The sequence below is a fragment of the Crocodylus porosus genome, unplaced genomic scaffold (assembly GCF_001723895.1).
Source record: "Crocodylus porosus isolate Cpor-Errol unplaced genomic scaffold, CroPor_comp1, whole genome shotgun sequence".
In the NCBI taxonomy this organism is placed as follows: Eukaryota; Metazoa; Chordata; order Crocodylia; family Crocodylidae; genus Crocodylus; species Crocodylus porosus.
In genome coordinates, this window is record NW_017728943.1 from 52,944,281 (window position 1) to 53,001,136 (window position 56,856).

General features: G+C 42.8%; 3 protein-coding genes and 1 long non-coding RNA gene across 4 annotated transcripts in view; 2 read left to right on the forward strand and 2 right to left on the reverse strand.

The window, feature by feature from the left end:
- Positions 1–4,593: 4,593 nt before the first annotated feature.
- Positions 4,594–8,820, reverse strand: TMEM247 (transmembrane protein 247). Its single transcript, XM_019548562.1, has 3 exons — positions 8,694–8,820; positions 6,036–6,356; positions 4,594–4,956 (listed from the first exon to the last, which is right to left on the reverse strand). Exons 1-3 carry the CDS (start codon positions 8,694–8,696, stop codon positions 4,594–4,596), a joined length of 687 nt encoding a protein of 228 aa, XP_019404107.1. The 5' UTR covers positions 8,697–8,820.
- A 20,868-nt stretch (positions 8,821–29,688) lies between these two features.
- LOC109319049 (golgin subfamily A member 6-like protein 6) lies at positions 29,689–33,148 on the reverse strand. The gene is made up of 3 exons (XM_019548563.1): positions 33,019–33,148; positions 30,899–31,894; positions 29,689–29,697 (listed from the first exon to the last, which is right to left on the reverse strand). The coding sequence occupies exons 1-3, from the start codon at positions 33,019–33,021 to the stop codon at positions 29,689–29,691; spliced, it is 1,008 nt and encodes a 335-aa protein (XP_019404108.1). The 5' UTR covers positions 33,022–33,148.
- Positions 33,149–39,705: 6,557 nt separating this feature from the next.
- LOC109319212 lies at positions 39,706–44,531 on the forward strand. The gene is made up of 4 exons (XM_019548718.1): positions 39,706–40,201; positions 40,982–41,227; positions 41,734–42,069; positions 44,077–44,531. Exons 1-4 carry the CDS (start codon positions 40,154–40,156, stop codon positions 44,284–44,286), a joined length of 840 nt encoding a protein of 279 aa, XP_019404263.1. The 5' UTR covers positions 39,706–40,153; the 3' UTR covers positions 44,287–44,531.
- Positions 44,532–52,016: 7,485 nt separating this feature from the next.
- Positions 52,017–56,856, forward strand: part of LOC109319644 — a 56,776-nt gene continuing 51,936 nt past the window's right edge. The window contains exon 1 of the long non-coding RNA XR_002103572.1: positions 52,017–52,169. This is a non-coding gene — a long non-coding RNA (uncharacterized LOC109319644). The remainder of the gene's footprint in view (positions 52,170–56,856) is intronic.

The following is a 56,856-nucleotide window of genomic DNA, read 5'->3' on the forward strand; positions in this document are numbered from 1 at the left end:
TGTCGACACCACAGTCCCCTAGTTTTTTAATGAGAATGGGGTTAGAAACAGCGTCCAAGGCCCTCCTAAAGTCCAGAAAGACTATGTCCACTACTACCCCTGCATCCAAGGATTTTGTGACCTGGTCAGAGAAGGCCATCAGGTTAGTCTGACAGGACATGCCTCTACTGAACCCATGTTGGTTGCCCCTAAGCATAACCTCCCCTGCTAGACCCCGATGAACATGCACCAGAATAATTCTCTCAAAAAGCTTCTCCAGGATCGAGGTAAAACTAACTGTCCTATAGTTTCCTGGGTCCTCCTTCCTCCCTTTTTTAAAAATGGGAACCATGTTGGCCCTTTTCCAGTCCTCTGGCACCACACTGGAGCACCACGAGTGCTCATAAAGCCATACCAGGGCTCCTGCAATGACCTCAGGCTAATTCCCTCAGCACTCTAGGGGGAGATCGTTTGGACCAGCTGATTTAAATACATCCAGTCCCTCCAGAAGTTCCCTGACTAGATCCTCTCTAACTCTTGGCCTGGGTGCACCTTCCCTGGGGCCGAAGGGGGGCCCAGAGGGGGGGTGGTTGTTCCAGTCCCTGCTCAGGCAAATGGAGGCAAAGAAGTCATTAAATAGGTTAGCTTTGTTGTCTGGTGTGACGACCAGATTTCCTAGTGTGTCTTGCAAGGGCCTCACATTACCCGGTACCTTCTTTTTGCCCCATATGTATTTAAAAAAGGACTTCTTGTTGTCCTTAATCCGGGAAGCTAGTCCCAGTTCCATCTCCGCCTTGGCCTTCCTGACCGTGCCCCCCGCAGCCCCAAGCAACCGCAGTATAGTCCTCCCTGGTGATGGCCCCTCCCTGCCATTGGGTGTGCGCCTCCCTTTTAGCTAAAAGACATTCCTGGATGCTTTTGGTGAGCCATGGGGGCTTTTGAGCCCTCCTGCTCCCTTTGGTCCGTGTTGGGATTACCTCCCTTTGGGCTTGGAGGATCATCTCCTTAAGGAGCAACCACTCTTCTTGGACACCTGACTCCCCTCCCCTCCAGGACCTCAGTGCCTCCCCAACTAGTCTCCTTAGCTTAATGAAGTCTGTCCTCCTGAAATCAAGGGCTGCTGCCTTGCTGTAGGCCTTTGCCACCTTGCGCTGAATGGTGAATTCCAACAGGCGATGATTGCTGTCACCCAGGTGGTCAAACACCCTCAGTCCCCTCACCAGGTCGTCGCCCGTGGCCAGCATCAGGTCCAACAAGGCATCTCCCCCTGGTGGGGCTGTGCACCTCCTGGGTTAGATGGAGGTCCTGCATATTGGCTAGGAACCTACATGAGCGGTTAGACCTGGCTGACTGCTCTTCGCAGATGTGTGGAAAGTTCAGGTCACCCATGATGACCATGTCTTTTGACCTAAATGCCTCCGTGAGCTGACTTAAGAATTCCTGGTCTAGCTCTTCCCCTTGGTTGGGTGGTCCATAGTAGACCCCCATCGTTAAGTCTCTTTCCCCTTGACTGCCTTGTATTCTAACCCAGAGCACTTCAGTGTGCCCCTCCTCTGACCCTGTGCTACTTGATGAGGATGTGTATTTCTCCTTAATGTAGAGTGCCACATCCCTGCCTTTCCTCCCTGTCCTGTCCCTCCTGTACAGCCTATAGCCCTTGATATTCATTGGCTAGTCATGCATTGGGTCCCACCATGTTTCTGTGAGCCACGCTATGTCTGGGTTGGTGTCAGCTAGCAGGAGGGTAAGTTCCTCCTGCTTGTTTCCCATACTATGAGCATTTGTGTAGAGGCATTGGCCCCCTAATCTCAGCATTGCCCTGACTCTTGTTGCTTACTGTTCGTCGGTCTAGGCTGGGGTGTAGTTGTGAGTGCTGCTTTGTTTAGCAGTCCAAGACTTCCTCCGCCCTTATCTTCCCCTTCCCCCGACAAGCCTAGTTGAAAGCCCACTGGAGGAGATCCGCCAACCTAGAAGAGAGCACACCCTTTAGGGGAAGGGTGGAGCCCATCCCATCCAAGCATGTCTCTTGTCGTGATGTGCGGATCGTTGTCTAGGAAGCCGAAGCCCACCTCAAAACACCATTCCCAAAGCTGCCGGTTGGTCTCTGTGATGCAGGTCTCATGTTGTCTTCCACGTCTGCTCACTGGTAGGACAGAAGAGAATACCACCTGTGCACCTATCTCCTTCAGCACGCCCCTCAGAGTATGGTAGTCCTCCATCAGGTGATCAGGGCTTCTCCTGGCCGCATTGTTAGTAACCACATGGGGTAGTAATTGGTGGGCTGGATCACAGCCTAGGTCATTCCCGTCACGTCCTGAATCTTTGCTCCAGACAGGCAGTAGACCTCGCGTGTTGAGGGGTCCTAGCAACAGATGGAGCCCTCTGTACCTCTCAGGATGGAGTCACCTATGATGATCACTTGACACTTCCTCCTCTGGGACTGCTTGGCTCCTTCAGCCTGTTTGGCTGAAGTGTGGAGTTGCCTCCTCTCTTTCCTTCTCCTTCAGTGTTGCCAGGGCCTCGTACCTGTTCTCCAGCTGGACTGGAGGAACTGGTACTGTTGTGTTGTGAGCAGCCCTGGTTCTGGAGGTGACCGTCTGCCACGCTGCAGTGGAGGGCATGTTGAGGCTGCAGCTCATAGAGTACTTCTAAAAGGGCACTACAGCTTATGCCCAAAGAGAGATTTTAATACATGTTGCCATTATTTTAAAATAGCTGCCAGGTTGGATGGGAGCTCTTGCATAATGAAGAATGACATGGGACTGAAAAGAGATCCTTAAGTCTAGCCCTCAGCTGTTGCAAGCAACTAGGTTGTATAATTAATTTTATAAACACTGATTGACGTTGGTTAATGTACAATAATAGCTTGATCAGTATGAAGAGACATTATTTATTAGAGCAAGCCTGTTTCACTGAACCTATTTCTAGTTCAGCACATGCTGAGGTCTCCACAGGGCTAGGGAACTCCTTTTATCTCCCTACCACCTTCCACTGTTCCCAACAAAGCATCAAGGCTTGAATAGACCATTCATGCCTTCCTTCCAACACATTCTGCTGGCTTCCTCTCTAACCGCTACTGTTCTCCCCAGGTCTCTATTGATTCCCCCTTTCTCCCCTTTCCCTTTGCCTAGTGAGAGCTTTCTTTTGTTCAACAGTCACTCAGAACCAAATGGTTTGCCTCATTCAGTGTCATGAGCTTTAACTGAGTAGCATTGTAACATGTGCCTCTGCTCAAACCAACACCCTTTACTAACTAGCTCCTTCCAGAGTGCCATAAAGACACACACCTTGATGGTGGTTTACTTTGAGAATTGGAGCTAGTAGCATGCACATGAGTCTGTGAAAACCAAAATGTATGATGGATACTTGTGGAAAAAAATCCACAGAATTATTCTATGTATACTGTGGAATATTCCTATATACAGGAAAGGCATGTCCTCTTACTTCGGGTAGTTACACTGGGAAGGGATGAAATATTGGAGAATATACTGGGTTAGCTCCCAAGTGACCTAATTAATCATGACCTAATAAATTAAATTAAATGACCTAATTAAATGACCTAATAAATCATGAGTGGGTACATCTACATAAGACGCCATAATGCACAGTAGTTTAATCTACTGCACATTAATGCGTCACGGCAGAAACTGTATGTGCACTAATGCACATTAAGTGTCACAAAAAAACCCTGTTTGCTTTGCTACCGAGCATTAGCACAAGCTCATGTGCCTTTATGTAGTACCTCATATTAGAGGAACTAAACTTAATGAGCAGTAGCAAAGGTGCATTAAGGAATGTGTAGACATGCCCAGTATGTCTAAATTATAACAACATTGGACTAGCTTGGAAAGTTCTGCAAATCTGTCTATCCATGAATCAGTTATCTGTGTTAACATTTAGGAGTAGGGTGTGAGGGAAAGGGGAGGGAAATGGGGTGGAGGGGATAAGTTGAGTACCCAAACAATGAAGCACCAAGAAGCCCAGCTGTTCCCTTTAAAACTGTCACTTCATTTCTTACCCTGCTAGCCCTTGTGCACCAGAATTGCAAGGGCTTTCCCTGTGGCTACAGGAGACCATGTCAGAAACATTCCCCACAAAAGTTCAGCAAGAGCTGTTCCAGCCCCTTTCAACCACAAAGCACCTTATGGAAGTAAGGTGCACCCAAATGCACCATAACAAACTTAGTATCTTTAGTCCAAAAAATCCCTACAACATGCCCCAGTGACAGAGCAGGAGAGATGAGGGCATAGCCAGTGCCTCAGACTGTGCAGTGGCAGGGAACTCGTTAGGTACAATGTGACCAGATGATTAGTGGGAAGTAGAAAATGCTTCATGCTACAGTAGAAAGGTAAGAAAAACCTCAATGTTCTTGCCAATCTAACCAGGGGAGAAACTTCCCCAAATCTTGTGATCAGTTTGATTCTGACTGTATGTATGTACAAAATGCACTATGAGAGACATCTCAGTACAATTAGGAGCACTCTCACTGACCATTTTGAAGTGTAGCTAATGCCTGATGGATGCAATGAGCCTTGCTAGCATATTACACATTCATTGTGAAATAAAATGAACAAGGGAAGAAAATGTAAATGTTGACTTCCCTGTAGGACATCCTTAAGACACAAACTTGATTAAAAAACCCCAGGATGTCACAAGCCTACCACCCTTGTGCAAACCTTCATACCACCTCATACCACAGAAGCTAAGCTCGCTATTGCCTTCATAGCCAAACAATATGGATACCAGTAAGAGGTTTCCACTAGTGTAAGAAGAGGAAGAACATATAGCCCACAAGTAATTCCAAAGCTTTTTAATTAAATATAAGAGGGTGACTGCAATGACAAAAAGATGATGCTTCTTAACAAAAAAGAACAGCAGTTCCCTCACTGCATAGATAACATGAATGAAGATGAAGCAATACAGGAACAAAGAAAGCTGGTCCTGAGGTCTGAGGAGGTCCTGAAGTCCCTCAGCAGCCTGTGGAAAAAAGGGAAGAAATGTGAGATATTGCAACCCCGTGTTCTATATCTCACCTTACAAAGACCCCTTTGGTCCGCACAAGTAGGCTTTGGATCCGGCTGCTTTGGATGCCAGTGATCCAATCCAGAGCTCTGGATCGGGTTCCCACTTTGATCCAGCCATAGCAGCTTTGAAGCTGTCAGGCAAAATTCGTAACATGGGTACTTGTGCAACTGTGTCTGTCTTGGGGCAGTTGATTGTTTGTATTGATTATTTCCTCTCCTTAGTTTGTGGTTGTGTAGGTGTTAATGATTGCTTGTTAACTCGTTAACACCTAATGAGAGCACACATATATGGGGCCTCTTCTGCTCCTTGGAGCAAGTGTGAATGGTAGCATAGAGATTTAGCTGGGAGGAGGGAAAAAGCCCAGAAAGTGAAGGATTTGGTACTTTGAAACTGCAGGTTGGGGGTATTCAAAGGGGGGTGGCCATGGGGAGCAAGTAGAAAAAGTGCATCTGGTTAAGGAAGGGAAAAGGGACTTATTTCTTTTATTCAGATCCCAAGATCAGGGCTTCATGCATCAGGTCAGAGAAAGCTCCTTTGTATTTTCTTGGCTGAGGCAGGAAAAAAGGGAAGGGGAGGCTTATCAGTAGATACAGCAGAGAGAAAGAGTGCTGATTTCTGCTGGGCTTTTCTTCTGGTTTGTTTACTTGGTTACATTGGAAGGAGAGGGCGTTTTTATGAGAGGGCAGAATTTTCCAATCAGCATGGGAAACTGAAGCTGCAGTTGCATTTACACGGAAGGGAGGTTAGTCACTTTTAACCCTGTCTCCTATCAGACAAACCAAAAATATGAAAAAGGCAGGATAACTTTTTTCTTCAGTAGAATCATTCATCTGTAAGATGCAAGTGTAAGTCATGATGCTGGGATTTGATTTAGACTAACTAGAAGGTTCCTCAAAAGTTAAGAGAATTAAGCTCATTCACTTCCTTCCTGGCGATTTGGAAAAAACGTTATTTGAGGTGGTAGCCATTTTCTGAATGCATGTCCTGGACCATGCCATTCTTCTTCCTTATATTGTCACTTTTATACTTACTGGCCCAGATGCCTGCAGACGCATTAGCTCCATCTTCTCTTTGTGCTGCCGTTGCTTCTGCTTCTCTTCATATTGATATTTCAGCATTGCTAGCTCCATATCCTGCCGCATCTTCTCCAGCTCAGTCTCAGTGGCTGGGGTCTGCCTGAAATTTGCCACCTTCATCTCCAGCCAGTTATTGATTTTCCTCTCATTGGTGACTGATTGCAGATACTTGAGTTCTGCCTGTGGCTTGGTCTCCCTATGCATCTCCTGGTCTGCAGTGTTTTGTAGCTCTGTCGCATCATCAGAGAGATCTGCGAGACTATCAGGAGTTTCTTCCTAGTATGTTTGGGGGTTGAGGGGAGAATCATCCATTCAAATTTAAGCTGATAAAAACTATGTAAGCATCTTCTGGCAAAAGAAATGTGTTCAACTTAACTTATGCAGATTTAGCCTGTGTGTGTGTAAAACACCTGTACTTAAATATTAAGGTCCTATTAAAGTCCTATTTGCACAACTAAGCCAGAGGCTCCACTTGCAGCATGGCTTAAAGTTGTAAAGTAACCATGTCCTCATGACCAAATCAAAGTACTTGGCAAAAACCCAAGGTCTAGAATGCTGATGTACAGATAAAAAATACTAAGGATCATTTGGAAGATAAGGAAGTCTAGTAAGTGATATTATACCCAATAGGAACTTACTTTAAGAACTTCCTCTGAGAACTATGATATGAAGATCCTGCCACCATCTTTGATATCAATAGCTAGAATATTTTATCATTCTGGAGTAATTTCTCTGTACATAACATGAGGTTTGTCAAAATGAGCCAATAAAAATGAGAAGCCAGTTTGTTTTGGGAACGAGAGACACAGTTACTCATGCTAGTCTTAAATCAAGTAGAAGGCAGGATAGATTTGCACCTTTCAGAGTAACCAAAGTGTGCACACAGGTGTGTGTGCATGTGTACATTATATATATGTGTACACACACACACACACACGTGTACATGTAGCACAGAAAAGGGAGTGCTAACAGGCTAAATTAGCAGGAGTAGCATTGGGTTGAGTAGGATTGGGTTTCCAACGAGAAGCCACAAATAGACCATGCAAGGGAGGTCATATATCTCCCTTATAAGATAAAGGAAACCTGAATATATTCTTTGTACAGGGGCACATCCAGGATTCTGTTAAGGAGGATATGGGAGTAGAGACTGGCACTGCAGGGGTGGGGGGTAGGGAGCTGCACTCCATTCCCTGCCCTCAGCTTCTCCCCTCCATGGTGGCAGGCAAACTGTGCCATGGGAACAGCAGGGCTGGTTTTATGTCCATCCCTTTTCCCCCCTCAGCAGGACTTTTTTAAAGTCCTGTTGCTTTCCTCTTTCCCCACCTGCTGCTGTCACTGTCCCTGCGTCCTCCCCTGGCCTTAAAGACTCCGGAGATGCTCCTGCCACACTCCAGCCTGGCTGCATGGGAAGACAGGCTCAGCCAGGAACAGTATTGGCAATGGACAGGTTCTCCCTCCCTGAACCTGCTCCTGAGCGGATGGGCAACACCTGGGGAATCAGACAGAGAGGAGACACCTGCCTGCTGCCACTGCTTCCACTTTCCCCACCTGAGCCCGGGTCCCTGTGGAGCCCTGCAATAGTGGGTAGGAATGTCTCTGGAGCCACCCCATCTGGGACAGTAGCAGCAGTGGGCAGAGGAAAGGGGAGGGAGGAGATGCATCATTGAGTACAGAGGGAAAGTTCCTGCTTGCTTCAGGGACTTAAAAAAAGTCCTTGACTGCTGCTCCTGTAGCATCAACTAATCGGGGGGGGGGGGTGCCACAGCACCCCCTCTGGGCCCACCTGTCTTTATAACTTCAAGGCTCTACCTTCCAGTTAAGTCTGGCTCAAAGGTGAGAATATTACATATCTGCTATTTCTATAGTTTGTCCTGTGCATTCTTAATTATTTGTGAACATCAGTGAGCTAAAGAAAGCTTGTGTGTGTTGAGCATTTGCAAGTGCTGGTTTTGGAGAGCTGAACTGGGATGACTTTGTGACAGCCTGAGTTGCTTTTTTATTCAGCATCTTGCATGATGTCCTTTGCTCTCCAAAAAGCTCTTTAGGAAGATGCACATATTGAAGAGCTAGTGACAACCAGACAGCTGCCCTGTGATCTTTGTTTTGTGACTCTCGGATATTTTGCACCATTACATTTTTATATCCCATTTTTCAGCACCTGTGTGTCATGTGTGGATGCCTCTGCTCAGCCCCTCCCATGTCCTTATTTTCCTGATGTCTGATTTTGCCCCTAGTATAACCCAGGCTCTGTAGCCATCCCTAGGTTGTCTTCTGAAAAGCATAATTCTCTTTCAGACTGGCTATAACAAGTGAGATGCTGCCGTGCTTTAGGGAAGTGGCAGATCCGTTGCTTAAAGTGCTGGATCCTCAGCTGGTGTAAGTCTGCAGAGCTGTAAAGTCTGTACCCTGCAGAGCTATGCTGATGGGCACCAGTCAAATATCTGATTTGCAGTATTTATTTACAAACTGTATGAAGGAAATGTGAGAGGAAAGATTCCGCTGAGAAGGATTCAAACAGAAGTGGTAAAACCACTTACAATCCTGTCTTTTGGGTCAAAACCCATGACATGAGGCAAGGAAAATAGGAAGCTGAACAATAACTCTTATTCTTACCATTTACAGCTTTGGCACAAAGCGAGGGGGAGACAAACTGGTAAATGCTGGATTTTTAGCTAAGAGATTCTGTTTCAGAAGCCTTTCATTCCCCCCATGGGGAGCATTCAGCCCCCTCTGCCCCAGTTCAGGCCAGACTCGCATACAATGTCCAAGCCAAAACACAGACTTTTTACACGAACTGCCATGCTGAGGTCATAGAGACCACACTGTGCTGTCATCGCAATCTACTGTTACTACAGTAGCCCAGAACTCGGGCTACTAGGGCTACTATGAGCCACTAACTCTCATGTCCAGAAGCTCTGGTGCAAGGAAATTGCCAATGCTGCATGCAGAAACAGGAGTAGAACCCAGTTTGACTAGGGTCCAGTTTAGGGCCTTCACTTCTTTAAGTAGCATCCTGCCTCTCTTACCATACCTTCCTCACTCTCTAGTTATCCAGACTGAGTTCTTTTCCACAGCTGCATTATTCATGGTTGGCAGGAAGTCTTCATTCTCCACGTCTATACTCATTGTCAACTGGCAAAGATTTGTAGAAGTTATGGGAAGAAAAACATTAACGAGCGATTTGAAGGAGGCTAAGGCAGTGGTATAATGGATTTGGGGAAGTTTTCCCCATAGATAAGGGAAAACATAACTGAAAGGTGGTTTGCAGAAGAGCTTGTTAGCAGACTAAACAAGAACTGAGCTGTCAGTACTGGTAGAGTGAAGGCAGATGTTAGCAATGCAATAAGGTAGATCTGGTAGGAGTAAGGCTGGGCAGGGTGGTACCTTGGAGAAATTCATTTGAAGAAGCATAAACTTTCATAGGAAATGTCCTACTTTGTCAGATGTCTGCAATGAGTAGCCTCTGATAAAGTAGGCTTTCACCTATGAAGGCTCTTTCTGAATGAATTAGTCTCTAAGAAGTTACCCTGCCCTATCTTCCCCTTTAAACTACCATAGCTCTTAACCCATAGTTCTGATAGTTAAGATATTGCTAAAGGTGAAGGTCCCGATGAGAAGCAAACTGCCCATCAAGCATGACTGGTAGGGGGGAACAGAACACCTGTGTCACCCCTCCCTCCCCCTGCCATCTTGGGTCCAGACCCGCTCCCTCCCTTCCCCACCTGCTGCTTTGGGCTTGGGCTCATTTCCCCCCTTCCCCCTATCATTTTGGATCTGGTTCCCCTCACTGCTTCAGCTTTGTGCCCATGTGTCCCCCCTCCTCTTCTTCCCCCCCACTCTGGGGCTGGCGGTGGGGAGAGGAACTTGTATTCGGCAATGGTGGCTGGGGCAGTGGTGGGCAGCCAGCCGCACACTGCTAACAGTAACCCCCCCTTCACGCTCCCCTCCCTCCCTTCTTCCCCTCTGCCCTGCCACCTCCCCCTCCCTACTGGCTATTGTTGGGGGGAGTCCACTCCGACCCCCAGCTCCAGCCCCTTAGTCCCCACTCTCATGGTGGCTCTCCACTGTGTTTCTCTGTCTTTGCAGAGCACTCTAATTGGCTGCCAAGACAACCAATCGGAGTGCAAATAAAGCATTACGGACAGACAGACAGACAGGCAAACTAAGGCTTTTATAATATTAGAATAATTGGAAACCAAATGGAAAATGCAAGGCAGAACTGGGAGCACAGAAGAACTAGGACAATAAATCAGGCAGCAGTGTTTTTGAATGGACTTGAAGGGGAACACATTTGGAAGCATCAAAACCAGAAAAATTAAACTTACGGTAGTCAACGTACAGTACTCACTTAGAAAACAAGGTACAGGAACGTCCTAGATAGAAGCTTTAGCAGGCTGGACAGAGACAATCTTGGAACTTTGCAGTGTTCTTTAAGAAGTGGCAAGATTTAAAAACAGCCAGGTCATATGAGTCTATAAAAATAGAGTGAATCAAGGAAAGATGACACCCAAATTATGGAGCTGAATACAGAGGAAGGTAGTAACATCACCTACAGTAATAAAATGGTGGAGAGAGATAAACATAGAAAAAAAATTAAAACTCAGATTTTGCCTTATTGATTTTAAGTTGACACACAGAGCAAGAAATATCATTATTGTTCCACGTTCATGAACACTTAGAAAACTGAACAACCCAATTGTGAGAGCTACAGGAAATGATTCTAGCATATTGCTGCTGCTCTCCTTTTGCTCGTGGGCTCATGCTCTCCCTCTTTCTCGTTTTCTCTCCCTCTGTGCTGAGAGAGCTACTGAGGGTAGTGTGTATGTTTGAAAACTCTTGGTAATAAAAAACCTGATTAAATTGTTCCATCTGTTGTGGATTTTCATTCCCGGGAGAATGACAATATAGAGTGTCAGGAGAAAAAAAATATAAACTAAATATGGCTTCCATGTAGAAAAATACAGAAGAAAATAGGCCTGCCTATTAGTTTTTAAAGAACAAGCAGCAGAACCGGGAACAGTTACTGGAGTTGATCTTTGTAGGACTTAAGGCAAAAAAGTGGTCTGCAGCCCACAAAGTGTCTTATTTTCTACTGTTTTTGGTTAAAAATGTTATGCAGATTATGAGCCTATAGTGCCAAATCTCCCAACACACAGGAAAATCCAAACAGGCTTCTTGAGCTATATGGATGCTTTTTTTCTAAAGACCCTGCCTCCACTCAAAAATGAACTTTCTTTGAAAGAAACCATGGACCTACTAAGAAAATTAATGAGTTTGTCCCAGCTACAGTTGCTAAAAGTCAGTTTTCACAGAAGGTGATGATAAGTTGAAGGATAGTAACTTAATAAAACCAAACTAAAAAAAATGACTACAGGAAGACAATTTAACACTGAAAAAACCATTAGGACAGCCAGTGCACAGGAAGTATTCCAGGAGCAAATGAAAGTACCAACTAGAAGTAGTCCAGTCATAATGTGCATATAATAAAACAAATAATCACACACCATCAATCCAAAGGAAATCTTAGAAAAGCATGGTTGGAAGGGACCTCAGGAGGGCATCTAATCCAACCCCTGCTCAAAACAGGACCATCCCCAACTAGATCATTCCAGCCAGGGCTTTGTTGAGCCAGGCCTCAAAAGCCTCCAAGGATGGAGATTCCACCACCTCTCTAGGTAACCCATTCCAGTGCTTCACCACCTTCCTAGTAGGAAAGTTTGTCCAACATAAACATCCCATTCTGCAATTTGAGATGAACGCTCCTTGCTCTGTCTCTTCTAAAGACCAGTTCCATCAGCCGCTCCTCAGAAGTTATGTGTCCCAGCCCCCTAACCATTTTTGTTGCCCTCCACTGGACTGTCTCCAACTTGTCCACATCCTTTCTATAGCGGGGAGCCCAAATCTGGACATAAGTACTCCAGATGTGGCCTCATCTGTGCAGAATAGAGGGGAATAATTGCTCCTCTTGATATGCTGGCAATGTTCCTTTTAATGCAGCACAGTATGCCCTAAGCCTTCTTGGCAACAAGGGCACACTGTTGACTCATATCCAGCTTATTGTCCACCATAACCCTTTTCTGCAAACCTGCTGCTTAGCCAGTTGATCCCAAGCCTGTAGCAGTGTATGGAATTATTCTGCCCTTTGTGCAGGACTTTGCATTTGTCCATCTTGAACCTCATGAGATTTCTTTTGGCCCAGTCCTCCAATTTGTCTTGGTCATGCTGAATCCTAGCCCTCCAGCATATCTACTACTCCCATCCAGCCAGCTTTCTATCCACCTTATAGTCCATTCAACACATATTTCCTCAATTTGCTTGCAAGAATACTGTGTGAGACTGTATCAAAAGCCTTGCTCAGTCAGGGTATAGTAAAAGTTCTGATAACTGGCATCTTACAAGCCGGCATGCTCAATTAACCAGCATGCTGGCTTGTAAGATAAAGTGAAACCAGAAGTGCCCACCATGGCACTTCTGGTTTCTCTGAGCACCCACAACAAAGCAGCCTGAGCTACCGAGCCCCCACGGCCCAGGGGCAAAACAGGCTGTGCAGGGCCTGTCTCCCTGTCCCATGGGACCTGCACGGCCTGTGGAAGGGGTGGCAATGCTGCTGGAGGGGCCAAGGGATGCCTCAGATGCAGCGGGAGAATCGGTGGCCCTGGCCGCTCAATTAACCGGCATATTTTGTTATCTGGCATCCCCCATTCCAAGGAGATGCTGGATAACAAAGCATCCACTGCCTTCCCCACATCCACAGTAGTAGTTGCCCTTGATGAATCCATGCTGACTATTCCTGATCATTTTCTCTTCCCCTCCAAGTGCTTAGAAATCGATTCCTTGAATACCTGCTCCATGATTTTTCCATGGACTGAGGTGAAGCTGACTGGTTTGTAGTTCTCTAGATCCTCCTTCTTCCCTTTCTTAAAGATGGCCACTATATTTGCCCTTTTATAATCATCCAGGACCTCCTCTGGTTGCCATGAGTTTTCAAAGATAATGACCAGTGGCTCTGCAATCACATTGGCCAACTCCCTCATCACCCTTGGATGCACTGCATCTGGCCCCATGGACTTGCACATTCAGCTTTTCTAAATAGTCCATAACCTGTTCTTTCATCACTAAGGGCTACCCACCTTCTTCTGAAACTGTGCTGCCTGCTGCAGTAGTCTGGGAGCTGACCTTGCCTGTGAAGACCAAGGTAAAAAAGGCATTGAGTACTTCAGCCTTTTCCTCATCATCTATCACTAAGTTGCCTCCCCCATTCAGTAAGGGCCCTACTAGGGCTGTGCAAAGCTTCAGTCACTGATTCAATTTGGCAGCGATTTGGCCCGATTTGGCAGACAAATCTCCAAATCTGAATTGACTCAGGAGACCCTTTAATCTCTATGAATCAAATTGGAACCCTCCGAATTGATCTGGAGAGATTCGATGATTCAGACATAGACAGGGCTTTAAATGTTTTTTCTACATTCCTCAAGTACCAGGAGGCTCGTGAACCCTGTGCTGGTGGGGAAGCTGCAATGTCCCACAGGAGTGCTGGGGCTTCCCCAGCACACTCAGCGGTGACCCGGAAGTGGCCCAGAAGCACTTCCCCCACCCCCCGGCTTGGCAATTGGTGCCTCCTTGGTTGGGGGGGAGGCACCCAGGGTCCCCCCACAGCTGATCACTGAGCGAGGCACGCTGGGGGGGGGGTCCAATCTGCTGAGCACATGGGGAGCCCTCCCCCGCCTCCCCCAGTCCTGTGGGACACTCCATCCATCCCAGAATCACAGCATTCATGAGCCACACCTGGTACCTTGAGGTATGTAGAAAAAACAGTTAAAGCTACGTCTATCGCCAAATTGCTGATCCTCCAAATTAGTATTGAATCTTCAGATTCGGATTCGGCTGAATTGAACTGTGACAGTGAGCTGAATTAACAAATTAAATCACTGTTCCCCGAATCGGGCTGAATCCAAATCAAATATGACCCGCTTCACACACCCTTAGGACCTACACATTCCCTTACCTTTCTCTTATTCCTAACATACTTGAAACCCTTCTTCTTACCCTTCATATCCCTTGTTAGTTGCAACTCCAGTTGTGCTTTGGTTTTCCTGATTTCATCCCTGCATGCCTAAGCAATATTCTTATACTTCTCCCTAGTCATCTGTCCAAGATTCCACTTCCTGTAAGCTTCCTTTTTGTGTTTAAGTTCACTGAAGTATTCTCTGCTATAACAAGTTCATCACCTGCCATATTTGCTATTCTTCCTGTGTGTTGGGATGGTTGGTTCCTGAGCCCTCTGTGTATTCTTTAAAATACAACCGGTTCTCCTGGACTCGTTTCCCCCTCAGACTGGCCTCCCAGGGAATCCTGCCCATCAGTTCCCTGAGGGAGGCAAAATCTGCGTTTCTAAAACCCAGGGTCCATACTCTGTTACATTCCTTTCTTTCTTTTGTTAGCATCCTGAGCTCAATCATCTCGTGGACACTGCTGCCCAAGTTGCCATTCACTACTCCCCTACCAACTCTTCCCTGTTTGTGGGGAGCAGGTCAAGAAGAGCACGATCTCTCCAACACTCGTACCAAAAAAGTTGTCTCCAACTCTCTCCAAAAACTTCCCAGATTTCATGTGTATTACTGTATTTCCTGTGTACTGCTGTATTGTCCTTCCAGCAGTTCCGCATGAGAACCAGGGCCTATGATCTGAAAACTTCTACAAATTATACCTCATTCTCCTGGTCTGGTGGTTTATTGCAGACACCCACCATGACATCACCCTTGTTGATCTCTCCTCTAACCTTAACACAGAGTCTTTCAACAGGCCTATCTCCAGGTTCATACTGGAGCTCTGAGCAATCATACAGCTCTTTTATATATCGTAAAAGTATGCATACACATGGCATGTTCACTACTGAGTAAACCGACTCCTCTCCACAACTGGAGTGGACACACAGCTTTAAACTGGGTTAAAGTTACTCCTTAAAAAATGATTAATTACATTGGTGTAAATTACACTACCCTGGTGTGTCTACTCCCCTCTCATTGAATGTTATTTCTTGCCACCTAGTGGCCAGGTGGGGTAGCACCTACTACAGGCAGCCAGCTTGCAGTCATAGGTCTGGTGTCTGCTTCAGAGTAAATTTACCACAGAGTAATATCTGGGGTATATTACCCTGTACAATTTCCAAAAATGGAAAAATATCAAAATCAAAATAACAATTGCACATTTGTTGGTTATAAATTAACGTGCTAAAAGTTGGTGTATGACATCAGAAGATACATTTGTAAAGGTGGGGAAACCATCAGAGAGGATGAGGCCATAAAAGTAAACCACTGGTTTGAATAAGGGATGTGCAGAGCCTTAAGATCTGAGACAGCCATAATACAAGGACACTTCTGTCTAACACAATGGTTCTCAATCTTTTTTAGATTTGATGCACACCTGGATAAATTTCAGGTACCCGTTGGAAAATGCCAGCTCTTGGTTGTCATTTGTTTCTCCACTACAGAGAATTTAATAGAGCAACTCTTCTGTTGTAAAGAACTCAGAAAGACTGAAAAGGTCAGAACATGTTTGACAGTATTGATTCTTATTTGAAATCTGTGGGTTTATCTTGTGAATCATGTCTGCACACCTAAAAGTGCTAATGTTGCATGGTGCCCTGTGGCACTGCTGGAAGGCTCTCAAGGCACCCCTTGTCGAACCATTTACATTATTTACTAGCTATCAACAGCAAGTGTTTTCAATGCATTAGGTGCTCAGTCTGGATACTGGCAGATCACTCTGAACAAAGAGCAGCAAATACTTTCCATGCTGTTTGGAAGATTGGACTTTAGGGAAATGTCCTTTGATATGTTTTCTGCATGAGAGACTCCAGAAAAAAGGGTGAATGAAAACTGGAGTATAAGTCATTGTTGATGACATCCAGAATATGGCAGCATTAAAAAGGAGCACGAAAAAACCTACTACTTGTAACCCAGGTAGACCCTAGGGTGTGCCATATTCTCAATCAAATGGGATGGGTAGGCAGGAGAAGGTGCTGTGAGAGGGTTGCTGGAATTTCAGGCAGATCCCTCTTTTCTGCAACAGCAGGCTCAACCTGCTTCGAGTGCCTCCCATGAGCTGATCTGAGCACTGTTGAAGCTCAGGCAGGGTCCCGATGATGGTCTTCTCTGGAGCTCTTCTCTCCTCGCCATCCCCTGCTGGGTATTTTATATACACTGGAGGCCCCGCCCCTGAAGTCTGCCCAACCTGCAAAGCACAGTCTTTAATCAGATCCAGGGGCTCCTTGCTCCCCCCACCCCTCTGAGCAGAGGCGGGGCAAGTCCCTCCCAGCTGTTACTGGATTGGTGCAAATGTTTCAACAATCTGAAGTGTCCTTTTCCAAGCCGGGCTTGCTGGGCAAAATTATGAATGCAGTACAGTAGTTAAAAGTACTAGCCTTAAAGAAAAAGAGCCCATACTAGGGATGCTGACCAAAATATCAACATGTATGCCATATTTTCTTGCAAATACCATGCACCGCTTTCCCAAAAGCAAAAGAAAGCAGATGCTGGAAATCAGAGTGTGTATTATATACAAGGAAATATGGTAAGAACAGTTTCTGTTGCTTAGTCAACAACAGCAAAGTTAAAGTAACCACTCAATCCACAGAAAACAGAACAATGAGCATTGTTGAGCATATCCAGCTCCCTATCTGCTCCCACTCAGCTACTTACCATAAGGAAAGATTTTTTCCCCTCATTCTGCCATTCATAAGGTGCATATCTTATTCTGTGGCACATTACATGCAAGAAAATACGGTACTAAGGTTAACATAAATTACAGTACCTTAACAAGAAGACGGGACATGAGCACAGCATGTATTGATGGGATAGCAACCTGAACAAGGTTTTCTGATGTAGAAAGGACGTCACCATCCTCAAAACAAAACCGAGCAATGCTATAACAAAAACAGGGAAATAACACAACCATCAAGTGCTTCAAAAGGAGCAATTGGAGCAGCATAGTTGCAAGCAGGAACTCCAGTAGCATAGGGGTTGGGACTGCTGACACTGATGCAGGAAAATCCCACTCAGATAGAAAAGGAGTTGTGTGTCATTGGACTGGAGATCAAAATTAAGCCAGTGCACACATGGCCACCTGGTAACAGTGGAAATAAATCACAAGCTGCCCGAGAATATATTTGACAAACCCCTAGATTTTGCATCACCAAGACTACTCAGTATGATCTTGAAGTTGTCAAGGTATGAACTGAAAATAACATTCCAGTAGCAGAACTGGAAAATTCCCGTAGCAGATTCATAAAGGACACACCAGTATGAAATTATCTGGTGAAGATAGTTGACAGACACAATTTATTGGCCCAATCTGAATATACACAAAGAGAAGAAATGGGAGTGACGGCTACATTTTGCAAAGTATAGAGTGACAGGACTGAAAGGCACTATGCCACTTCTGACAATACATGATGCTACTAGCAGAACCTTGCAGAAATTGGCAACTGGTTCATTTAAATATAGATAAAGCTGCTCCTTCTAATAAATGATTGATGCAGTTGTTTTTTTCAAAGTTATTTAAGTAATAAACTGATTTAGCCAACACTGCAGTGAAACATACCAAAGCAGTGTTTGTTGGACAGTATACATTATGAACTCAGGTTGGGAAATAGACCAAAGGACACATCTGAGGAATTTCAAGGATTTGCAAGACGGGGCTAGGATTTTGTGCACAACTGGCAGTCCCTGTTATCCACAACCTAAGGAGTAATAAGAATATGTCCAAATAGTCAAGCAGATATGAACCAAAGCAAATAAAGATGGTCATGATATTCACCTTGGCTTATTAAACTCCTGAAGGGCATTTACAGAGTCCAGGTCTTTAGCTCTCCTGATGTTAATGAGTACAAAGCTCGGATATTTATGAAGAAGTTGCTTCTGACACTCAAAGTAGCACATCACAACAGAACAAAACAGAAAGAAATTCTGACTAGGATAAAATGCTACAATGACTTGATTGTTCTTCTGATTCAGTTACCAGGCCTGGCCACCACTAACCATACAGCTTTGCATTCTTACAATGACCCTTCTTACGGAGCCTATGTGGTTAGTGGTGCTTAGGCCTGGTAACTGAATCAGAAGAACAATCCAAGTCATAGGTAAGAGAGACAGAAAATGGACAAAAATTTCTTCCCTGTGCTGAAAGAATATAAAAATGGAGGAACCATCTTCATATGTCCAAAGGATTCACCAGTGAGTTGATTCTAAACATGGAGACTATTCATTGCCTGTCACACACAAAATAATTAAATTAGCTGATCATTTTTAAACTATAGTGCTCAGAGCTGTGAATAAACTGTCATTACAGGGGACAAAAGAAGGCCTAGATAAAATTTCTCAATGTGCATATATAAAAGTCCTGTAACAGAAGTAAAGCTATGCTTAATAACCTTCACTACATGAAAAATGGCAGCAGAGAATCCAATACGCTGAATTTAAGTGTTTCGTCTAAGAGGTTTATTCAAAATTCACTGTGGTAAAAGAAGAATAAAGATTATTTGCTTGATTTATGATGACCTCCTATGACTGAATAATTCTCTAAAGCTTTAAAAATAAATCTTATTCACTTTTCCGCTATGTATTATTTTTCTTGATGGACAGTAGATTATATGTATTAATTCAATTGAGGATCTCAAAGAACTATACAAATATAAAATGGTCTTGTGGCTAAACTAGGACTTAGGTGTTCTGGGTTGAATTTCCAGCTCTAACACAGACTTCCTGTGTGACCTGGGGCAAATAAGGTACAGTTAAATCCAATTCCCAGTGAAATCAATTGACATCATTGGGCTTCTTTAATCTACTTAGGCTTTAAATCCTCAGCAAGTAAAAAATAAAACTGGTTTAATAATACTTCCTTTGCTTGGTCAGTTTGGACCACAAGGGAACATATTTTCATATGACAAAGAAAAGTAAGTATTATTAGACTCCTAAAAATTATTAAGTTCCTAAAGATGCTAATGGATGTCTAGTGGGATTAGGTACATAATTTTTATTTTAAGTCAATGGAATTTAGGAATCTGATTTGTGGAGGAGCTTGGGAAAAATCACACCAGGTACCTGGTACATGTGTTCTGAGATTAGAGAAATTCTGAAGTCAGAAAGAAGGCAAGATAGATTTTTTCACCTCATGGACTAACTAAATTAGATCTATAGCTGTATCTATATCTATCTATCTATGGTAGCCTGTCTTAGCATGAACTCTGTTAATTCAGCCTGCCACTGCTCCAAGGTTGACAACTCCTGCCTTAAAGCAGCAAGATATAAAATCAATCTCACTCCCTCCCCTCCTTTCCCTGACCCAATGAATACTGAATCATTTATACCAGTGGTCTCCAAACTTTTTTGATTGCGCACCCCTATCAGTAAAAAATTTTTGAGCATGCACCCCCAATATATGTATATTTATATCAATATAAATATAAATAGAAGTTCTAATATTTTCTTCCTGCACTCCAGTGGATCATCTTGTGCACCCCACTTTGGAGACCACTGATTTATACAGATAGGAAGAGTTGGAAAAGGGAAGACTGGGATGGAGACACACACATTAGAAAGCCCTAAACTCTAGTGATTGGCAAATTCTCCATGGATGTGGGAAATCTCCATTAATATATGTGCTCCAGTCAGGCAGAGTGAAGGCCTGAAAATATATCTCCTCCTTCACCAGTGAGTGCCCTAACAGCTGAGCTATTGGATAAAACAGGGTATGGATTCATTCATAGAACCAGCTTGCCCCAAACAGCCTCTTCTCTGCTTGTCTTTTGAATATATGTTGAATTAACTACATAGTAAAAGTGCGTGATGCATAGGTTTACTGTGTAGTAAATCATTTGAAGCCACAGTAAAGTTACATTTCAAAAGCTATGTAGTAACTTTACTATGTGGGGAGATTACTACATGATAAAAGTCATGTGTCCCATCTCCTAGTCTATTTCCCATTCCAGAACAGCCATTTGCTCCATGCACACTGGCTTCCCTACCACCTTGTGGCCAGGCATTGTAATAATGCCAACCGCAGCAGCTACCTTGGAACTAAGCTACCTTCCCTACTATCAAGAAAAATATGGGGTAAACTGTGCTGTGTGTCCACACCCCTGGGATGATAAAATCCAGAGAGAAGACACACAATTTCGTAAAGGGAAACAGACCTGCCATTTCTCCTAAGGGCCTTAATATGGCTAAGATTCACTGCTGGCATGCAGGCTTCATAAAGTTGGCTGGAGAAAGGTGTTCTCTTGGCTATTAGCTGAGCAGCCATAAAACAGTTGAATCCCTATATTACCACTTGTAGATCTAGTTTAAATTACATATATTATTTTGTTCCACACAGATGGCTACTTTATTATATGCCAAAAATACTTATCCAATTCTACTCTTAACCCCAGTGGCACCAGCCTCTGTAATGCAACAAAACTCTTTCCAAGTGTTTGGTAAAAAGAACCTGTACAAAGAATCTCACAAGTTCAATTTCTTCAGTATTAACAAAAGACAGCACATTTTCTGTTCCTTGCTTTCTCAGTTTAATTGCCCAGTCTCTATGATTTGCCTTACTGGATTATCATTCATCAATCATGTCCTTCCCACGAGTCCATTCAGAATAGGTTAGTCATTTCAGCCTGCTTAAATTTGCTATGTGTTAGGTTTCTGAGACAGTAAGAGACCTGTTCTGATGTTTTTCTGGGTGCATATCTGTTTCTTATCACTCCACCTGCCATAAGAGCTGCTCTGGCATACTTCGATCATCTCACTGCTTCTTAATAATACTCTCAGAGGCCATTCTAGAAGAAAATATCTTTTTGAACTGCTGCATTGTGGAGGCAGGTAACCACTCAGGTCATTGGTCCAATAGGTAGTCTGTTGAACTTCACATTCTGACTGACTGTCTTCATTTTTTCTTTCTTATGCTAATGGTCATTTAAGCTGTGCACTTCAGAGCAGAGTTCACAGTACTTTAATAACCCGTATGTAATATTTGGATTTCCCAAAAGAAAGTACAGTAGTATCTTGGCTTTTCTCTGAGCATAAAAGTGATCTATTGGAATCATACCCCAACTGTAATGTAAAAACAGATGAAAATGTTTTTGAACATGCCAAAGAATGAGAGACGTTGGAAGTGTGGAAGCTGCTGTGATCTGTCTGCTATGTGACTTTCCCTGGCTCTGCAAGACACTGATCCCACCCACGCTGCTGAATACTCTGGCTGCAAAGTGTTGGCTCCTTTCTTTGCTCTGATCTCCACATTACTACATGGCTTTTATCATCCAAGCTCTCTGTCATAACATCTGTATGTATGACTGTGTTGGGGTATCTCTGATGACCTCTCAGTAATAATAGAATGAAGATAAATTCGGAGTTAAACTTACATATGAAATGTAATTGGGTTTTGAATTTAGCCTCATCAACATATTTGCACCTAAATATGTTTTCCAATTAAATGTTAACATGGGGACCTACATTTGATATGATTTTCACAGATGATTTTCATTGGGACTCTATGAAAAAATATTTCTATGTTTAAGGGAGGGCTCCTTGTTGTTTTACTTTTATCCCCTCATAAATTCTGGCTTTACAGATAAGCCTTGCAAGATTATGTCACATCTTTGTTTAACACGAGATTGAGAGAACTTCTAATTGCCCTTTCATTCATGTAGCTCTTTGTGTATGACCAGCTAAGGGAACATCAGTGACCAGCTATGGCACTCAGACAGTATTTTTCCATTACTTTTCGTCCTTGTATTGGATGCATTCTCAATTCATGTATCATGGTCCAGAATCGCGGTTAGGATGACTTGTCTTCATCTCCTTTGGAGGATGGTTCCCTCAAATGAACTTTGCTGTCATAAATGTTTGGCTTTAATACCACTAAGAAGCTTTCTGCTGTCATCATCTACTATACCCTGGCACCTGCATTATTGGCTGACTCACGAGTTACAGTAGCCATCTTGCACTGCTTACTTTTTCTTTCTTTCTTACATTCTTTCTTTATTTCTTTCTCTTCTTTTGAAGAAACAAAGTGTTTCTTTGTTCACATGGTGTGATAGTGACAGCTTCCTGACTGGAGTTTCAGTGAATGTCCATATTGTGCAGAACTTCCAACTTCTACAACACATACACAGATACATCCTTTATCATACTCCAGTCCTGAACTGCTTTATTCCCATCTTTTGTGCAATAGCTAAACAGTAGAAAAATAAACTTCAGGACCTGTAACATTCTCCAGAGCAATACATTTAACCTGACAAGATTTGTTCATGATGCATGAGATCCTTTTCCCCTCGAGATGCATGATGCTGTATTTCTAGCTTTTGAGATGTACACTTCTCTGCCATCTGATAAATGTGTGCTTATTAACTGGGAGGAAATGACCCTGCATGTCAAAGTTGTTGCAGGTTCTTTTGCTTAGCACTTGGGAAACCATGGGAAATGTCTCTTGGTATATTAAGCATGACTTTCACATCTGAGCTTCTTTAAGAAGCTGAGTGTGAAACTCTTGAGAAATGAAGCTAGCTGTATTTTCCAAAAGCTCCTCTGCCATCTCTCTATTTCTTTGAACTTTGGTAACTCCTGTTGGGACTGAAGTGTTGTAGCCCTGATGGTCCAGGAAACGTACAAGGGGTTAGGGGTTTTTGTGGAATCTGTTATTGCACCAACAATATAGATAGGACAGGTGTTGGGCAAGTTTTGTGCCCTTCTTCAGACCTGACGGCTTATCTAACATTTCTCCCAACTATACAGTTGGTCCAATAAAAAAATATCACACACACACACACACACACACACACACGACCCCTTGTCTCTCACATAACTGCTATTAGGTTAGTTTTGTTAGCATATGGCCTACTACTCATATAATTAGTATCTATTACATCTGCTTGCTTTGTTGCACCTGAACTCTTCTAACCATATTTTTAAATTCTAAGAACATAACCTGTAATGTGTGAACCAATATGCCCACTCATATTATGTATGCATACACACTGAATAGTAATTTATCTCAAAAAACAGCATTAACTTTCAAATGCCTTCCTTGCTGAAACAAGGGGCAAGAGAGTCTCTGACATCCCTAAGAAGTTCATTCTCAGAGAATAATGAGATTTCCCTATAATAAACTTTAAAACATCCACTGGTAATCCAGTGCTGTTGGTCCAAAGGTATTTCCATTATATTTGTGTGTAGTGATATTTGGAGTTTTTTTACTCTAACTAGCATGTATGAATGTTTAGCTTCTGCTTGATAGTCAATAGAAAAAAACCTTTAGAATTTGGGGTTATGATCTTGTGAGGCACTGAAGGACTTCTCTGGGTTCTGAGTATACTCAACTCCCATTTAAAGTTAAGAGGAGGAAAAAGGACTCAGCAGCTGGCAGGTTCTGATTATTATAGTCATTATTACCTAGAGTCTTCATAACAGGGATAAACATCTGAAGGCTCCTTTCAGAGAATCTGGCTGTGCTGGAGGGTTGTATTCTTAGATGATATTTAGGCTGGATGCTAGTGAGTGAGTTCTCATTTGCAGAAATTAGATCACTCGCCTGCTGGAAATGTAGAAACATTTTCAAATGCCTTATGGGAACACCTCCACTCCCAAGTTCATCTTTACCTCCTATATCTTCAAACGACTGTTGCCACACATTGTTATCTTTCTATTGGGATGTCTGCATAGCACATTTAGCCTCTTTCTATGCCTCTTTAACTTGCTATTAAATAATCAGTCTGAATTCTCTGACTCCTCTTTAGTACTCACTAATGAGAACTCCCTTCCTGTTTCAAAAATCCCTTTGAAGTTTAGAGAAAGTCAAGAAAAAAATTCCAGTGCACCTTTGTTATGACTCAGTATTGTTTTAAAGATCATCTAAGTCTGCCCACAGAGCCAGTTTGTTACAAGTGCTACTGCTCAGTGCAGATACAGTCCCCTTTGTTTCTATGAGTGGCCGTTACTATGACCAAGATTTTGTCACTTTTGGATAGTTTGGCCATGTTAAAGATTATGTGTTAACCAACCTTTGAGCGATGTGCAGAGTTTTTCTGTCTTCTCAAAGCAGACAAAATGGCCATAACTGTGTTTACACAACCACCAAGAATGCTTCAACTTGGCAATCCAAAGGGAATGGGGAGAGTGAAGATAAGGGCAAGCATAGCCCCACTCTCCTATTCATTAATCAGTGGAAAGAGGTTCAACAAACCATATTCTTTTGCTGAATAGTCATTGTAATAAGAGTCCACATACTGCAGACATCACCATTGCCCTATTGCTACAAGTACCCATGACGCCCACTGCTAAGGGCTCTGTGAAGGGAGTACCTCAAATAATGATGTTGGGAGGGCACAGGAAGAAAACTTGGGAATATGCTTCTATAATGGCAGACAATCCAGTTTAAAGTAGGTTTGGGGCAACACAAACCTCTGATTTTGTTGGGGACTCAGCTCTTTGGCAGTGCAACAAGACTTGTTGGCAATGTGGTAGTAGGCAATCATTGATCCTTCTGGATCATAGTGTATGCATAAGAGGTCACCCAGACCTTTAATGCATACACCCACACAGTTTTTTAGAGGTGGGGTTTTAGAGGAGGCTGCCTGAACCTTCCACCCCCTACTTTAGGCCACCAAGAAAGAATCCAAAGGCCAGACCGAGTCCAGATGTTTGGTGACTTGATGGCTATAGATACGTGTGCATCTGGAAATCAAACCCAGGTCTCCTGTTTGGTAGACAAAAGTTCTAACACTGAATCACAATAGCGAGTTTATTGGTATTGACTGATACAAAATGTGCTGATCCAGGATGTCCACAGGGAGACCTGCTAGTTGAGATCCAATGTAACCTGGCCTTAAATAAAGGCTGACTCTCCTCCTCTGAGGGAAGCCAGGTGACATAGTGGTACTGCAGACATTGACAGGAATGAATTCCACTGCATCACTGTCCTCCCTGCTGGCTTGTGGTAGGGTTAAATTTGCTGTTTTGGGGTTATGGGGGTAAAGTGAGTTAAATTACCCAAATCTTCCTCTGCTTACATAAAAGGCAGTGATTCCCAACCAGGGTACCATGGATCCCTAGAGTATCTTGAGTTCCTTTCAAGGGTGTTATGGAGTGCTTCACAATATTAGCACTGTCAGGTATGCAAGCATGATTCACAAGATAAACCCAGAGTTTTCAAATAGGAAGCCATTGGGTCAAAAACGTTTGACCCACTGTCGTCTTTATGAGTTCTTTGCCACAAAAGAATTGCTCTATTATTTTTCTATAGTCAAAAAATGAGTGAAAACTAACAGCTGCTCCCTTGACTCTATTGAGGGGCTGCCCTGGGTCTAGTAAGGAGCGTCTCAAGTCTAAAAAGGTTGAGAATCTCTGTTATAAGGGCACTACAGGCAACAGAACAGTTTCACTGTTATCCATGCTGTTATTCACACTATATGAAAATACCGAAAGACAGAGTCTATAATCAGGCATACTGACCAATGCCCTTTGTTCTACGTTCTGATGTGGGACCTGTTTTCCAACATTGGCTTTCAGGTTAAGGATGCTTATTAGTGGGTTAGGCCATTACACAGATTGTCCCTCTCCAGCTTCTGTAACCTCACTGCAGAGCATTAAACTACTATTTGATTTGTCCGTATGAAATAGAAGACTATTTAATAGCACACTTCCACCCAGGTCTCATGTGCTGTCTCACCAATGGTGGTAGTTGTGTGCAAAAGGTAAATCTGATAGCTCTATTCCCATGGTGTTTTGAACCTTTGCCTGCTTAGGGTCTAGAACAGTTACTTCTATCATCATTCATGAACGTAGAAAATTCATGAGTATAGAAAATACTCACAGTGTGTAGGGATATCTATATCCCTGCTTATTACAGTATGGGAGTAACAGTCACAGCCAAATCACTACAGACTGATAGCTCAGCTTCCTTCCTGCACGCCTTTCCATTCTTGCTGTAATGGACAGCTCCTGAATGTTACATTCAGAGATAGTGGGAGAGTTAGAAACAGCTCCCCCTCTTTGGATGATGGGGCCCCTTTAGAATCATGAAATCATAGACTCATAGAAAATGAGGTTTGGAAGGGACCTCGGGAGGACAGCTAAGCCAACCTCCTGCTCAAAGCAGCACCATCCCCAACTAGATCATCCCAGCCAAAGCTTTGTCTAGCTAGGCCATAAAAACCTGCAGGAATGAAGGATCCACAACCCCTCTGGGTAACCTGTTCCAGTGTTTTACTACCCTCCTAGTGAGAAAATTCTTCCTAATATCTAGCCTAAATTTCCCTTGCTGCAACTTGAGACCGTTGCTCCTTGTTCTGTCATCTGCCATCACTGAGAACAGTCTCCTCTTTCAAACGTCTCCTCATGTAGTTGAAGGCTGCTTTTAAATCCCCTCTTCGTTTTCTCTTCTCTAGACTTAATAAGCCCAGTTCTCTCAGCCTCTCCTCCTAAGATATGTGCCCCAGCCTCCTCACCATTTTTGTTGCCCTGCTGGACTCTCCCCAATTTGTCCACATCCTTTTTGTATGGGGGGGGGCTCAAAACTTAACACAATACTCCAGATGTGGCCTCAACAGTCACTTCCCTTGACCTGCTGGCAACACACCTACCAATGCAGCCTGGTATGTTGTTAGCCTTCCTTGCAACAAGGGCACACTGCTGGCTCATATCCAGCTTACTGTCCACTCTAACCCCCCAGGTCCTTTTCTGCAGAGCTGCTGCCCAGCCAGTCAGTCCCCAGCCTGTACTGGTGCAAGGGATTGTTCTGTCCTAAGTGCAGGACTTTGCACTTGTCCTTGTTGAACCTCAGGTAGGCCAGTAGATGTTTGAAAGGGCTGAGGACAATGCGGAGGCTGGGACCAGATGATAAAGCTATATCCCTTCCTGGAGGATCTGCTGATGTTAACCAGATATTGAATTTATTTTTAATTAGGGGCAATTTTTTTCTCTTCTGCCTCAATTCAAAATGTTGACAATCTTTGCCTCTCTCTCTGTCTCTCTGTCTCTCTGTCTCTCTCTCTCTGTATCCTTCTTCCAGCCTCTCAATCTCTGGTTCATCAAAAACCTTCTCTTTCAAATCTCTTTTTAAAACATTTTTCTTTCATGAGATCTGTCTATTTTACCCCACCAGATTATAATTCCATTCCATTTTCCTACACTTTCAGTACACTCTGGACCAAATTTTGCTTTGTATACTGCTTCAGAGCAAATTTGGTTTATTTAGCTCTGAAGAAACTTTTTGATCTCATTTTAGATTATAAGACCCTTGAGAGAAGGGCTGTGTTCATGTATGACCAAGTCCAGCCTTTATGTTTGGTAAAACTGTTCAAAAAAGAGATGGTAGTGAGATGTGGGTGGGTCCCCCCAGTGGGTAACATCAGCCAGCCCCCAGAATTTTGGGGGAAAAAACATTTTTATTTTTTATGTCGATAACTGATTTTTTTTTCTATTTTAGGTAAAAGCTTCTTTCTTTGTTAAAAAATAGATTTCCAACAGAGACTATCTTTGTAGTTTGGGCAGAAATTTTTGACCACATCAAGCCTGAAGCAAGTAACAAGCTGCAGTTATGAGTGCCAAAGATGAGTAAGTGGGCTTCCATTTGGAACTGTAGATGTTAATGCAAGGGGCTCTAGTGCCCTGGTGATTGTTACACCACAGATGCAGCTGCTACTTCATACCTGCTCCCATGGTAGATAAGAAGATCAGAGCAGGTGTGAAAACAACCACTGGTGCCAGGTCTATAAAAATACTGTACTGAGTGTACATCTGAGTGTTTATACCAGCATGGATGGTTTTCAAGCAGTGACCCTTTCTTCTGCATTAGCACTTGTATCCACTCTCCCCTCTTTCCACCCTGGGACACTGGCATCTGGAAAAAAAACACTACAGTTTTTCATCCTCTCTGCCCAGCATATCAAATGGTCTCCTAAGGCCATAGAAATGACCAACCCTTGTGACAAGCCTGACAGAGAACAGTACACAGCCACTGAGCAGACATGGACTTTTATAGTGGCACTTCCTTTGAATTCAGTTCATGGCCTAGAATCTAAATCAACAGTTAGTGCCTGTCAGACTTGGAATAATTAATGTTGAGTCCCAAAATCTAACAAACTCCTGATTGAACTAAACACCTGATATGTGGTCAGCATAATAAACAGCAGTGTCTATATGCAAGGTCAGCATGTGTTCAGAACCTGTTTCTTTGGTGCAAGAAATTCTAATATTAAATCTGAACCTCTCAGAGCTGAACCTATTTGAAGTTAAAGAAACTTTCCCTTCCATTCTAAGTACATTCACTGTAGCAAAAGACAATTTATAGAGAACGTAGTACCTCTGGATTGCCACTTTACTCCTGATCCTCCATGCAATCTGTCTGGAGGCTGCCTCTACATACAATTGGCTCAATGCTCCACTGCCTTTTATCTTTTGTGGCCATTTAGACCTGTGTAAAGTGAGCATAAAATACTGCCAAATCAATATGGTGTTGTCTTTGGCCTGGATATTAATGATTATTGAAGAGACTCAGCCTCACTACACACAGCATTGTAGGTTTGCCTTTCAACTGGGTTAAGTGATCACTTTGCTATAATTGTCTGGAAGAAGTGTGCCTGATCCTTTTCACTAGAGGAAACTATGTAAGATTCAGTCTTCAAGGAATGAGCTTTGCTTAAAAAATGTAGAATGACATGGATGCAATAGTGTAATTTTGGGAGGGAGTCAGGGGACACTAGCCCTGGGCACCAATTTGAACGGAGCACCGTGCGTGTGTTGGCTGAGCTTGCGTAGCAAGCAAGGTAGCCCCAGCAGTTGCTGCCATAGCCAGCCCAAGGATTTAAGCACTCCTCCTTCCCTGCCCACATTGCCCCAGGCATCAAAATCCTAAGTAATGCCTCTACATAGATGAAGTAAAATTAACAAGCTCAGTTCTCTCTCTGATGAGCCCCATCAATGGCTGAAATCATGGAAGTTCTGAGCTTTTTGACCCATAAGATATCTCTGCAGCTCTTCCCATGTGTTATAAAATATTCATATGAGAAGCCATCTGGACTTAGGGCTGCCAGTAGTAAGCTTCATTTATCAGCTAAGAAGACATTCACATTTTCTTTTTTGTGCAGCAGCCAATTGGAGCAGGCTCAGTGTTCAAAATTATTCCAATCAGTGTTCCAGTTATTCCAGAGCTTTATTAGGTGTAAACAAAAGTGACTCCAGACATCAGTTTAGTTATCCCAATCTGCACTAATTGTGAAACTGGCCAGCTGAAGGTTTTGTTTCCCTGGGGGCAGTGAGTCCAAATGAAGCTTATAAACTCCCACCAACTTCTTACTCTAAAAACTGTGATTTGGCTACTGGGACACAGAAGTAGTCATTTTCCCCCTTTCTCCTATTATGATATATGGAGATGTCACAAAGGACTCACAGGACATAAAGATGCCAGAATACTGTTATTCAATATAATAATGCTAATAGCATGCAGAGCAAAGTTTTGTAGCAAATGGGAGAACTGTTCTCTTGCTGTGCAAAGAATAGGGATGTTGATAAGCCATTACTTGGAAAGTAAGCACCCATAAGCTGGTGCAGGATCAGGTTCTGGTTCTTCATGCAAGCTGTGGAAAAAGCAAAATGGGTTACATTATGAGATTAGGCCATTTTTCCCAGTATACCTGACTTGTTCTTGTCATTTGCCATAACATGCCAGCCATGTGATTTATGCTTAGCTGAGGGGAATTCACACTAATACTCAGCACAGTCATAAAAGCACAAAAAGGAACAATTCAGCACAGCTAGGGATACATTAATGTACTTGAGTGCCAAACACCCTGTAACATTGACACATGAACCATAGGGCAGGTTCTCTCCCTTGTTCTCAAGAGGGCTCAAGGGCATTTGGCTATGTGCAATACTCCCCAGAGAACACTGTACCACCAGCCTCCAAACATTGGATAGAAATATTCACTGCTCTTTTCTAGAGCAACAACATGGTGGACTTATTGTGCACCCAAGGTCACTCTGGCCAGCCCAACTCAAGCATCTAGTCTACTTCTGCCTATATACCTAACTCTCTTCTGTCATCCAAGATCTATCTGCCATCCCATGGGAAGTTGCAGTGCATAGGCATCAGTCCAAGAGCCTGAACATCCCAGTAGCATATGCACTGTCAGTCATTCTTGGCATCACACTGACAGGTAAGTTTTTACTATACACATCTGCCAAACTTATTTTCCAACTGAGAAATATTCAAGTCACCAAGATATGCACTGCAGGACTTGGAGTGAGATTTTCTGGCAAGATCTGCTCAAATTCTTGTGCACTGTAAAGTTGTTCCAAAGCCTCCTGAAGGCTCAAGTCCAATATACAAATGATTAGCATGTGCTAAATTGATTGGATGGTTCTTCATCAGAGCTGTTGACCCTCCCAATCCTTTTTGTCAATGGTGGACAGTCATAGGTGTTCAGTGTTCTGACAAATACAATCTCTCTCTTCCTTTTTGCACTCCGGTTTGCAAAGCTAAGTGTAATATACTTTTTAGACTCAGAGCTAGCTGTATTGCTATATCCGTACTGCTGCCTGTCCTGGAATTTTCTACAAACCTCTTTTCCTGTTTGATTTCTTCTGTGACTATTTAGATCCTGATGGCAACATATCTTTCAGCTATCACACTTACTACTTTTGCCATATCTTGGGTTTGGTTTTCTAAGCTTAATTCCAGGGAATTATTCTCCTCTGCTAAATCAGTTTGTCCCCCTAGCCCACAAGTTAGTCAGCTGGAAACACAAATCTGCATTATCTTTTCACATCTCATCTTACCTTGCTGAGTGCTGCCTGCTGACGCATCTGCTCCATCTTCTCCTCGTGCTGCCTTTGTTTCTCATTCTCTTTATGTTCATACTCGAGCCGGATGAGTTCAAACTCCATCCGTCTCCTCTCCAGCTCTGATTCAACTGCTAAATCAAACCTGTTGTTTAACCACTCTGGTTCTTCTGAACTTACTACTATACGTGGCACCTGCTCTTTCATAATCTCCTCTTGTTTCTCTTCCTTCTTGTCCTCCTGCTTTTCCTCCTCTGCCTGCTCCAGAGATTTCTTTTCCTTCTTTTTCCTCTTCCCACACTGCAGCTGCTTTTCATTCATGTCCTTCAGGTATATCAGCATGGTCAGCTGAAGTTCTATCTTCATATTCCCCAACTCCATTTCAGCAGTGGTTTCAGTTTTGCCACTGGGATTATTTTGACTTTCCCTTCTGGGTAGTTTCTGCCAATGCGTCTCCTCCACGTTCTCTTCATGTTGCCATTGCTTTTCCTTCTCCTTGAGCATTTTCTGCTCGTGCTGCCTCTGTCTTTCATTCTCCTCATAGATATATCTCAGCTTGCTCAGTTCAAACTCCATACGCATCTTCTCCAGTTCAATTTCAGTTATTGGATCTAATTTGTTACCAGGGTGCTCCATCTCCTGTGAACCTGCTGGTTTCAGTGGTTCCTGCTGACGCATCTGCTCCATCTTTTCCTCATGTTGCCGCTGCTTTTCATTCTCTAACTGTTGGTATTTCAGCATAGTCAACTCAAAGTTAATCCGCATCTTCTCCAGCTCAGTATTGTTTCTTTCGACCTGTCTGAACTTTGCCAGCTCCTGCTCCTCTTGGGAGTTGCTCTTGCCCTCCTCGTGGATGATCTGTGGTTGTGAAAGACCATTTGTGACTTCTGTCTGAGCACCGGTTTCTAGCTGTGATTCCTGATCCTTATTGGCTTGGGTTTCTGTAATGGTACGGGGAACACGTAGAATTGGTGGGGTATCTTCAATAGGATCCTGATAGAGATTAGAGGAAATTCATTTCTAAGCAGTAATAAGGAAGAGTTACTTCCACTACAAGTTTCTTGTTTGTTTGTTTTTGTTTTCTTTGATTTTTTAACAGCTTAATTGAGGTCAGTTGTTGAGGTCCTATTGTACAGATGGAGCCACCATTCAATATTATTGGCAAAGAATAGTTACACAAGGGGGAAAAGGCTATTATAACTGTATCCAATGGAATGATAAAAAGTTACAGAAATCGGAGCAGGAAAGATCTGATAGGCCATCTGATTTGTCACACCCTGTTAATAATAAAGGTTTACCCCCAGCAATGTCTTTTTTACTACTTTGTCTCCCCAACTTCTTAAGTAAGTAGTACTAAGACTAAGCCTCTCACCATTTTAACCAGGAAATCCCATTGTTACAACTGGAACCCCATATCCCACCCAAAGTAATTCATCTTCCACATATACCTTTTGGTTATAAACCTGTACCTTACGGGTTAAATAATAAATATTTACCCTTTTCTCCATGAGTCAGTCCCTTAGTACTGCTAATTTTGTTTTTCTCTGACTTCTCTCTAGTTCATTAGTCTCTCTGCTATGATAGTTATTTGTTTAGATATGTTGTCAAGCCCACACCTATCATTCTAAATTTTTTCATACAATTAAAGCATGAAACTATATGGCAATATAATCATTGGAATATATTAAATACTCTCCCTTACCACTTCTTAGACACTAATTCCCCTTCCTACAATTTACTGGCAGAAGGATAACAGTACCAATGCTAATAATACCCTCCCATGTTTTTCAATCCTTTTTCCAAATGGATGAAATAATAGGCCCACTGAAGTCAATGGAAAAATTGATATCGACTCTTAGGAGGTCAGGATTTCACTCAGTATCAATAGATAAATCATGTTAGTTTGATACGGTATTGTAAGCCACCCTAAGCCTTCTTTGGATAGGGTGGCATATAAAGGTAATGAATAAATAAAATAAACATGTATGAAGCATATTATACAGGATTCCTTTTTCACAAAAATCATTGTGTTGGAAAGTACAATCCTTTTTCTCCTGAAGGAACTTATGATTTAAACCTGAAGGATTAAAAAAGAAAAGAATAACTACAAGTTTTACCATAGAAAACTAAGGCACAGGGCCTTGGAAATGAAATGAAGTTGTGCAATGGTGGATCCACAAGCAGGAACCCAAGTTTCATGAGGCTCCCACTCCCTCCTACAGGAAACTGAGATACTAGCTAAGAAACAGAGAGGAAGAATTCAAGCCCAAACCAAAGCCTCTGTGATGTCACAAGATTCCACACTCCGCTGCCCGGCCATTCTCCCCGATCCTTATAGCTAATAACCCTAGATGCTCTCACTGGCCTCATCACTGTCATGCTGTATGGAGTATGTGTGTGTGTGTGAGAGAGAGAGAATATTAGAGCTAATTTGAAATTTCTAGTAATAGAAGACAATTATTCCACATTTCTTTTACCCCTTGTGTGCTGGTGGTAGAGTTCAGTGTGCATTAAACTGAGTAAAGGAGACTTTTTGTATGCATGGTTTCTCACTGAGATTCCAAGCATTCTGGAGAGCACGGCCATAGTTTCAGAAAGCACTGAATATGGTTTCCTGAGGAATACTAACATATGTTGGGGTTGCTAAGGGACAGCAGGATAATACCTGGTGTCTAAGTACATATAGGATGAGATTTGTCCTATGAAGTGAGCAAAGAAGAGAGAGGGATGGAGTTAGCAAGTGGAAAAGAGCCTTCCTGTTGCAGCCCCTGTACAGCCATTATGCGTGCAGCTACACTAGAATGTATGCTCACTCATGCTCGGTTGATCAAGGAATGTCTAACTCTAATCATCTCTGTTGTATTTCCCTGTATGCAGCAAAGACTACATGCCTGAATCCGCACTGTTGATCTAGGTACACAAGATTGGTGCTAGGATATGTGGGGTAGTATCCCAGAATTCTTAGCACCAGAGTGGAACCTTTCCACTAGCTGGTACTGGAGACATCTGCATGTGATGCTATGTCGCCACAGCAATGTGCTGCGGCAACATAGCATCCTCAGGGAAAAACCGTGATGCTGTAGCTACATTGCCATAGCGACACACTTCCTCAGTATAGTGCCTTGCTATGGCAATGTAGCAGCTAAAAATAACCATGCATGGCAGACAAGGCACAGTATGGGCTGTTATTGTGCTGTCATTTAGTACTTCCTTTTGGGAATGCTAAATGATGGCACAGTAACAATTGTGTCCTAGGGGCACATATAGATGTGCCCACTGGGCGCTATCTTGTGGTGTATTGTGGGATAACTTGTCTTTCATCGCTGCAAGTGTAGAAGTGACCCTGGTTTAGCAGTGCATGAGGGTCTTCCTGCTCTGGACATTTCTCACTGTCTACCAGCTGGCCAAAACTGGGCTCCATTAGATGAACTGCTCCTGACTTCAGGCCAGCTGTTTATGCTGTGGAGTAGGTGCTCTGAGAGATGTGCAGTGGCATTTTGTAGCTTTCTGAAACATGGAAGGGTGCTGAATGTAGAGGACAAAGACTATGGGCTAGATTCTATTCCACCTAATAGATACAAAAGCACACTTAGGTGCCAGGCATAATTTGAGATTCAACTGGCAAGGGACATAAATGGCAATAAAATGGGATTTTTCAAGTATGTACAAAAGTAAGAGGAAGACCAGAAAAATCATAGATATTTTATGGAATGTGGAAGGCAATCTAGTTGCAGATGATAGAGAGAAGGCTGAAGTATTTATTTCCTTTGTTTTACTTTAGTTTTAACAAATAGAGCCACGCAGCAGATGATGAGTGCAAAGATAAGGAAGAAAATAAATATTCTAGAATAGGGGAAGAACAGGTTAGGGATCACTTAGAGTTGGCAGAGTTGGATGGGATACACCCAAGGGTACTGAAAGCATTGGCTGGGGTAATTTCAGAACAAGTGAGTATCATCACTGAGAACTTATGGAGGTCAGATGAGGTCCTGGAAAAGGGCAAATACAGTGTTCATCTTTAAGAAAAGGAAGAAGGAGGATTTGGGGAATTATAGACTAGTCAGCCATACCTGGAAAGCTCATGGAACCAGTCCTGAAGGAGTCTACTGTAAAGAACAAGGCAATCAGGAACAGCCAGCAAGAGTTCAGCAAGAGCGAGTCATGCCTGACCAACCTAATTTTCTTCTGTGACAGGGTGACAGGTTCTATAGATGGAGGGAGAGCAGTGGATGTGATACCTGGGCTTTAGCAAAATTTTTGACACCGTCTTTCACAACATCCTCTTTAACAAATTAAAGAAATACAGACTAGAGGAAAGTACTGAAAGGTGAATAGGTAACTGGTTGTATTATCATGCTCGGTAAGTAGTCATCTATGGCTTTAGTTCAAAGTAGGTATCAAATGAGATTTGCCAGGGGTCTGTCCTGGATCCAGTATTGTTTAACATCTTCATTAATTATTTGGACAATGGGATTGAGGGAGTTTCAGACACTCTGGAAAGTAGGGCTAGGATTTAGAATGACCTGGCTAGACTGGAGAAATAGTCTGCAATCAATCAGATGAAATTCAACAAGGAGAAGTACAAAGTTCTTCATTTCGGACAGAATAATTGTATGCACAAATACAGACTGGGGAATGATTGGATAAGCTGCAGAACTGCAAAGAAGAACCTGGGGTTATAAGTAGACAATAAGCTGAATATGACTCAATGGCATGCTCTTGTTGCAAAAATAAATAAATAAATAAAGCCAACAGAATGCTGGGTTGTATTGACAGAAGGATCATGTGCAGTGGCAGGAGAGTCGCTTGCAAATCAAGGGAATTGATTATTTCACTCTATTCAGCACTTATGAGGCCTCACCTGGAGTACTTGCCCAGTTTAGGGCCTCACACTTCAAGAAAGATGTGGACAGAGTGAAAAGAGTCCAGAAGTGAGCAACACAAAATATTAGAGGCCTGGATAGCATGACCTAGGGGAAGAGACTGAAAGAACCAGAGTCTAGAGAAGAGAACAGTGAGATAGGATGTAATAACAGTTTTCTGAAGGCAAAAAATATAGAGAGGATGGAGATAAACTATTTTCTGCAGTCATAGGGAACAGGAGTAGGAGCAATGGCCTCAAGCTGTAGTAAAGGAAATCTAGGTTTGAGATTAGAAGGAACTTTCTGACTTGGAAAGTGGTCAAGCGTTGGAACAGGCCATCTCAAGACATTGTAGACTCTCTAGCCCAAGAGCAAGTAAGACAGACGCTTGACTTAGACAGATTTGTCAGAGATGATCCTGCCTAGGGGCCTAGACTACATGAGCTTATGATCCCTTACAGCCCTACTTTCCTAATATTCTATGATCCTATGTCCATAGGGCAGGCTGAAAGTAAAATGGCACTTCAAAACCCATTTGGATGCCAATAGATGACAAATACCATCTATATGATTGTGGCCTGCCGCTCCTTGCACAATGGCTGCAAGGATGAAGGCAAGTGTCTTGTGCTGGAGTGGACCCTAGGTATGGGTGGTTTGCTGAGGTAGTTCATATAACCAGAAAATGCAGCCATCAACACTGGCACTGGCTCAAGGAAGATAAATGTACTAGAGGTGCCATATGTGGCCACATCCTGGCCATGCAGGCTGATAATGGGGACTACGAAGAGGAGGATACAGTAATTTTTTAGTAGTAAATTATATTTGAGGAATTTTCTCTTGGTATTGGCTACAGGCTATTATCTTGACTTCTTCTGTTTGGCTTGGCCTCAGGAGGAGTCAAAATTGTATTTTCCAAGTAATTTTTTGTTTTCTGTTACATTAGTAAAAGCCGCTTTGCAAAAAAAGTAGGTATTTGTTTCTCTGCAAGTTCCTTGAGAAGAGCTAGTGCTCTACAAAAAAAATAAAGTTTTTTTTTTTATCAAGCAAGGGTATCTCAGGGGACTCAAAGAAGCGGTGAAGGTAGAACAGCTGCCTGATGACATTTACCATTTAGTGTAAATATAGCAGGTAAGCCTGAATTAATTACATTGCAATGCAAGAACCCCCCAGTGCCTTCCCCTTTACCCCTCCCCCAAAACCCTTCTGCAAGCAAAGGAGCCTGTATTTGTTGCTGCAGTGCTCCTCATGATCCTTCCCTTGGCACTTTGTCTAATATGCATTGTGTGAGGCTGTAGAGGAATTGAGTATGTGGGCCTTACTTGTCTGATACCTCTTCCCCCATATTGCCCAGTGTACTCTATGCATTTCCAGACCCTGCCCAGACTGCAGGGTTTGATGCATGCTGAAGAGGCAGTGTGCCCTTGCACTTGTACTAGCATTTGCACAAGGCCACAGCCATGCCTATATGTGCTAAGAGCCAGCAGTATGACCACATCTTGTAACTGCAAGCCTCGAGCTTTGTTCAGCACAGGGATGCTTCCTGGGTCAACAGCTATCCAAGGGGTGGTGGAGGAGGCAGTGAAGTTATCTGAGGGAAGCATCTGCTACACCTTCCTAAGGGCTGATGCAGTGGATATACTCCTGCTGGCATGGTGCAGCTGTGCACAGCTCCCTGCTTAGGGATGTCCTTAAAAGGCACAAGGTGGCAATAAATAAAACCCTGTTTTGTGCTGATGCACACTGCTGCACCTTATTCCAGCTACCTTATAGCAAATTACACCTTCTGAAATCCTTTGCCCCGTTCACACTCCTTTACTATCAAGGACCTCTCTAAATTTGGCCTTTGGCAGTGGAATCCAGCAAAAGATGCCTTGGCTGCTAAAGGAAATGTATTTTCACTGCAAATATGTGTTTGAAGTACTTTTTAAAAAGAGTATTTTTAATCCAAAATGAAACAGCCCCCATCCCCCTCTCCTAGCTCTCCTGAATATTACACACCATGCTGTGCATTTGCTACTTTGAAAAACAACAAATGCAGCAAAGGAGGAAATGAAGGAAAGTGTTATTTTAGAATCTGAGGAGGGAACTTCAGAGCAATGGTAGCAATATATGGTAGAACTGCCTGCTAAATGTTAACTCCAACTCTGCTGGACAACCAACAGTAGGCCTGAAAAGATAAGAGAAAAGCAGAGCAAAAGAGATCAATACAGGAAGGAAAGAACACTTTTAGGGCTATGGAAGGAAAAAGTGTTCACTTCCTCTCTGATTTGAATTTGGAGGCAAATATTAAGAAAAATCAAAGGCTAGATTCTCTGGTGCTGGGCACTCTAAATACTTCTTGAAGTGGGCGTTGGGGCTGATCGGTGCTCTAGTGGATCCGGCGCCAAGTATCTGAGAGAGAGTGGGTGTACAAGACATGAATGGCTTGGCAACAAGCTGATGAGAGATTTACGCTGTGCGTCAATGTAATATGTGCCTAGCAAAGAGGATCCCATGCCTCCCTCTGCCAGTAGCATCATTCAGCAAGAGCAAATTGATGTCCCCCATTGCACTAGAGTGCTTGGCCCCTCAGCAGAGATGAAAGTGCTTTCACAGCTCTTCTGTAAGTCTTATGGGAATATGTTTTTTAGGACAGCTGGAAAATGGATAAATGCAGTAAGCTTATTCAAGGAAGTGAGAAAATTAACTGCAAAACAGCTTAAACAATGCCACAGCTAAATTCAATGTTTACTCAGAAGACATGCACTACATGTGTGAATGCAAGTTAGCTGCACACATGTCCACTTTCCTCACTCGCTCAGATTCAGCCCATAAAATACCTATGGCCCATAACAGTAACTCTGTAATCTGAGCATCAAGTAAGTGTTCAAAAGCAATGCCGAATGTTCTCACTCACAGAGGGAGATGTCATTGAATGCATTCCTGTATCAAGCATGGGTGCAGAGTATCTGAGATTTGAAAATCTAGCTGTAAACTGACACTGTACTTGATAAATGATGCATCAATAACTAAATGGGTCTTTCTTATCTATAACTTCTCCACACGTCACCTGCCAAGCAGACACTCATTGCCTCTGTGTAAATGATTACACAAGGTACTGGGCAATGGATAGTCAAGCCCACTGTGTTTCTTTACATGGCATAAGCCATCATTGATAGGTACCAAGCAGGTAGGTGCCTTATGAATTCCACTAAGAGTAGGCCAAGTCCAGAGGTGATAGGTTCTTTTCCCGGGTTCTCTGTTGGGACCAAGAAGATATTTTACTTCATTAGGTACTGTAGGATCAGAGCACCTTGTAATCTTTAAGGCATCTATTTTTTACAGGGTCTCTGTGAAGTAAAGATGCGCTGTCATCTGTGTTACACAGATGAGGAACTGAGACAAAAAAGACTAAGGGCCAGATCCAAAGAAGGACTTATGTCTCTGCAGTGGGACTTGGTTGATATCACATACCTAAGTAATAAATGATGACCAATAGATCTCTTGCCAATGGTTGCCTAACACCAGCCTATGACACAAGGCTCCTTCCTGTTTGACCAGCAAGTTGCCCAGGTCCCTGCACTTCTTCTATACATTCCCAGAAATGCCCTGGTCTGAGTAGCTGTACACCTAGCTCCTGCCCTAGGCTCATTTGGATACAGAGGAGCCCAACTTGGAGGCCTGCCTAATACACATCACCACCATTTGATTCAGCACAAAATGCAACAGCTCTGGCCAGCTTCAACAGGAATGGATGCATGGGGTCCCCACCAAGCTTAACATGTAGCTTGGTGGTTTGGACAATCTTTTGTAGGAGTTATGGGTTTGAATAACTTCAGGCTGAATAAGGCTTAGAAACTAAGTGTCCTGCAAGCTGTCTCCCTGCTCAGCATGTGGATTTTTGGAACTTCTGAGGTACCTAAATGTCCTGATGGGGAACTGGTATGAGGAACCAAGGTAACTCTGAGCTATGGATTCCAGGTGTCTTAAATATAGGCAGTATGCTGATAAAGCCCTTCTTTTGATCTGGCCCCAAGTGATTTGCCCAAGGTCTCCCAGGAATGTCCAAGACTGGGAAAGGATTGAACCTGAGCTTCCCAAGCCCTGGCTACTGCCCTGGTCACTGGACTTTTCCAAACCTAAGAGTTTATACCAGTGATAAAAAACAGGTCATGGAAAGATAAGTGACAGTTCAGACACTTAATGGCAGACAGAATGAGGTATGTTGTGGCAACAGTGCAATTATGATATCAGCAGAGTATGGAATCGCATGACATCATTATGGTTGTTTGGAGAATGAATTTGATTTGGGTTTGACTAGCATGCATCTCTCTGATTTGAACAGGGGCAGTTGGTGTTGAGTTATCTGCATGGGGGACTTGCACAGAGTAGGCTACTACATGTGACACCAATGTCTACCTTATTGTCCTCCTCTACTCTTGTACCCGAGCCAGCTATGGTATTCAATTTTCTTTATTGTCTTCATCTTCTGTCGTTGGCTTCAGGTAGTAACGTATTTCAGGAGAGTTAGGAAAACAGTTTTGCTACCTATGTACTGGTAAATCCTCTTTTTAAGGTTATTGCTACCTTGGGCTCATGCTTCCTTTATAAAATGTCTAAATAAAAAGCGGGTTCTTATAAAAGGCAGATGGAACTGGCTCAGTACAAATGCTAGTACCAGTCAGCTGAAAGGATGTTATTGATCAATGATTAGTGACAGATGATGCCTTTGCCATCTCAGTTTGTCTATGTTAAGCAAAATGAGAAGATGTGCTATTTTAGGGTTGTAGGGTCAGTTGGGGTATACCCCCAGCAAATAAGAACTATCCTTCCCCGAGCTGAATAAAGCACACTTGCTAATCTATGCCCTCTGAAAGTGCAGCATATCACCCCCTCAGAGCCTAGCTAGCTGTCCTGGTCACAAGTAGATCAGGATGGGAGTCATATTTTCTACCTCATCTCTTCAGGTTATCTGGGTCTGATTTTCAAAGCTATTTAGGGAGCTAGGCATCTAGTAGGATTTTCAGTAGTGCCTTTTTGATTTCCATGGGAGTTAGGCACCCACATGCTTTTGAAAATCTGTCTGCCTGTGGAGGTAACTAATCAACTGGAAATCAGTCACTTGGACACTTATGACACATTTAATTCAGTCCCTGGAGCAGGGGGCTGGACTCAATGATCATTTGAGGTCCCTTCCAGCCCTAATGTCTATGAAATCTAAATCTATGCTTTTCACTAGTCTTTGCAGGACAGTGATGGAGATACTTTGACATCATCAGATGTCTCCCACTTTGAGACAGAATCTCTGCAAATTAAGGAACAAGAAAACCAAGCTGATGTGGAGCAGCTCAGTAATCTGGAGAGCTCAGAGTATTCCTCCCAAGTAGCTGGGGCAGAGTTAAGAGAAATGCAGACAGGCTTTGAACTTACTGTGCAGATATCCCCACTCAAAGACAGCAAGAAGCAGCAAGAGCATGTGATGATGGTAAGTGGAAATTAACACTGAATTAAAGATAAGGGCATCAAGGGAGAATTGGAGGCCAGCCAAGGCGCTCAGTTTTCAGAGGAAAATGGGGGTGTGAGATGCACACAATTATACCTCTCATAAGGTACCACAGCAACGCTGATGGACACAAGTTAACATCTGATCTGAAATGAAATACTTCTTTTTGGTTCAGTGAACTATATGTTTTGATGTGGGTCAGCTGGATCCTAAAGGAAACACTTTGTTTCAATTTTCCTGAGGGAAAGCTGCAGAAAATGTTCATTTAATTGAAATCCCATTTTCTGTCCCAAAAAAAAAAATCAGAAATTCCTGAACAGTTCAAAGAAAAACCTTCTCAGCTTGCTCGTAGATGTTGCAGAACTAATGAGTCAGTATTTTAGTGTTTCATTACCCCAATTTTTTAGCTCTCTCAAAACCTATCAAGGCCTGATTAGGGCTCTTCTATCAACATAATCTCAATTTATACTTTCTCCGATCTGTGCCAGGATCTCCCCAGATATAACCCAGCATTGTCACATATACTAGATGATGTGAAGAAAAGCCTGGATGGTAAGAGCCATGCAGTACATTTGGAGCCCAGGGCAAAGAGAGAAGGTGATACTTTGCAGCCAGAAGCATTCAGCAGTGAGGATGAGATGAACAATCTGGAGGAGCTGGAACAGCCGTGCACGCGGCAGGTCACGGCAGTTGATCTTGATTTGGAGAAGATCAGGTGGAACTCCGCAATGACCAGGCTGAAGTACGAATATGAAGATAATGAAAAGCAAAGGCAGCATGAGGAGAAAATGGAGCAGATACAGCAGCAGACAGCACAGAGATCAGTAAGCTGGGACGGAAAATGGGTTTGGGTATGACAGAGGGGGAAACAGGCAACAAACATTTAATGTTGCTATTTCCACACTTCCATAAGGCCTCTTTTCTTTGATTTTGCAAGAACACACTTATCTGTTTTTAAATTAGATGTGAGAAAATTAGCCACGCTGCTCACACCACTGTTCATAGAAGAGCTGTTTCCCATCTAAGCACAAGGATAGCAATCACTGCAGTAAAACCAAAACTCAGGAATGAAGTTTATAGGGTAGAGTTATCCAGAGGATTATTTTCTAAATGATGATAATACCCACGTAACAGATCTTATGGATGGCTTGAATGGTTATCTGCCTCTACAACAGAGTTGGTCAAAGAGGTTATAATGCTGGAATGGCTTCTGCTAAATTTCCTGAGTTGCACATCATAAATATATCAGAGCCAAGAGCTGTGAAAAAAATGTTCCAGAGGATGAGCTACACCCCTTGCTAATTAGCTTTGTTGAAGTCCAAATATTTGTAATATTTGATTCATTGCTATTATATGTCTAGTCTGAAAAAACCAGTAGGGTTAGCAGATGTGTCATTTTCAGACATCAGATGAGTGAGTTCTTCATCAATTTTGCTGTCTTGGGCTTGATTCTTCTCTTACCTTGAATAGTTTTATCCCTGATGCATGTAAGAGAAAAATAAGTGCCTGGATATGGGAAGAGGCACATGTATCCTTAGCTTTTCTTGTAGGCCTGGTATGGTGGGTTAGCACAAAGTAGATAGGCATGTGTTTCATATTGTTTTATATTGTTATTTATGTATACTAAAGTAGCTTTTAGGAGCCTCTGTTGTGGATCAGGGCTGCATTATGTTAAGTGCTATACAAAGAAGGAGGTGTTAGTGTTCCCTATAGCACCCTTAGTTTAGAAATAAGTCTTCTGGGTTAGATGGTATTTCACTTACACTGGTGGTAGGTAGCAGTGTAACACCAGTGAAACCAATGGAGTGAGACCAGTGTAAAAGAGATAAAAATCAGTCCCAGTGTAGATTTGGATAAGTGACTGGAGTTCCTCTGAGCTTGATCAAAAAAAGGCCCACTGCCAACTGCTTTATTAATTTACAGCCTAATAACTCCATTGGTTGGGCTGTATAATGGACCTTCGGAGATAAATGAGGCTCTCCAGAGAGATGAACTAATGCAAACTCAGACCTTCCTGGTGGCCAGATTTTACAAATGGAGGACTAGGTGCATGGTGGATCTAGGATTTTGAAAAAGGGGTTACAGATGGTTCAGTACTTCATCACATATAACTCAACATATTTATCTCCAGTTAAAGAGAAACTAGCTTTACTAATAATCTGGGAGCACTATTGCAAGGTGCACTGATTTGCTATTTCATATATTAAATTAAAAAAACCCCACAAACTAGGGAAAAAAGAGTCAAAATATTCAAAACTATATTGTGTCATTAGCCCCATATTCATTATAGTTAAAAGTATGTTTCTTATTCAGATTCATAAAACAAAATCTAGCATCCTTGAGGGTCCTGACAGTACCTTCAGTACTTCACTGTCAGTCACTTCAACACCTTGAGTTAATATTATCACATGAATTAAAGTTTTTGGCTACAGCTAAAAACAGCCTGCAGGCCTATGAAATAGAAGAGAGGCATTACCAGGAATGGCTAACAGTCAGCAAAACAGCAGAAGAAAGGCAGTCCAAATAGTGAAATATCAAGACGGTTAAAAAGGACAGAGGGCCGTTAACACCTGTGCAATGGAGAGAAAATAGCAGGGATCAGAGAGATGATAATAAGCCACAGAGTCAACTGATCCTCTCAGCATTGCCTGAACAGAAATGTCACTGGTCCTCCCAGGCATTTAGTTTAAAAGTTTTGGTGGACCAGGAAACAAAACGGGGTGCGGCTGCACCACTACATACCTCCTGGATCTGCCTCTGATGAAGTGTACCTAGTAGAGGCATATGAACGGAGGGCAGGTGAACATTACATATCTCTTTCTTTTCCACAGTTTATCCAAGGACTCCATGACCTACCCCAGCCGCAGAACCAGCATGCTTTGTTTTTATACTGCTTCATCTTTATACATGTCATTTACACAGTGAGGGAGCTGGCTTTCTATTTCATTATGAGGCATTACAGCTTCTGCTTTGCCATTGTGCTGTATTTCTTTTTCAAGAAGATTTTTCTGGATTATGTAAATAAGAAAAAATATTCCTAAAGCAACAGCACATTCTCTACAGCTAAAGATGCTGATCTATCCCCATTTCTTTTTACTTTTTCTGCTTTGCAGCTCTGCTATTCTTTCCTAACTACACTGAGCATTTCCACTATTGTTATATGAAAAAGGATGTAACTTGTGCAAGTGTAACCTATTCTCTTTCAAAAGTTGTTGCTGAATATCATACATTTCTTGCTGTCTCGTTAACATATTCAGCATGATTCTGTCACATTCACCAATACTAATAAAATTTTGTGTGATAAGAAAGCCATTTTGAATGTATGTTTCCATTTATGCTTAGTTTCTTGGACATAGCTATAAACCTTATATCTGCAAGGCTGTATGGATGGGGAACTACATGGCAACATACTTTTGGTGTTTTGTTTTCAAGAGGATTCATTTGTTCCTCTCTACAGTATGCCACAGTCTTGAGTTTCATGCTCTTTTGAGAATGGGATAGGACATTTTCACTAACAAAAACTGACATTCTCTTTGCAGTTGAGGTCTTATGAATGCTGAGGTCCCAGTACTAATAAGAAGGGTTTTAGGATATAATTCAAATAGAAAGGTCAGACACATTGAATCCACGCAGAATATGGCTATGTCCCTTTCCCAATCATCTGTCATATAGCATTTTGCTATGTGCCTGGAAAAGGTAGAAGCTATATGCCATATAGAATATTAGCAATGAGCAAATAAAATCTCATTAGCACTTTATATTAGAATTAGAGCATAAATCACCCACGTGATTAGAATTAGAGCATAAATCACCTAGCCATATTGTACTTATTATTCGGTGTCCTTATTCTTCTCCCAGGTTACACTGTATACCTAATATGGAAACTAGGAGTGCCTGGGTTTCTCAAAGATGGTGTTCAAAAAACTGCCTGACTCAAAGGTTTAGCACAGTGATTTTCAACCAGAGTTTATGAGATGTCTATAAGGGTGCTGTAAGATGCCGCATAATATTAGCACCGGTAGGTGTGCAAACACCTATGCATAATTCACAAGACAAACCCAGAGATTTCAAATAGGAATCTATAGTGTCAAAAACATTCTGACTTGGTGTGGTCTTCCTGAGTTCTTCACAGCAGAAGAAATATTTTATTATTTTTTCATATTAAAAAATGAATGAAAGGTAAAAGCTGGCATTTTTTGAGGTGTGCCTTGAGTCTTAAAAGGTTGAGAACCACTGGTCTAGCAATGATATGGGTATAATTTCACCTTACTTCAAATGTGTTTCTGATATGCTCTGTCCTGGTTAGGATGATATTCTGTGCACGTTTAAATGGCCGAGTGCTTACAGAGACCATGACAGCTAGGGGAAGATTCTTTGCATCAAGGTCATAGATACAAAAGTATCTCAGAGCCATGTCTCGATATCAGGTACTTTGCTGGTCAAATGCAGCGTAAGTGGAGTTTGCCAAAGTCATCCTACAGCTAGATCCACATTTCCTATATTTTAGAAATAGTGTAAGTTCAGAAGAGTATCCAAAAGGTTGTCTATTCACAGAAAACCTTATGATCTGTAGCATAATATTCCTGAAAAGAAGCTCGACAGGGCAGGTATACTGAGGTTGTGTGGTATAGATACAACCTACACATGGGTGTTTGTCTACATGGGCTAAATCAAGCAAAATTTTGTTTACAACTAAGAGTTGCACTTCTCCCAAGGTAAATGACTGTCAACTCATGCCAACTCCAGTAGAGTGACCTGTGCATGCTCACTGTGTATACTTCATAGTTCCTCTCTAATGTAGCAGTTACTGATGTCTGAACTACATAGGCAAATGTTTGGAATACTTACCAGAATGGGGAAGGTGCTGCTTAAGATACCTCCTCCAGTGAACGGGTTCTGCATTGGCCAGGAGGAACCAGTTTTAGTCCAATGTATGCTCAGTTTTTCCAACTGGAATTTTATTACATTTCATGCAGGTGGGGTATCACACATGAACAATCCAGCCAACTGGTGAGCCTTGTGGACCAAGGCTGGCATTTCTATCAGTGTCAATATAGAGACACTGTGTGAAGTGTACCTGGAGACCTGTATATATAGGTGTATCTGTGATAGTTAGAAGCTGACGGGAATAGATTTTTAAGACTGACAGTGGGATCTGAATGGCTGATAAAGATTATACTCTCCCAGTAAGATGTGAATTATGAGGCTCATATTTATTCACACAAACATGAATATAAAGCTTTAATGACATCTCTCTACTACTTGGGAGTGCCCATGGCTAAAAGTGTAATGGACCCAAAGGGGAAAAGATGGGATTTTCAGTGCTATTGAAAGTTTATCTACAGACATACGCTTCTTATGACCCAGGACACTGAGAGGACAGGTAACACATGAGTCAAAGGTCCGTGTGAGATGTTGTAGCCTCAGGGAGTGTTTGATCATGGCATCATGATGACATCAATGAGATGCTTTACATAATCAGTTTAGTTGTGATTAAGGTTTGAACTGGCTGTCGGTAGCAGTGTGGGATCCTTGTGAAACTGAGACTTCTGTCTCTGAAGCCAGTGTCACTGGTTTTGTTCCTTTCTCATTGTCCCCAGTCCATGCCTAAATCTTGTGCGCTAAGAATTACACTAATGCTCTATTTTTCAGCCTTTCAGGCTTCCTCTGTAATCTGACTGAGAGCAAGAAGCCTCCCTTTTCTGTGTTAAGAATTTTGGGTCACATTCCTCACTCACTGAAGTAATTGGAAATGTTCCCCTGACAGCAGAGAGCAGAAATTAAGTCTTCGTTTTGACTAAATCTGAATGTGCTTCCCAAAGATAACTTGCTTATAAACAGGGCACGTGATGGGATAAGCACTTCATGTAACTTGTCTTTAAGCCACTGTTCAGCAGCCCTTGGGTTTCAGTCATTTGGAGAGTCCCTATCAATCTGTGGTTCATAGTTATTCAAAACAGTGACTACAACCGAGCACAAGTGGAAATACCCTATGGTGCGTGGGCTCAAGCACTATTTTTAAAATCCCCAACTCTGTGCGTAAATCTTCTATTTATTTAATGGATCTTTACATTCTCCCTACATTGTGCACAATGACATAAGGTTCCTGGGGAAAGAAGCATTTTGCACTGTTGTGTGTATGACTTGTACTTGGCATGGAACCTGTAGCCTGTCTTGGACTGAAGCACAATAAACTGCTCTGGGGCCTGAAGCATATAGGGCCTTTCCCTCTTCTCAAAGAGGATGCCAAGGGCTACATAGGCCTGAAAAGCATGTGCACCCTTAAGCACAATGCCTTCAACCATGTATAGCCTGATGGAATCTCTGTACAAATATAAATGTCCCAGCTGAACATGGGTCACAATGGTGGTGTTATTTAGCAATGAAAGCAAAAGGGACTGGGGTAGCATTGAGCTGTAGTGTTTGTGACCAGGAACATCAAGAACATGATCTTGTAATATCACTGACCATTCTTCCTCCCACAGTTTAAAGAAGAGCTCCAGTGCCTTAGCTAGTTCATCATCAATTTGCATTGTTCTTCTCTGACTTCATCTTCATGCATATTATCAAGTTTCTCTTTCAGTAAGTGGTATCATTACTTACTTTGTTACGCTGGTGCTGTTTGCATCCCCTGAGTTTGTCTTTGTTTATTGCCATTTTAGGCACACATAGGAAGCCAGTCCTCTGAACACTTGTGTAATTTAAACCCAAAAGCCAAAAGACTGGCTGAGGAGTACGAGGGGTTTTGGGTGATATGTGCATACATAATCATACTGCTTTCAAATATAATATGTCCTTGCATTTATGATGCGCTCAAACGTTTTGAATCTCAATTTAAGAAAAAATAAAGCATCAATTAGTGATATATTTACAAGAATATTGCCACTATATTGCACATGTAAGAGCTTCACAGTGCTTGTAAGAGCTTTATCCTTTTTTTAAATTTAAGAGACAGGCTGGAGGAAATATTTGCTTTTTTAGTGTCTTACATTTAAAGGAGCACAATATTGATTCTTGCTAGGATGCTATACTCTGTGTTCTTGCCTGGACTGAGCCTAGGTAGGGAGACTCCTTATCTCCATGTCAACTAAAATAAGGCAGCCAGTGGAAACACATGGATGCTGAATACATGTGACATGGAGGCTGCTGAAGTGTGCTAATTAGCATGCTCCAGCAGGCTTACAGCACACTTGATTAATCTAGTCTGCTCTAACGCATGCCAAATGCCTACTTTCTCTTTCTGAAAAAGCAAATACTAAATAGTATGTGTCCGAGCAGGGGTCCGTCACATGTATAGGTGCCTTGAAAGCTGCTCTGATTAAAGTGCCCTGAGCATTACATGTATTCAGCGTCCCACACTTCAAAATGGCAGCAGGGACACTTTAACTTAAGCTTATCTCTGCTGCCTTTTTGAAACATGGGGACACTGAATACACGTGATGCAGAGGCTGCTGGAGTGAGCTAATTAACATGCTCCAGCAGACTCAATTAATTGAGCCTGTCCGATGCATTCCCCTCAGAGCATGGAAACTCAAGTCCAGTTGGTGGCTCACTCTTGTAATCACTCCCTTGCCTTCAAATGCTGACAATTTGAAATGTCCAGCCACTATCTATGCCTTCACTTCACAACAACAGGCACCTGCCACAAAGACAGGATTTTATGGTTTGGGGTGAAACCACAGGAAATTTGGTGGTTTCATGGTCTTATGAGCATGTAGCCATGGATTTGACAGCTGTATTTGAACCCAAAGCAAAACTTCCACATTATGAAATCACACGTGCTGATAAAGTCAGTGGTGCCATGACTCTTACAATTATGGTTGCTTTTTTCTGAAAGCTCCCACTACTGGAGTCAATGGTTTGTATGTGTCTTAAGAAAAAAGGACACAAAAATGTATTTTGGTTTCAGCAAAGATCTTGGAAACACAAAGGAACTGTACCCTGAAGACTCTGAAATTGGAAAGCCCCAGATGAATGCTGTATAATAATTTCATGGGTTTCAGCAGTTACGGGGTCAGACTCTTTGGTTTTGAATGCTTGAAGTTGGTACTGAAATCAGAAAAATATTCTTTGTCACACAGGACCAAGTTTCACACAGCTTCCTTTCTAAGCCTCCCAATGGCTAGATCCACAGCTATAAATCGAAAAGACTGTGTAATGAAAATCCCAAATCCTACCTGAGCTGAAAGAACCAGGGCTGGTTTTTTCAGATGGGAGATTTCACTCTTTTGTGATCAGTTGAAAAACATGAGAAGAAACTGGAAAGACAATTAAAAAGAAAACCTTCATAGGGAGGACACTAACACAAAAAGATGTCACAAGGAAACTAGTTACATATCACATAATTTAATGGAGTGAATGCATCTAATACAGTGGTGCCCAACCACTATGGGCTGTTGGCTCTGAGTAGGGTGGCCATCATAGAGGACAGTCTGGTTGTCCTCTGTCCTCTAGTGATACAAAACTGGACACCTTTATGTCCTCTATTTTGCTATTGAAGAGAAAAATAGAGGACATAAAGGCGTTGGGTTTCGTATCAATAGAGGGCAGAGAACAGAGTAGCAGAAAACCCAATGTCCTGTATGATGGCCACCCTAGCTCTGAGTAAGGCAAGGCCAGGTCCAAAGGCCAGATCTAGTGCACAGGATCAGTCTTTGGCCCCCAATCATTGTGGAGGTCAGCACGCAGGCACCATTCAGGGCATGGCCCTAGCCCAGACCCTGAATGATGCCCCAGACCTGCGTGTGCCAGTTCAGGGCTGCCACCCTGGCCCTGTGTACCTCAAATCAGGCTCTCAGCCCTGGCCCACATACATTGGATTGGGCCCACTAACTTGGCCCCACATGAGCCAGATTGGGCCTGCTGAACTGGCTCTGTGTCCTGGCCCTGTAAGTGTTGGGTCAGGCCTGCTGCCTGGACTCTGCATATGCTGGATTGGGCCTGCCACTCTTGCCCCACATGCTGGGTCTATATGGCATACAGGATTATGTCATTTGCCTCTGGGTCCTGGAAATTTGGCAGTGGGGAAGCAATGGCAGCATTCATTGCCACTGTTCCCTCAGCCAGCAAATTTGCAGACCTATGGGGAGCCCTGCACGCCAGATAACATGGTTCTGTGAGTCAGATCTGGTCTGGAGGATGAGCACCACTGATCTAAATGGCTAGAAGCAAAACCCCAGATCTGAACAGTTCCCTAATTTTTGGGGAAGCTTAGATCTGTATTTGGATTCAGATCTGGCAGCTGCTTCCTGACTTCCTAATGGGCCAAAGTTCCAGGCTTGAACTGGGAAAGTTTGGACCCCAATCAAATGTGCATGCTATTTATTTAAATCTGTGCCAGGAAGCCAGACAGGAGTAGGCTGCAGTGGGCTATTGATATTGTTTACTATTTAATTATTAATTTAGACACAAGCGGTACAGTAATGCTGAATGAAATGACCTAATTTACATGCCTGAGTATGAATTAAGGTGCATGTGTAATTCTGCATGGCTGTGGGGCCAGGAGGGATCTGTTGACCCCCCTAAGCTTCCTACTATACTAAAAAATCCCAACTGCTCAATCCATTCTGCTCTAGAAATACACTGATGTTGAATTTCTTTGCAAAGAAGCAGTCTGGAAAGGTTTGCTTGTTTGTTTTTAATTAAAGGTGAACTTCTTCCTTATGCAGAAGGTCCAGCTGCATTTCTGAGAACTTTGTAGGAATTTGTCTCTACCTCAGCAATGAACCCAGACCCACATGAAGTACATCTTGAATTTAAAATGAACTTTTGTGAATACAGGGTTTTACCAAGTTTAATCAAAGTGTGGTTTTCCCCCAGTTAATTTCAGAGGATTTTTTTGGAGGGAGAGGGAAGAGAATTAGCTACAAACAGCCAGTAGCAGTAAGCCTAAAATGGCTTAAACCAAAAGTGAAACTGTCAGCTTTCATGGTTCCAGACATAGGGCATGTAGAATGTGTCCACACAAGGTGTTTATTGTGGAGTAGACTAATTAGCTGTGCAATAAACATTTCAACCTCTATGTGTGCACTGCTATTAGGTTGGAGTAAATTAATTTACGCTGCAGCAGGATAGCACTTGTAAATACAAGTAATATCCTGCTGCAGTGTAAAAAACTCTGTAGCAGCACACGTGTAGACATTGCCTCATGGCTGGGGCATGTGAGTGCTTCAGTGCAGGGGCTGCCTGCCAGATAGCCCTGCACTCAAGCATCCTCATGCCCCAGCCAGCCCTTCCATGGCATGTTGAAACAGGGGGAGCAGCTCTGAACTGACCCCCAGGACCCCTTGCCAGTTGAGGCTGCTCCACCCTGGCTCAACATGTTGCGATCCTGGGAGCATGTGCAGATGCATGCCCAGGAGCAATACACTCAGGTGCAAACTGCACTGGAGCTGACTACTTCACATTCATTGCATGTGTGGATATGCCCATAGAAAACAATTAGGAGTAGAAAGCAAATTCAGTTTAAAAAAATCTTGTGTTCAATATAATTTAAAATGTTACTACACAGCCAAGAATGTATAAAAACAGAAAAAAAAAACCTTACATTATTTTAATCTGACAATGTCTTTTTGAGCGGCTTCTTTTTTCTGACCAGGCAATTCCATGTGCATTAAGAGGGCAATCTTCTGCTAGACCTAGCAATAGCTCAGCTCACTAAATTCATGCGTAACCTACTGCCCCAGTGAACGTCCCAGAGGTCTGCAGCATTTGATAATACCACCACATATCTGACAAAAAGCTCCACCCCTTCCTGAGGAGCAGCAACAGCAGCAGCTCCTCTTTTGGAGAAGACAGAGGAGAAGCAACTTGTTAATGGGACAGAATAGAGAGTAAAAGCTGAAGGAAAATAGTTTCCTTTTTGTTAGAATAAGGGGCACACCTGCAACTATTGCTGTTTTGGGGGCTTCAGCAAAAGGCAAAGGTAAGTGTGGTATGATTCACCTTTATGTGGGAAGACAAGGTGATGGGGAAGGGAAGTACTTTAGCTTAGGGACCTGGACTCAGTGTTTATCCAGGGCTTCTAATTGTAGCTGCATCTGGCCCACACTCTTAGCTGGATGCTTTATTCTGTAGAGACTAGGTAAGACAATACTGTTTTGTGCAGGAAACACTTTACCATACACCCTGTTTAGAATCAGAGATTTGCAGGGCAGTAGGCTCTGAAAAATTTTCAGTCACGATTACTCTGTGTGTGGTGTTTCCTTGGTTGTGTCTCAATTCTAAGCTAGATAGTGGCATTTGTGGTATAGATCTCTCTGCACTGCAGAGTTGCTCTCCTTGTTCTTATTCTCTCCTATTTTATCACATGCTATTTTCTTGCAGGAAATGATAAAGTGCTTTTTCACTGTTTAATATAGGAAGTTCTAAAAGTATTGCTCTTATTAGCCTGGTTGGATGTTTTATCTGGGGGCAGGAACAAGTTCAAAGGCCAGCAGCTGCTCTCTTTAGCAGCTGTGTGTAGCCAAGCTGCATCTCCTATAAATTCTTCTTTTCTTAAGCTTTTTGAATTTATGGAAGGAATACAATTGTGTTTGTAGAATTATTTGTCTAGAGCTCGTCTGCTAGCTTCAGGTTTGTGGAGCAGACTTTAGCATGACTTGTGGCTTGTATGGAACCAGATCCTGCTCTTGTTTGCACTTCTGCAACTAATGGCACGGGAATTATTTTCAGTTCATATGCACACCCCACACCATGGACATCTTCCTGCTCCCCTTAGCAGGACAGGCCTGACAAGACATCTTTCACTATCTGCAAGTAGATGATCCCTGGCCTTGCTGCTGGATTAGAGCCTGATCCTGCACACACGCTTCTATGTGGGCATAATTTATCAGCATGAGTGGTGAGCCCAAGAATGAATTTGGGATAGTGTCACTTGATTTTAAATCCCAGTCAGAATTATGACTTTCCTCTTTTACAAAACATATGTGAAAAATTTTATTGTTAAAATAACAAATGATGAAAACTAAACTGTGGAAATGTCTGTGAATTACTATTTTTGAGCTGGTGAGCTTTGATACAGATGAGTGTTTAAAAACTAAAGGTTTTACCCTACCCTCAAACAAACCCTCTTTGGTAATAATTTAGCTAAGATCATTGTTTTGACATGGAGGGTTTTTCTGGAAAAAATATTGTAAAATATTGACTATGGGCAAAAGTGAATAATTTTTTTGGATAGGCTAATTAGTAGAAGAAAAAATACTTTCTTTTTAGCTAGAAATTCCTTTAATTCTTTCTCACATAAAACACTGGGGTTGGTGGGGTTTTTTGGAAAAAGTTGATTGAACTCCTTCTTCCAAAGAACACAAGTTGTTTACAAGCTCTTTTCCCAGTATCAGATTCAGTTTCAGTTGAAGTCTATGAGATTTTTTTCTACTCCTTTACTGGAATCAAATGTGTCAGCCACTTTGATTTACAGAGAACATCCAAGGTATCAAAACTATGCACTTCACAAGTCTGTAGAAAGTGTTTGTTTCAGTCTTACTGCAGCATAATCAGAAACAAACTTCATTTTTACATAAACAACCGCAGCTGTAAACTGCCAGACAGTCATACCACACTGTGTTAATGCAGAAGCATTTTAGACGAGGGTGACCTAATAAAACAAATTGCCCCAAGCACACTGCATTATAAGAGCACTTCATTTTTTGTTAAGAGCCTAGTTTCTGGGGGGGAAGCCAATTTATTGTCGCTATTCACAAAAAGAGTAGGATGACTCATGTTTCAAATGAGGAGTTAAAGACAGGACATCCCGTAAACAGCCTGGAACAACATTTGATCAGTTTTGTGAACTGAAATGAACCGTGGTTGTCTCCAATGTCCTGATTTTCAAAGTTGTCTGTGACTTCCAGAGTTGTCTGTGATACAAGTAACATTATTCACTAATTCCATTAAAATCAAGGAGATTACACATTTGAGCAAAGTTACTCTGGCCTCTTGCACAATGTGACCTGGAGCCCTGCATTTCTAATAGGGAGGTAACTACAAATATTAGTCCTCCAGGAGCACAGCTGGGCTTAGGACTGGCCTTTGTGCACTGTACCAAAAGCAGGAAGTTCATCTTTTGGCTTGATTGTAAAGAGATTGCTTTAGCTTTGTGTCCACCAGCCCAAATTCTACCCTTAGTGAGCGTAACAATTCTGCTCCCTGCTGTGTATCACCTGTAAATGCATGCATTAGTTACCCAAAGCATGTGAAGTGTCCTCCATTAGACTAGCAAAAAGTTTCATGTTCCCACTGGTTTTTGATGAAGTAAACATGCATCCTCATCAGAGGATTGCAGATAATAGGGTTTTATTCTTGTGTGGTTTTTTTAGGGTTTTTTTTATATTCAGTTTTTAAAACGTTTTTAGTGGAATGAAAATTATATGGTTGGCAGTGAGATGTTGCCTCAAGTTTAGGCTGTACCACTTTTATTGCTAAATTATTTAGGGTTTTAGGTTTATTTGTGCCAGTGATGTAACCTAATAAAGAGTGAGCAGATATGTGTTGGACTGACCCAGTAAAGGAGAAGAAGATATCCCCTGCGATCAGGGGCAATTCCTGCCCTGTCGGCCCTGTGTTTATGATCCAGATACTTTGTTTTGGGTGGACCCAAACCCTCAGACCAACTATGACCTTTCCATTTGATAATAGGCAAATTTTATTGAAACATTGTGATAGCAGGTAAGAATAATACAAGCAATTCTATATCTACCAATTCCAGGGCTATTATCAGAGTCGAGGTACGTCTAGCCAGGATACAAGCTTCACTTTGAGGTTCTCTCTTGAATGTAAGATGTTGGCAGCCTGGAAGTTGCGGGCTGAGGTCCACCCCATCCCCACAATGGGGTGGATGAGATGGGCTGGTGGTATGCCCTCTGTCCATGGTGCCTTGGGTTTCCCTCTCAGGAACCCTTTGTTGCTCTGAAAATCCCTTCTTTTGTATTCTTTCCCCTCCTGATGACTCTTCATGTGTGGGCATTGCTGATTGGTCTTTCTGTGGTCGTCATACTGTCTATGTCCTGTCCTGTCAGCATATTCCTTTGTTTTGCAAACCCATCATATGCACACATCCTAATTTGGGCTTTCCTGTTGTCCTTCTAATTTGGTCTGTTCCCCCAAACCAGAAATCCCAGGGCTCTCAGTTGGACACTGTGACCTGGTACCACCTTATCTCATGTTATGGAACAGTGTGGTATATGCCTACAATTTCCCAGCCTATGTGTCTGTTCCTGTCTGCCTTGAAGGGTGGGAAACTGTGTAAAAACCAGGCTTTTAGAATCAATTAACTCTTGCTGTTGCCTTGGGCCATTGCTCTAACTCATACTTTATAGGCCAATTCCAAAAAGGAAAGCTCTAAACTCCCTTTTCTAGCCATCATGCCCCTCTCAGGGAAAACGGTCCGTACCAGAGAGGCATATAGGGGTGACACATAGTGGGTGCATGGGGGTGCATGTGCACCCCCTGAGAGTGCCAGAGCACACCCTGTCAGGCTGCACTCCCTGTGTACCCGGTGGGCAGGGGGGCAGGCGGGAACACCGGTGCCCCCCCGAGAATGCCAGCTGGGAAGCAGGGCCGCCAGTAAAAGTTCCGGAAGTGGCTTTGCTGCTTTTATGGTGAGTGAGATTGGTGCCCTGCGGCCAGCAAGATTGGCTGCGGGGGGACCCCCCCCCACCTTCCTGGTTGCTGACTGGTGTTAGGGGGGCACATGCCCCGCCTGACTCAAGAGGCACCAGACACCTATGGGGGCATATTTTGAAATGGGGAAAGGCAAGAATTCCTCATTGTGAAGTTTTCATTTCAAAATGGCTAAGCAATGATGATATCTTCCATTTTTCAGGGATATTGATTGTAGCCATGTTGGTCCAAAGGCGTAGGCGGACAAAACTCATGGGTAGAGGCAATATCTTTTATTAGACAAACTAAATAGTTGCAAAAAACAACTTCTTCAGGCAATGGAGAATTCAAAGATTATGACTTTTCTCCCAGGTAGAAAAGAAACTTCATTTTGCACATCTTTCTACTTCATCTATCTTCAAGAAAGGGAGGAAAGTGGATCCGGCTAACTATAAGCCCATCAGCCTGACTTCTATCCCGGGGAAGATCTTAGAAAAGTTTATTAAGGAGGCCATCCTTGAGGGACTGGCCCAGGCTAACATCCTAAGGGATAGCCATCATGGGTTTGTTGCGGGTAGGTCTTGTTTGAGCAATCTCATTTCCTTCTATGACCAGGTGACCTATCACCTAGACAAGGGAGAAGAGATTGATGTCATATATCTTGACTTCAAAAAAGCCTTCGAACTAGTATCTCATGATCACCTGTTGGCAAAACTGGCCAATTGTGGCTTTGGATCCACCACGATCCAATGGCTGGAAAATTGGCTCCGTGGTCAGACCCAGAGGGTAGTAATTGATGGAAGTCACTCATCATGGCATCCTGTGACCAGTGGGGTCCCCCAGGGCCCTGTCCTTGGATCCATATTGTTCAACATCTTCATTAATGATGTGGACGTTGGAGTCAGGCACGGACTGGCCAAGTTCACCGATGACACCAAACTTTGGGGCAAAGCATCCACACCAGAAGACAGGCAGGTGATCCAGGCTGACCTGGACAGGCTCAGCAAATGGGC

What these genes read in the sequence shown, in the direction of transcription:
- TMEM247 (XM_019548562.1), bottom strand. An exon ending in GTCTGCAGGCATCTGGGCCA is followed by an intron (nt 4,957 to 6,035) that starts GTAAGTATAAAA and finishes TTTTTTCCACAG; the next exon opens with GCTGCTGAGGGACTTCAGGA.
- LOC109319212 (XM_019548718.1), top strand. Translation starts at nt 40,154, where the DNA reads ATGTCTACCTTATTGTCCTCCTCTACTCTTGTACCCGAGCCAGCTATG. An exon ending in TTGTACCCGAGCCAGCTATG is followed by an intron (nt 40,202 to 40,981) that starts GTATTCAATTTT and finishes GCTTTTCACTAG; the next exon opens with TCTTTGCAGGACAGTGATGG. An exon ending in AGCAGACAGCACAGAGATCA is followed by an intron (nt 42,070 to 44,076) that starts GTAAGCTGGGAC and finishes TCTTTTCCACAG; the next exon opens with TTTATCCAAGGACTCCATGA.